This window comes from Hemiscyllium ocellatum, assembly GCF_020745735.1.
Source record: "Hemiscyllium ocellatum isolate sHemOce1 chromosome 27 unlocalized genomic scaffold, sHemOce1.pat.X.cur. SUPER_27_unloc_1, whole genome shotgun sequence".
NCBI lineage: Eukaryota > Metazoa > Chordata > Chondrichthyes > Orectolobiformes > Hemiscylliidae > Hemiscyllium > Hemiscyllium ocellatum.
Genome location: NW_026867476.1, coordinates 5,172,716 through 5,231,284, shown reverse-complemented (window position 1 = coordinate 5,231,284; position 58,569 = coordinate 5,172,716). Strand labels below are relative to the sequence as shown.

The 58,569-nt window shown below is 45.5% G+C and overlaps 2 protein-coding genes across 3 annotated transcripts; both read left to right on the top strand.

Moving 5' to 3' along the window:
- Positions 1-433: 433 nt before the first annotated feature.
- LOC132807085 (gastrula zinc finger protein XlCGF7.1-like) lies at positions 434-10,583 on the top strand. The gene is made up of 2 exons (XM_060821387.1): positions 434-562; positions 10,338-10,583. The coding sequence occupies exons 1-2, from the start codon at positions 434-436 to the stop codon at positions 10,581-10,583; spliced, it is 375 nt and encodes a 124-aa protein (XP_060677370.1).
- Positions 10,584-38,160: 27,577 nt separating this feature from the next.
- On the top strand, positions 38,161-41,388 carry LOC132807007 (zinc finger protein 235-like). Of its 2 annotated transcripts, none has more exons than XM_060821287.1 (2): positions 38,161-38,256; positions 38,883-41,388. In XM_060821287.1, exon 2 carries the CDS (start codon positions 39,237-39,239, stop codon positions 40,248-40,250), a length of 1,014 nt encoding a protein of 337 aa, XP_060677270.1. In that variant the 5' UTR covers positions 38,161-38,256; positions 38,883-39,236; the 3' UTR covers positions 40,251-41,388. The 2 variants fall into 2 exon arrangements, with proteins under 2 accessions (XP_060677270.1, XP_060677271.1); XM_060821288.1 differs by having other exon boundaries at positions 38,161-38,260.
- Positions 41,389-58,569: the final 17,181 nt, after the last annotated feature.

The window sequence follows — 58,569 nt, the reverse complement described above, 5'->3', positions numbered from 1 at the left end:
TCCTTCACTACCATCTGTTTCCCTTACTTGTTATGACCTCATGACTTCTCGATCATGGTTTGTTCTTGTTTTTCCAGAAGTGGGAAACAGATGCTTATAACTACTGTTTGTACAGGTGTATCTAGCTTAACTCCCTCCCCTCACAGCACCATATCTATTTGTCTGTAACATCTACCATTGTTTGCATGCATAGTTTAGCTAGTACAAAACAATTATGTATTTCTTTCACACAGTTTTCATTCTTGTTGACTCAGCTCTTGGCTGAAACAATTATACACTGGTGTGAGTTCATTTTCCTTGCAGAAGTAATTATAAGTGCAGAAGTAACACTACTTTACCTATGTCCCACAAAAGGAAACAGTCCCTGATGGGGTTTATTGTTTATTTTTATATAATTTCCGGGGCCCGGAGGTGACGGGAAAACAAATTTAAAATGTCGATGGTGGAAGAAAAGGAGCCGGCGCCCGCGGCTTCTTCGGCGGCGGCCGGAGCCCAGGAGCTCAACAACCCCCCGGAGCTGGAGGAAGGTCCGAGCTCCAAGAAGCGGGGGGTCCGGCTGGAGGCTGGATTTGCTCAAGGCTTGTATCTATTAACTTATTTAAATGGTACCTACTGTATGGGGGTATGGTTTACATTAAAACCGGAGGATCATGTCAGAGTGTTTGTTTATATTGAGCAGTTGTAGTTGGTAAAATACACTCCCTGGGGGAACACCTTCTATGATGCTGCATTTCTTGCCTTCTGCCCTTCCCCCATTTGTTATCTCTCATCTTGACTGTATTTTGTTTTGGTCAGATTTAATTTCATATTAACGAGACTTGGTCTTCATTGAGTGCTATTAATTTGTTTGTTGGATTATTGTAATACAAAAATAATGGTGTAATTTCATTTCTGATGTCAGTTTGACATTGAATGTGCAGGTGTGAATACCAGTAAGTTGTGAAAATAAATCAAGAACTTGTGCTTCTAAGAAAAAAAAACAATTTACTGATATTAATGGCATTGTCTCATTGATGATTTGAGTCTAACCAACAAACCGTTTCATGCAGTCACCCAATTTAATTAAAAGTTTCTTTAACTTAATTAAAGAAAATAACTCTGGCAGGCTAAGATTTGTACAATTTGTTTATAAGATGTATTTATATGTCCATTGCTTTCGATGTGGTCTCTGCCACATTGGGGAGACTGGACGCCAACTTGCAGAATATTTCAGGGAACATCTCTGGAACACCAAAACTAAATGACCCCACCGCCCTGTGGCTGAACACTTTAACTCCCCCTCCCAATCTGTCAAGGACATGTAAGACCTGGGCTGCCTCCCCCTCCAAGCTCTAGCTACTTGATGCTTGAAGAAAGAACACCTTGTCTTCCACTTTGGGACCCACTATCTACATGGGATCAATGTAGATTTCACCAGTTTCCTTATTCCCCTTCACCTCCCCACACACCTTGTCCCAGATTCAACCTTCCAACTCAGCCCCAGCCTCTTGAACTGTCCTCCCTGTCCATCTTGCTTCCCACCTATTCGTTCCACTCTCCTCTCTGACCTATCACAATCGACCCCCACCTCCATTTAACTACCTACCCTAGCTACCTCCTCTCCAGCCCCAGCCCCTTCCCCATTATCTCTCAGCCCCTTTGGACCACCCTTCATTCCTGATGAAGAATTTATGCTCTAAACCAAGGCTGTGATGAAACAACATCCTCAACAAATAAGAAAGAAAGAGCTCCCAGGGTTGGAGAGTTTGAGCTATAGGAAAAGGCTGAACAGACTGGGGCTATTTTCCCTGGAGCTTTGGAGGCTGAGGGGTGACTTAAAATCATGAGGGGCATGGACAGGGTAAATAGGAAAGGTCTTTTCCCTGGGGTTGGTGGGGGGGGAGTCAAAAATTGGAGTACATAGGTTTAAGGTCAAAAACAAATGGAATATTAATATAGATAAGTGTGAGGTCTCACAGTTTGGACAGTCAAATCAAGGTAGGGGTTTCATGGTAAATGGTTGGACCTGTAGTGGAACAGAGGGATCTTGGAGCAGGTTCACAGTTCACTGAAAGTGGAATCATAGGTAAAGGCCTTCATCAGTCAGGGCATTGAGTTAGATGGGAATTTATGTTGCAGTTATACAGAATGTTGGTGAGGCTGCACTTGGAGTGTGAAATAGATTCAGTGCTATATTGAAGGCAGGAAAGAATAACAAATGTATATTGATTAGAGAGCCATAAATTATGTATCTAAATAAGATAGTGAATTAGAGTCAAGATAAGCACCAAATGAGAATGTTCTTCTGACAAGCACCAGTCTGTTTCCTGTGCAGTATTTCGAACCAAGAGATCTAGGAGTGTATGTTCATAGCTCCAAGAAAGTGGAGTCACAGGTTGACATGGTGGTGAAGAAGCCTTTCAGCCTGGTTCCTTTCATCAGTCCATATAATGAGCATAGGAATTGGGACATCTTGTTGCAGCTGCCACACATGCCACACAACACAAGGTGTGACTCTGACCTTCTCTGACTGACCATCCCTTTGAATATCAGGGGGAAGACACCCCTTTAATTGTGATGTTCAGGAAAGATGCCTTACTTCAACAAAAATGTGCTGTACTCACAGATGTTTGGACAGATGAAGAAGGTTGTAGTCTTGGGTGAAGCTCAATCTTCATCCAGAGAGAGAGGAATGGCAGTAGCTCCAGAAGCTCATGGTCCAACTTGCGCATTCAGATAATAGGGGGGCTCTGATTGGCAAGAGGACCCAGCAAATTCTGGTCCTTCAGGGCTCCCCATTGGTCAATCCCCAGACATGGCACCGTGTGGACTGGGTGATGTGCGTGATGGGAGACAGCCAGTCTGGAAACGCGGGGAAGTCACTGCCAACCACCGCAAATCCAACTGACTATACCACTCCCACCCAACCCACCGCCCCCACTCCCCCACCACCACCAATTGTGCGCATCACAATGCTAAAGTTAACCAATGAGGTTTAGAGGGAAACTGTCTCTTCTGGGCAAAATCTGGGAACAAAGTAATGCATCCCCCTTTCCATTCCTCATCCTGGAAGAGTGAAAGAAGTGGGGGTAGCACTGTCCACTTGTAGCAACTAGAGGCAGACAGTGTGAATCCACTGGGAGCAGACTCTGCAAAGGTCAGTTTCAGTAGGCCACTTCTGGAATATTGTGTGCAATTCTGGTCTCCCTCCTATAGGAACGATGTTGTGAAACTGGAAAGGATTTAGAAAAGATTCACAAGGTTGGTGCCAGGGTAGGACGGTTTGAACCACAGGGAGAGGCTGAATACGATGGGTCTGTTTTCCCTGAAGCATCGCAGGCTGAGTGATTTTTCTTTCTAAGAAGTTTATAAAAACTTGAGGGGTGTGGATGGGGTGAATGGACAAGGTCTTTTCCCTGGGATAAGGAGAGTGCAGAACTAGAGGGCATAGGTTTAGGGTGCAGTCAACCTTTTCATGCAGAGGGTTGTGCGTGTACGGAATGAGCTGCCAGAGGAAGTGGTGGAGGCATCTGGATGGGTATATGAATAGGAAGGGTTTAGAGGGATATGGACCAAGTGCTGGCAAATGGACTAGATTAATTTTGGATATCTGGTCGGCATGGACAAGCTAGATTGAAGGATCTGTTTCTGTGCTTTATGTTTCTATGACTGGTGAAAAGCATTGGCATTCATCGAAACATTTATGCAACAGAAAATTATAAGACGGTAAAGATAAGCCTCACGTCATTGATCCACGAATCCCGGTGTAGTATGGATGTATTTCCAGTAATAGAGTCAATATGACATGGAAGGAGTCCAAAACGATGGCTTCTTTTACAAAAATTCACACTTAAATCCGAGTCTTCTGGGAATCTATGACGACCGTGCGTTAATATAAGATAGATAAGTCTGGGGTGTTTGGTACATATTTGATGGAATGTTTATGGCTCTAAAAGTCTAATTTGCAGTTGTTTCTGGGCTCGTAATATTGTACTGCAGCATATTTTATATCTTCAATAAGAACGCCAATACCGCATGATAGATGTCCATTCAGCAACTTGAGTCCATGTAAACTCTTCATGGAGTATGCAATCCACCACATTACCCAGCTGGTAAACATTTACATATAGATCAGCTCAAAGATCTTGGGTATTAAGAGAGGAAAGAATGTTCCACAGAAACTAGAATTGGGTGTTCGGATTTTCTATTGTGGACTGACAGCGATGACCTTTGCAATCTCTTTTCACAGGAATATCATGAGAAGAATTTGGAGGCAGAAATCTCAGACCAAACATCAGATCAAAGTCTGAGAGTCACTTGATTCACCAGGACTTGGATATTGATGGCCTTGAAAACAAACGAGAGAAGGTCTGTCTGTTTCATTAGATTTTAAACGCCAGTGTGACTGGAAACTCAGAGTCACACATACCGACACACCAGAGTACTGACTGGAACGAGCAGACTGAATGAGTGTGTTCCAATTATCAGAGGGTTCACCAGTAACACGACACACATATTGTAAGCGTGAACGAGTTTTCAACTGATCATTGAACCATGAAAACGCAGGGAATGTAGGAATGGTTTCCCTTCCCCGCCTGCATTGGACATTCATCAACATTTGCACACTGGGCAGCGGCTATTCACTTGCACTCAACATGGGAAAGGCTTCACTCAGTTGCACCACCTCCTGGTCCGCACCGGGGAGAAACCATTCATCTGTCCCGCATGCTGAAGCAGACGATGAACATTTTTTTTTTATCCTGGATGGAGCATATTGCAGGTATACCTGAAATAGACAAATATGTCTCTGTCCCATTGAGTCTCCAGCACAGGGCCAGGCTGGGCTGCTCAATTGGTCTGTATCAGTGTTTATTCTCCACCTGAGCCTCCATCCACCCCTCTTCATTGGTCCCCCATCTCCCCTCCATCAGCATAAAGGTATACCTCACTTTCCAAAAGTTCACTTCACACTACTTCACTTTTACAAAAGACCTGTTCTCACAAACCGAAAGAAATCCGAAGAGGATTGTCGCTTTTACAAAGAAAGGCATAATATAAATTAATTCATGGTAATTGTTTCTTTGCTTTACTCCATTTCAGCTTACGAAAGGTTTCATAGAAATGCTTTACGTTCAGATAGTGGGGGAAACTTGTATCAATACAATACAGCACAGTCACAGGCCCTTCTCACTTGGTTTAGGCACACACACCACCCAAGACTGTGCTAATTCTTAATCCTTACTTAGACCTACTATTTATTGCCCATGTGTGGTTTCTGTTCCTCTGTTCACCTCCCCTTCATGTGTCTGTCAAGATACACCTTAAACGTTGTTAAAGTGCCTGCTTCCACTACCTCCACTAACAGTGTTTCAGGAAGCCACCACCCTTTTGTGTGAATCCCCCCCCCCAACACTTCTTCCCTCACCACTTCTCCCCCAGACAGACCCCTCTTGCCTTGAACCTGTGCCCTCTTGTAGTTGACCTTTCCACCCTGGAGGGAAAAAACATCTCTGTCATAGAATCCCTCCAGCGTGGAAACAGATGATTCAGCCCAACAAGTCAACACCGTCCCTCCAAAGATTAACACATCGAGACCCACTTCCTTACCCCTATTACTCTACATTTGCTCCTTACTAATGCACCTAACTTACACATCCCTAAACACTGGGGCAATTTACACACAGACAATCCAACTTAACCTGCCTCTCCCTGGACACTATGGGTAATTTAGCATCGCTAATCCACCCTAACCTATGGATTGAAGGAGGAAGCCGGAGCACTCTGAGAAAACCCACACAGACACGGGAGGTGGGGTGCAGGGAGAATGTGCAAACTCCACACACACAGTTGCCCGAGACTGAAATCGAACCCGGGTCTCTGGGACTGCGAGGCATCAGTGCGAACCACTAAGCTACCCTACTGCTCCTATCCAGCCAATCTGCGTCTCATCATTTTATTGAGGTCGCCCCCCAGCCTCTGTCTTTCCAGAGAAAATAATCCAGGTTTATGCCACTTATCCTCATAATGAGAGCCCTTCAGTCCAGGCAATGTCCTGGTGAATCTTATCTGTACCCTCTGCCAGAGCACCCACATCCATCCATTGCGTGGTGACCAGGACTGCACGCAATATTCTGAATGTGACCGGAATAAATAGCTGTAACATAACACACCGACTCTTACACTCAAGGATGCCGTGTGCCTTCTTGACCACCGTACCCACCTGAATTACCACTTACTGGGATCTATATGCCCACATCCTTCTGTAAACCAGTACTCCTATGTGATCTGCCATTTATCATATAATTCTTATATTTCCTTCTTCTCTATCCAGCTTCACGTTAATTGTCTTAATTTTATCCCTCTCTTCATCTTTTTCCCCCCTCCTCACAACTCCTCACATCAGAGTATCATAAGACTGTAGGAGCAGAAATTAGGCCATTCAGCCCATTGAGTCTGCTTCACCATTCAATCATGGCTGATAGGTTTCTCAACCCCATTCTCCCTGTAACCCTTGATCCCCTTGATACTTGAAACCTATCTATCCCTGTCTTAAATATACTCCATGACCTGGCCTCCACAACCTTCTGTGGCAGTGAATTCCATAGATTCACCATTCCCTGACTGAGGAAGTATCTTTTACTTCCGTTCTTGACGCGAAGGCTAAGCCCTCAGGTTCTAGTCTCTCCTACCAATGCAAACATTAACATGGACTCTATTGCATTCGGCATTAACACTGACATCAGAGAGAAACTGAATATACAGATGTGGCAAACATTAGTGGAAAGCCAGAGTCATAGAGATATACAGCACAGAAACAGCCCTTCAGCTGCCCCAAGTATGGGAAGGGATTCAGTCTAGTAGGCACCTTGCGGAAGCACTGGCTGCTCCACACTGGGGAAAAGGCCCTTCAGCTGCCCTGAGTGTGGGAAAGCTTTCAGCAATTGCTCTGCCCTGCTGAGGCACCAGCTGGTTCACACGGGGGAGTGGCCTTTCAGATGCCCCGAGTGTGGGAAGGCCTTCAGTGATTCCTCTAATCTCCAGACCCACTGCCGGGTCCACATGGGGGAGAGGCCCTTCAGTTGCCTCGAGTGCGGGAAGGCCGTCGCCTGCTCCTCCCTCCTGCAGAGGCACCAGCAAGTTCACTTGCCATCTCAGGGGGTTGAAGGAACGATGGCCTAGTGCCATTATCAACTTGACTAACAACCCAGTTCCGGCAGATGGCGGAATTGAAATTCGGTCAGAAACCTAGAGTTCAGAATTTAACAATGAAACCATTTTTGGGGGCGAAGAAAACCCCCATTTAATTCTCCTTTTTAGAGGTGGAAACTGTCGGTAGGGAAAGGATTCGCTCAGTCATCCCAGCTGCATCCTTAACCTGCTCTCGCCTTTGCATGACTGACTCCAGACCCACAGCAGTGTGGTTGTCTCTATACAGCCCTGCTCTCTTCTCCCATGCACAAGAAACTTACTTGGATACAGGGTATGAATTGAAATTGTTGAGTGAGGCAATACTTCCTGTGGGTTAAGGCTGTACCAAGGATCCAGTTACAAAGGGACAACCAGGTGCTGACCAATAGTAAAGAAAGTTGGGAGGGAGTGTGTGGGTTTTGACCTTGAGCTGTTTAAAAAAAATCAGTTACTTTTTTCTATGCCATTTTGCTGAGGAGATGTGAAGCTGTAACAAAGTTGAGTCACAATAAAGGTTACCTGAACCTACTGCTAGGCTCAGACACTCATTGAAAGCGGTGAGCTCCAAGTGGTTTTTGTTTTAAAGCTGCTCATTTCCTTCAGCCTCCTGCACTAAGTTTCCAATGCCATGTATCAGATGGAGCAGTGAATGAGTAGCTAGTGTCATTTAGAAATTGTAAATTTTTCAGGAGTGCAGGTACTACATCGTTTCATCAGCATTGTAAAGTTTACTGGCAGCACTGGGAGTGGGATGTGTTCACTAGAAACTGTTTTGAGGAGCTGGTCTTGGACTGGGGTGGATAAAGTTAAAAATCACACAACATCAGGTTATAGTCCAACACATTTATTTGGAAACACTAGCTTTCGGAGCGCTGCTCCTTCATTGGGCAGCTGTGGAGCATGATCATAACACACAGATTTTATAGCAAAATATCAGTGTCATGCAACTAATGGGATATATTGAACAAACTTAGATTGCTGTTAAATCTTTCATCTTTTCGAATGGGTTGCAGGTTTCCTTAATGTATAAATCTCAGAATTTCTTAAGTCACATTCTCATGATGACTTAGGGTTTTATCAAAATAGGTGACTTCTCAGCTCAGACAATGCATGGCAGGTGTGAGGTTTGAGTCTGTCTGTATCCCAATCTTGAATCAGACTGATTACATTTCTAAAGTAGGAATTTTAAAAAATATTACATAGATTGACTGCCTACATTAACGGTCTGCAGATTGTGTGCTTTTTGAGCGAAATTGCATGTATCTGCAAATATAATTCTGCAAATGCAAATTCACCCCATAGAGTTGTGTGTGTGTGTGTGTGTGTGTGTGTGTGTCTGACAGTTGTGTTTGCGAGATATGCGCGAGCTTGCATTTTGCTAAAACAAAGAAGTGCAGGACTTGCACATTTCATGGGAGACCCCTGGGTCATATTGTAGAACAGAAATAATAGTTTGAAAGTTGCATCATTGGTAGACTGAGTGGTTAAGAAGGCGTTTAGCACACTTGTCTTCATTGTTCACACCATTGAATATAGGAGTTGGGACATAATGTTGAGGTTGTACAGGATGATGGTGAGGCCACTATTGGAGTACTGACTACAGTTTGTCCTGTTATAGGAAGAATAGTATTGGAGAGTACGTTCTGAAAAGATCTGCCAGGATTGGAGGGTTTGAGTTATAAGGAGAGACTGGGACTTCTTTCACTGAAGCAGAGGAGGTTGAGGGGTGACCTTATTGAGATATATAAAATCATGAGAGGTGTAGTAAGATGATTAGCAAAAATAGCGAGGTGCACACGTGGATAATTTGAGTTACGGGGGGAAAAATTGTGGCTCTACCTTTTTTTTCTCCGATTGGCCTTTGGACAGTTAGAACACCATCTCCAGAGTCTACTACGCATGCTCCTCAGTGTCAGCAAAAAAAAAATATGCTCATGCTTGTAGCTGTCTGCAAAAACAGTGCTACATTGTTTTGGTGGACTAATGAGGAGCACTGGAGGACCGGTAGGAGTCTATTCTTCATGTCCATCACAACCTCCCTATTGTCTGAATGGGGAAGGTGGGAACATTAGCTTCTCAGGCTGCTGCTGCTCCTCTCTCCATGAATGAAGATTGAGATTCACACAGACTGCAACTTCCTCTCTCCAACATCTGTAAATATGGCGCTCTCTCTTCTCACCCCTTTTTCTATTCACTTTGATTTCATGCTGAGATTAAATTTTGACGTAAAGCAACTGAAAGCAAAGGGAGGGGACAGACTGGAAAAGTTAGTCCAGGTCTGTGTCTCAATTGGCAAACACATGGCAAATGCAATACCTGAGTGTGAGGTTATAGCTGTTGTTGTGGAAAAAGAAAGCAGCACAAAGGAGTTGCATTGTTTAAATGGTCATATATTGGGATGTGGAGTAAGTGAGGACGGCAGATGCTGGAGATCAAAGTCAAAAAATGTGGCGCTGGAAGCACAGCAGGTCAGACAGCATTCGAGGAGCAGGAGAGTCAATGTTTCAGGCACAAGCCCTTCATCAGGAATGATGTGTGGATGGACAAAGAGGTCTTGGCATTTTCTCACACCAGGAAAAATTGAGATTTGCAGATGCTGGAGATCAGAGTTGAGTGTGAGTTGCTGGAAAAGCACAGCTGTTCAGGCAGCATCAGAGGAGCAGGAGAATCGACATTTTGAGCTGATTCTCCTGCTTCTCGGATGCTGCCTGAACAGCTGTGCTTTTCCAGCAACATGTTCTTCCCCACCAATCAATGCCAGTTGTCAGCCAGATGCAGCAAGCGATGCACAAGGCAAGTGGTATATTAGCAAGAGGAACTGAGTTCAGAAGTGGGGATGTTCTCCTGCAGTTATGGGGTCATTGAATATAATCAAGGCTGAGTTCATCTGATATTTTGAACAACAATGAATTGGATGGGTATTGGGGAAGGCAAGAAAATGGTTGTGAAGACCAATACAGAAGAGTTAGAGTCAGACAACACAGAAACAGGCCCTTATCCGAGGATGGATGTGGTGACCCTATATTGGACAAACAGGCAGAAAACTAGCCACCAGGATATATGAATATCAACTAGCCACAAAAAGACATCACCCACTATCTCCAGTATCCTTACATAAGCATGAGAAAGGACACCATTTCGACTGGGACAACACCAGGGGAAGACCCTTCAGCTGCCCAGAGTGTGGGAAGGCCTTCAGCAATTCCTCCAACCTGCTGACCCACCGGCGTGTCCACACGGGGGAGAGACCCTTCAGCTGCCCCAAGTGCGGGAAGGCCTTCAACAGTTCCTCCCACCTGTTGAACCACCAGCGGGTCCACACGAGTGAGAAGCCCTTCACCTGCTCTCAGTGTGGGAAGGGTTTCACTTGCTCCTTCAACCTGCAGAGCCACCAGCAAGTTCACGTGCCATCGTAGGAGATGAAGGAGCAACGGGTTGGAGGGGTTGGTGGTGGTGGTGGTATTGGGTGGGGAAAGTATGTGTGCTTTACCTTGAGCTGTTTTGAAAAAAAAAATTACTTTTTCTATGCCTTTTTGCTGGGGGGAATCTGAAGTTGTAACAAAGTTGGATCACAATAAAGGTTACCTGAACTTAACGCCGTGGCTCAGGCTCTCACTGAAAGCTTTGAGCTCCAAATGGTTTTTGTTTTAAATCTGCTCATTTCTTTCAACCTCCTGCACTAAATTTCCAATGCCATGTATCAGACGGAGCAGTGAATGAGTAGCTAGTATTGTTAGAAATTGTAAATGTTTCAGGAGTGCAAGTTCTGCACTGTTTCATCAGCATTGTAAAGTTTACTGGCAGCAGTAAAGGGTGTGGGCCGTGTGCACTAGAAACGATGTGGAGGAGCCGGTGTGGGACTGAGGTGGGTAAAGTTAAAAATCATAGTTAAGTTAAAAAGAACCAGGTTATAGTCCAACAAGTTTATTTGGACGCACTAGCTTTCAGAGCGCTGCTCCTTCATCAGGAGCAGGATCATAAGACACAGAATTTATAGCAAAAGATCACAGTGTCATGCAACAGAAATGATATATTGATTAAAAACCTGGATTGCTGTTAAGTCTTTCATCTTTTAGAATGGGTTGCAGGTTTTAGTTCATTAATATACAAATCCCAGAACATCTTTTATGTCACAGTCTTGAGATGACTTAATAGGTGACATCTCAGCTCTCACAATGTATGAAAGGTGTGAAGTTTGAGTGTGTCTGTATCCGAATCTTGAATCAGACTGGTTCTATTACCAAAGTATGAATTTATAAAATAATACATGGATTGACTACCTGCAGAAAGCTCACATCGATTGTACCTGCAAATGCAAATTTACCTCAGACCCATGTGTGTGTGTGCACATGCGTGTGAGAGTGTGTGTTTGCATATGCGCATGCTTGGTAAAGTTTGTCTGTGTGATGGAGTATGAGCATGGGTATGAGTGGGATGTGTTGTTTGTGTGTCTGTGAGACCATGTGTATGTGAAAGGGTCTGCGTGATATTGTGTGTATGAGAGAGAGTGTGTATAATGTAGTGGGGCCACCCAAAGTCCCTGTTGAGACCATCCTCATGGGTTCTGAACTTGGCTATCAGTCTCTGCTCGGCCACTAAAAACATTTGAGCAGTTACACAACACACAGAGTGTAGGGTGGGACTTGTCTTTTGCTTTGCAGAAGGTGGAAGGCTCTGAATGAGAGCAAACACATGCTGGAGGACCTTTGGCCCAGAGAGTTGGAGCTGGAAGCCAGGCTGCATACACGTCAGGGTGAAAAGTTAACCAGCATTTTATTTCGGGTGATGGTCATTCATCTCCAGACAGAGCCTTCACATTGGGTCAGTGGACAGGATCAGGTGGGTATGAGTGTGAATCACACAGGTAAAAGGGATCTGAGAGAGGGCTGCGGGGGAGGAGCTAACTGGCTGGGTAGTGGGAGGAAGAACAAAGTTGGGGTGGGGGGAAGGTGGTGGTAAGGGACAGAATAGTGACAGAGATTGTCTCTGTTCTGTGCAGTTGGCAGAAGGCCAGATGGCATCAGGATTCAGGAACCAACGTGCTCATGGCTGGAGAAGTGGGAAAGGGAGGCTGCAGTGGGCATGGTCCAACAATGTCAGGAGGAGACAGCCAGTTAGAAACTACAAAGACAAAGCAGAACCCCAAAGCTATGGGCAGCACAGTGACTCTGTGGCTAGTACTACTGCCTCACATCGCCAGGGACCTGGGTTCGATTCTAGGCTAGAAAGTCTGTGTGGACTTTGTGCATGGGTTACCTCTGGGTGCTGCGGTTTCTTCCCACATCCAACGATCTGCAATTTAGGGTGGGGTAAGCCAGGTGGAGCTGCAGAGCTATTTGGTAGGTGGGTTGGTCTGGTGGGATGCTGTTTGGAAGTTTGGTGTGAATTAAACGGGCCAAATGGCCTGCAAGGATTATATGATTCTGCTGCCATGGCCACGTGCATATTGAGAATTGACTGCTCTGGTCCTGGGAAAGATGGGATTTGTGGTATTGCTGCCCATGTCCATTCTCTCCCTGTCCCCCTAACCCCTGTCCATTCTCTCCCTGTTCCCCCAACCCCTGTCCATTTTCTCTCTCTTGACCCCCAACCATTCTCTTTCCCCTTTCCCCCCAGCACCTGTTATTTCTCATGCCTCAAGACTTCTTTGATTGTTGTATCAAGACTTTCTAAGAATAGAGAGACAGAATGGATGTTGATGAGTCTATATGAGAGATGGGGTGCATGAGAAATGGCTGATCTTTAAAATGAAGAATAGCTAAAATTATATATTCAGAAACATCATTAAAGCATCTTCAATTTTATAAAAAAAGCTGCAGGCACCTTTCTGAACCTGCATTGAAATATGCGCAGTTAGGCCACAGTTGAGTACAGGCTGTAATGGGCAAATGGCATATTCCTAGTCTTGTGATATTGGTTCCAACTGTGTAGAACAAGAGTCAGAGTTATAGAGCACAGAAACAAATCCTTCAGTCCGGGCCGACCAGATCTCCTAAATTAATATACTCCCGTTTGCCAGCACTTCGCCCATATCCCTGTAAACCTTCCTGTTCATGTCCCTTTCCTATTCATGCCTTTTAAAATGTTATAATTGCACCACCGCGTCTTCCGACAGCTCATTCAGTATACGCACCACCCTCTGCGTGAAACAAGTTATCCCTCTCATCCTAAACTCGTCCTCCAGTTCTGGACTCCCCCACCCCAGGCAAAAGACCTTGCCTATTTACACTATCCATGCCCCTCATGATTTTATAAACCTCTATAAGGTCACCCCTCAGCTTCCGATGCTCCAGGGAAAACAGCCCCAGCCTATTCAGCTTCTCCGTGTCTTAAACCCTTCAACCCTTAAGTCGTTGCTGACACCTTTCAGGTTTCATAACCTCCTTTCCTCTAAGTGATCAATAAACTGTGAACAATCTATTTTGTAAGAGGGCATTTCTTGAGGCGAATTAACCTTCAAAAGTTTTTTTTTCTAATCCTTAGTCCCTCATAAATCTTTCCCCACTCAGCCTAAATCTATGCCCTCTAGTTTGGGACTGCCCTACCCTGGGGGAAAAGGAATGTAAAAGTTAAGCAGCCAGACAAAATGCAAAAAGGACTAAAAATGTCCAGGCACAGAGGGGTAATAATTGTGGCTCTACCTTTTTTTTCCCTACTGGCATTTGAACACTTCAAATCCGTCAGTAATACGAGCATTTCCCGCAGAACATACTACGCATGTTGGCCGGTGTCAGCAAAACTCTACGCATACTCCTCGATTTCCGCACAAACGGTTCGCGACCTTCTTTTGATGGACCAATAGAGCCCTGGAGGACCGGAAAGAGACTGGACCTCCTGCCATTCAGAGCTCCCGCTTTCTCTGAATGCGGAAGTTGGACCATGAGCTTCGGAAGCTGCTAATCTCTCCATGAATGATGGTTGAGCTTCACTCCAGACTGCAACTTCATTTCTCTGTCCAACATCTGAGTACAGCACTCTCTTTTTCATTTCTTGTTTTGCAGTCTGGGCTTCAATTGTTGACTTGCGGCAAGTGAAAGGAAAGGGAGTGAATCCAGGGAGGGGGAGGACTATGGAAACATTGGTCTAGGTCTGTTCTCAGTTGGCAAACACATGGCAATTGCATTACCACAATGCGATAATATAGCGTTTACTGTGGAATAAAAAGCAGAAAGGAGTTGCATTGTTTAAAAGTGACACAGGACTGCAGATGCTAGAGATTAAGAGTCAAAGTGTGGCGCTGGAAAAGCACAGCAGGTCAGACAGTATCCGAGGACAAGGGGAGTCGACATTTCGGACATGAACCCTTCATCAGGAATGATATGTGATGTACAAAGGGGTCTCAGCGTCCTTCTTCACTAATCAATGCCAGTATGTCAGATAGGTTGACGAGGGAGGTTGAATGTCTAGTAAAGAGTAAGAAGGAGGCTTACATAAAGGTTGAGGAAACAAGGCTTAGAAAGAGCATTGGAGGGATAGAGGATAGTCAGGAGGGAGCTGAAGAAAAAGATTAGGAGAGCTAAGAGAGAGCATGAAAAATCTTTGGCGGGTAGGATCAAGGATAACCCCAAGGCCTTTTATGCGTATGTGAGAAACATGAGAATGATGAGAACGAGGGTAGGTCCGATCAAGGACAGTAGTGGGAGACTATGTATTGAGTCGGAAGAGATAGAAGAGGTCTTGAATGAGTACTTTTCTTCAGTATTTACAAAAGAGAGGGACCGTATTGTTGAAGAGGAGAATATGAAACAGACTGGTAAGCTAGAGGAGATACTTGTTAGGAAGGAAGATGTGTTGGGCATTTTGAAAAACTTGAGGATAGACAAGTCCCCCGGGCCTGACGGGATATATCCTAGGATTATGTGGGAAGCAAGAGAGGAAATTGCAGAGCCGTTGGCAATGATCTTTTTGTCTTCACTGTCAACGGGAGTGGTACCAGGGGACTGGAGAGTGGCGAATGTTGTGCCCCTGTTCAAAAAAGGGAATAGGGATAACCCCAGGAATTACAGGCCAGTTAGTCTTACTTCGGTGGTAGGCAAAGTAATGGAAAAGGTACTGAGGGATAGGATTTATGAGTATCTGGAAAGACACTGCTTGATTAGGGACAGCCAGCATGGATTTGAGAGGGGTAGGGCTTGCCTTACGAGTCTTGTTGAATGCTTTGAGGAGGTGACCAAGCATGTGGATGAGGGTAGAGCAGTGGGTGTAGTGTACATGGATTTTAGTAGCAGTTAGCACTGCTGCCTCACAGTGCCTGAGACCCGGGTTCAATTCCCGACTCAGGCAACTGACCGTGTGGAGTTTGCACGTTCTCCCCGTGTCGGCGTGGATTTCCTCTGGGTGCTCCAGTTTCCTCCCACAGTCCAAAGATGTGCGAGTCAGGTGAATTGGCCATGCTAAATTGCCCGTAGTGTTAGGTAGGGGTAAATGTAGGGGTATGGGTGGGTTTAGCTTCGGCGGGTCGGTGTGGACTTGTTGGGCCGAAGAGCCTGTTTCCTCACTGTAAGTCTAATCTAATCTAATCTAGTAAGGCATTTGATAAGGTTCCCCATGGTAGGCTTATGCAGAAAGTCAGGAGGCATGGGATAGTGGGAAATTTGGCCAGTTGGATAGAGAACTGGCTAACCAGTCAAAGTCAGAGAGTGGTGGTAGATGGTAAATATTCAGCCTGGAACACAGTTACAATGGAGTTCTGCAGGGATCAGTTCTGGGTCCTCTGCTGTTTGTAATTTTTAAATTAATGACTTAGAGGGAGTCGAAGGGTGGGTCCATAAATCTGCAGATGATACGAAGATTGGTGGAGTTGTGGATAGTGAGGAGGGCTGTTGTCGTCTGCAAAAGGACTTAGATATGATGCAGAGCTGGGCTGAGGAATGGCAGATGGAATTCAACCCTGTCAAGTGTGAGGTTGTCCATTTTGGAAGGATAAATAAGGATGCGGAATACAGGGTTAACAGTAGGGTTCTTAATAAGGTGGAGGAGCAGAGGGTTCATAACTCTTTGAAAGTTGCCACTCAGGTGGACAGAGCTTGTAAGAAGGCCTATGGTGTATTAGCATTGATTAGCAGAGGGATTGAATTCAAAAGTCGTGAAGTGATGTTGCAGTTCTACAGGACCTTGGTAAGGCCACATTTGGAGTACTGTGTGCAGTTCTGGTTGCCTCACTTCAGGAAAGATACGGAAGCTTTGGAGAGGGTGCAGAGGAGATTTACCAGGATGTTGCCTGGAATGGAGAATAGGTCATACGAGGATAGGTTGAGAGTGCTAGGCCTTTTCTCATTGGAACGGCGAAGGATGAGGGGTGACTTGATAGAGGTTTATAAGATGATCAGGGGAATAGATAGACAGTCAGAGACTTTTTCCCCGGGTACAACAGAGTGTTACAAGGGGACATAAATTTAAGATGAAGGATGGAAGGTATAGGGGGGATGTCAGGGGTAGGTTCTTTACCCAGAGAGTGGTGGGGGCATGGAATGCACTGCCTGTGGGAGTGGCAGAATCAGAATCATTGGTGACCTTTAAATGGAAATTGGATAGGTACATGGACAGGTGCTTAATCTAGGATAAATGTTCGGCACAACATCATGGGCCGAAGGGCCTGTTCTGTGCTATATTGTATTGTTCTATGTTCTAGGTGCAGCAAGCAATCAGCAAGGCAAGTGGTATATTAGCAAGAGGAGTTGAGTTCAGAAATGGGGATGTCTTCCTACAGTTGTGGGGGGGGGTCATTGAATATATTCAAGGCTGAGTTCATCTGACTTTTGAACAACAAAGAAGTGGATGGTGATGGAGAAGTTAAAAAAAGGTTTTAAAGACCAATACAGAACAGTTACAGAGTAATACAAAACAGAAACAGACCCTTCAGCTAGTCCATGCTGACTATATTCACAAACTAAACTAGTTCCATCTAGTTTGGCCTATAATCGTTCCAAACCTTTCCTATTCATGTACTTATCCAAATGTCTTTTAAATGTTGTCACTGTTCCTGCATCCACCATTTCCTCAGGACATTGATTGCACACGCAAACCACTCTTTCAAAAGAAAAGGTGCTCTTCATGTCTTTTTTAAAAAATCTTTCTCCTCTCACCGTAAAAACATACTCTCTAATCTCGAAACCACTCCCCCCCCCCCAAAGGAAACAGCATCTGCCACACACCTCATCAATATCCCTCTTGACTTTATAAACTAAGGTCACCTCTCAACTTCCTGTGCTGCAGTGAAAAATGTCCCAGCATATCCACCTAGATGCAGGTATATTCATATCCAGTTATGATCTGTTCAATGCTGGTGCAGGCCCGAAAGATCAAATGGCCTACTCCTGCTCCCAATTCTCACCCTCATGAGTCTAAGGACAGCAAGAGACCATAAAACAATGGAGCACAAAATAAGCTAATTCAGTCCATCAGGTATCTTCATACCATTCAATCGTGGCCGATAAGTTTCTCAATCCCATTCTCCTGCTTTCTCCCCGTAACTCTCGATCCCCTTGATACTCAAAAGCCTATCTCAGTCTTAAATATCCTCAGTGACCTGGCCTACACAGCCTTCTGTGGCAACGAATTCAATAGATTCCCCACTCTCTGGCTGAAAGGTTCCTCCTTATCTCTGTTCTAAAAGGTCTTCCCTTTACGGCTGTGGCCTCAGTTCCTAGTCTCTTCTGTCAGTGGAAACATCTTCCCAATGTCCACTCTGTTCAGTGTTCCGTCTGTTTCAATTAGATCTCCCCTGTGTGTGGGCCTGTGTTATGGACTAAACCAGACCATGCAAAACATTCTTAAGCAGGCAGCCCCACACTATAACTTTGCAATTTGTTTCAGTAAGTGTACAGTAAAAATTACCTGGAGTAAATTTGCTTGGTTGACTACTAGATTTTAAAACAGACAATAATTAGTCACAAAATTACACAATTAAACACAAAGATCAGAATAAAGAATCTCTACAGAATTCAGACTATCCAACTAGACTTAATTATGCTGTTCAAATGTACACAACAGTCCCAATAAGCAAGAGTTTCCACACAGCTCCCTGTTGAACTTCCAACCAGTTCAAGACTGAACTAAAACTGCTCAGCTCAGCTCGAGTGCTGACTACGCCCCTTTTTTTTAAATACAGGTCACTTCTAAAATATGACCACTTTGGCCTGAAGTCTCATCAGTTTACATATAAACAAAAGGTCTCTTAAAATCCTTTTCATCTCTGTACCAAACCAGACTGATCGGAGATTGACCCAGTTTATTATCCCTCTGGGAAAAAAAATCAAAGACACAGTCTCCTCGAGCCAAGGAACATCTTTAGGAAAAAAACGTACTAGCTTTGTGACACCTGTTAATCAGCAAGAACTACACCCTTCAGAATGAGGTACAGCAGGGATTAGGTTCAGCAAAGTGAAAATGGAGGGAGAGTGAGAGGATATGGGGCCTCTGGAAAGTAGGACAAAATGGCTGAAGGAGCTGCACAAGTTGGCTTCTGCATTGCTCCGTGACAAACTGCTGCTTGTGTCTATAGCTGTATAAATAACTAACCACTAAAACCATAGAATGCAGAAGTAGACCGATGAGAAAGTACTAACCACACTCTGCAAGTCCTTTGTATCTCAAGATAAAGATGACCTAATCTTTATGACTTAACTTGTTTACCAATTATCATAGAGTCATAGAGATGTACAGCAAGGAAACAGACCCTTTGGTCCAACCCGTCCATGCCGACCAGATATCCCAAAATCATCTAGATCCATCTACCAGCACCCAGCCCATATCCCTCCAAACCTTCCCTCTTCATCCAAATGCCTTTTAAATGTTACTATATCAGCCTCCACCACTTCCTCTGGCAGCTCATTCCATACACTAACCACCCTCTGCGTGAAAAGGTTGCCCCTTAGGTCTCTTTTATATCTTTCCCCTCTCACCCTAAACCTATGCCCTCTAGTTCTGGACTCCCCGATCCCAGGGAAAAGACTTTGTCTATTAATTCTGTCCATGCCCCTCGTGATTTTGTAAACCTCTATAAGATCACCCCAAAACCTCCGATGCTCCAGGGAAAATAGCTCCAGCCTGTTCAGCGTCTCCCTATAGCCCAAATCGTCCAACACTGGTAACATCCTTGTAAATCTTCTCTGGATCCTTTCAAGTTTCACAACATCTTCCAGATAGGAAGGAGACCAGAATTGCACACAATATTCCAACAGTGGCCTAACCAACGTCCTGTACAGTCGCAACATGACCTTGGAGTGTGGAACCTGAAACAGCCTGGAAAGAGGAATTCACGGCATGAAGGGGCAATGCACTCACTCACTTGTATGCGGCTGAAGCTTGGGCCATGGAGAAATCGGAGGAATCCTGCCCCATGGAGAAACCATGGAAGTGTGGCGACCGAGGGAAAGGCTGTTCTGCTGCACCAAGTGTGGGAAAGCTTTCAGTGAGTCATTCATTCTGCTGAGGCACTAGCAGGTTCACACCAGGAAGAGGCCTTCAGCTGCCCTGAGTGCGGTAAGGGCTTTACCCATACCTGTGCCCTACTGACGACAGCAATATGGTTGACTCAACACTGCCCCATCCGGGCAAATGAGTGGGGAGAAACTGACTTGCATGCAGTGTATGGGGTGAAATTGCTGAGTGAGTCAATACCTCCTCCAGGTTACGGATGTACCAAGGATCCAATTACAAAGGGTCAACTCGGTGGCGACCAATAGTAAAGAAAGTGGAGTGGGGAGCGTGTGCGCTTTGACCTTGAGCTGTGCTTTTTGCTGAGGGGATCTGATGCCGTAACAAAGTTGGATCGCAATAAAGGTTACCTGAACTTACTGCCACACTCACTCTCATTGAAGGCTTTGAACTCCAAGAGGTTTTATTTTAAAGCTGCTCCTTTCTTTCAGTTTCCTGCACTAAGTTTCCAATGCCATGTATCAGTAGGAGCAGTGAATGAGTACCTAGTATTGTTTGAAATTGTACGTTTTTTCAGGCGTGCAGAGAGCTTCACTTCATCAGCATTGTAATGTTTCCTGGCAGCACTGGGAGGTGTGGGCTGTGTTCACTAGAAATATTGTGGAGGTGCCGGTATTGAACTGGGCTGGGTAAAGTTAAAAATCACAACACCAGGTTACAGTTCAACAGGTTTATTTGGAAGCACTAGCTTTCGGAGCACTGCTCGTTCATCGAGGAGCTGTGGTGCATGATCATAAGACACAGATTTTATAGCAAAAGATCACAGTGTCATGCAACTGATAGGATATATTGAACAAACCTAGATTGCTATTCAGTCTTTCCTCTTTTAGAATGGGTTGCAGGTTTCAGTTCATTAATATGTAAATCCCAGAACATAGAGATGTACAGCATGGAAACAGAGCCTTCGGTCCAACTTGTCCATGCTGACCAGATATCCTAATCCGATCTAGTCCCACTTGCCAGCACACGGCCCAAATCCCTCCAAACCCTTCCTATTCATATACCCATCTAGATGCCTCTTCAATGTTGCAATTATACCAGCCTCCACCACTTCCTCTAGCAGCTCATTCCATACAAGTACCATCCTCTGTGTGAAAAAGTTGCCCCTAAGGTCTCTTTCCCCTCTCACCCTAAACCTATGTCCTCTAGTTCTGGACACCCTGACCCCAGGGAAAAGACTTTGTCTATTTACCCTATCCATGCCTCTCATAATTTTGTAAACCTCAGCCTCCGACGCTCCAGGGAAAACAACCCCAGCATGTTCAGCCTCTCCCTATAGCTAAAATCCTCCAACCCTGGCAATATCCTTGTAAATCTTTTCTGAACCTTTTCAAGTTTCACAACATCTTTCCGATAGGAAGGAGACCAGAATTGCATGCAATATTCCAACAGTGGCCTAATCAATGTCCTGTACAGCGGCAACATGACCTCCCAACACCTGTACTCAATACTCTGACCAATAAAAGAAAGCATCCCAAATGTCGTCTTCACTATCCTATCTATCTGCGACTCCACTTTCAAGGAGCTATGAACTTGCACTCCAAGGTCTTTGTTCAGCAACACTTCTTTCATCAGGAATAGAGCTCTATTCCTGATGTAGTGCTTTTGTCCAAAACGTTGAATTTTCTGCTCCTCAGATGCTGCCTGACCTACTGTGCTTTTCCAGCACGACTCTGGTTTCCAGCATCTACAGTCCTCACTTTTGCCTAGTTGATCCTTACCACGAAGTGTATAAGTCCTGCTAAGATTTGCTTTCCCATAATGCAGCACCTAACATTTCTCTGAATTAAACTCCATCTGCCACTTCTCAGCCCATTAGCCCATCTGGTCAAGATCCTGTTGTAATGTGAGGTAACCTTCTTTGCTGTCCACTACACCTCCAATTTTGGTGTCATCTGCAAACTTACTAACTGTTCATCTTATGCTTGCATCCAACTCATTTACGTACATGACAAAAAGTAGAGGGCCCAGCACCGATCCTTATGACACTCCACTGGTCACAGGCCTCCAGTCTGAAAAACAGGCTGGATGGCACGGTGGCACAGTGGTTAGCACTGCTACCTCACAATGCCAGAGAGCCAGGTTCAATTCCCGCCTCAGGCGACTGACTGTGTGGAGTTTGCACATTCTCCCTGTGTCTGCATGGGTTTCCTCCGGGAGGAATCCCCGGGTTTCCTCCGGGTGCTCCGGTTTCCTCCCACAATCCAAAGGTGTGCGGGTCAGGTGAATTGGCCACGCTAAATTGCCCGTAGTGTTAGGTAAGGAGCAAATGTAGGGGTATGGGTGGGTTGCGCTTCAGCGGGTCGGTGTGGACTTGTTAGGCTGAAGGGCCTGTTTCTACATCGTAAGTAATCTAATCTAAAACCTTCCACCACCACTCTCCGTATTCTAACTTTGAACTAGTTCTGTATCCAAATGGCTGGTTCTCCTTGTATTCCGTGAGATCTAACCTTGCTAATCAGTCTCCCATGGGCAACCTTGTCGAACGCCTTACTGAAGTCCTTATAGATCACATCTACCACTCTGCCCTCATCAATCCTTTGTTACTTCCTCAAAAAAGTCAATCAAGTTTGTGAGACATGATTTCCCACACACAAAGCCATGTTGACTATCCCTAATCAGTCCTTGCCTTTCCAAATACATGTACATCTTGTCCCTCAGGATTCCCTCCAACAACTTACCCACCACTGACGTTAGGCTCACTGGTCTATAGTTTGCTGGCTTGTCCTTACCACCCTTCTTAAACAGTGGCACCACGTTTGCCAACTTCCGGCACCTCACCTGTGACTATCGATGATAAAAATATCTCAACAACAGGCCCAGCAATCATTTCTCCAGCTTCCCACAGAATTCTAGTGTGCACCTGATCAGGTCCTGGGAATTTATCCACTTTTAGGCCATTTCAAGACATGCAGCACTTCCTCCTCTGTAATCTGGACATTTTGGGGGCGGCACGGTGGCACAGTGGTTAGCACTGCTGCCTCACAGCACCAGAGACCTGGGTTCAATTCCCGCCTCAGGTAACTGACTGTGTGGAGTTTGCACGTTCTCCCCGTGTCTGCGTGGGTTTCCTCCGGGTGCTCCGGTTTCCTCCCACAGTCCAAAGATGTGCGGGTCAGGTGAATTGACCATGCTAAATTGCCCGTAGTGTTAGGTAAGGGGTAAATGTAGGGGAATGGGTGGGTTGCGCTTCGGCGGGTCGGTGTGGGCTTATTGGCCCGAAGAGCCTGTTTCCACACTGTAAGTAATCTAATGTCACCATCTATTTCCCTACAGTCTACATCTTCCATATCCTTTTCCACAGTAAATACTGATGCAAAATACTTGTTTAGTATCTCCACTATTTTCGACGGCTCCACACAAAGGCTGCCTTGCTGATCTTTGAGGGGCCTTATTTTGTCCTTAATATATATGTAAAAAAAACTCTTTGGATTGTCCTTAATTCTATTTGCCAAAGCTATCTCATGTCCCCTTTTTGCCCTCCTGATTTCCCTCAATTTTACTTCTACTTCCTTTATACTCTAAGGATTCACTCGATCTATCTTGTCAATACCTTACATATGCTTCCTTTTTCTTAACCAAACCCTCAATTTCTTTCGTCATCCAGCATTCCCTATACCTACCAGCCTTTCCTTTCACTCTAACAGGAATATACTCTCTCTGGATTCTTGTTATCTCATTTTTGAAGGCTTCCCATTTCTCAGCCATTCCTTTACCTGTGAACGTCTGCCCCCAATCAGCTTTTGAATGTTCTTGCCTAATACCATCAAAATTGGCCTTTCTCCAATTTACAATCTGGTCGATCCTTTTCTATCATTATTTTAAATCTAATGGAATTATGGTCGCTGGCTCCAAAGTGCTCCCCCACTGACACCTCAGTCACCTGCCCTGCCTTATTTCCCAAAACTAAGTCAAGTTTTGCACTTTCTCTACTGAATCAGAAAATTGACTTGCACACACTTAACAAATTCCTCTCCATCTAAACACTTAACACTATGGCAGTCCTAGTCTATGTTTGGAAAGTTAAAATGCCCTATCATAACCATTATTTTTCTTACAGATAGCTAAGATCATGGACAGGTTGCACCGAAGGGTCTGTTTCCTTGCTGTACATCTCTGACTCTATGATCTCCTTACAAGTTTGTTTCTCAATTTCCCTCTGACTATTAAAGGGGTCTATAGTACAATCCCAATAAGGTGATCATCCCTTTCTTATTTCTCAGTTCCACCCAAATCACTTCCCTGGATGTATTTCCGGTAATATCCTCTCTCAGCACAGCTGTAATGCTATCCCTTATCAAAAATACCACACACACCACCCCACCACCCCCCTCCTCTCTTGTCTCCCTTTCTATCCTTCCTGTATCACTTGTATCCTGGAACATTAAGCTGCCAGTCTTGCCCATCCCTGAGCCATGTTTCTGTAATTGCTATGATATCCCAGTCCCATGTTCTTAACCATGCCCTGAGTTCATCTGCCTTTCCTGTTAGGCCCCTTGCATTGAAATAAATGCAGTTTAATTCATTAGTCCTATCTTGTTTGACTCGCTTCTCTTTCAAGTCACATTCTCGAGATGACTTGAGGTTTTATAAAGAAAAGTGGTATCTCAGCTCAAACAATGCATGAAAAGTGTGATGTTCAAGTCTGTCAGTATCCCAATCTTGAATTAGATTGGTTCTGTTTCCAAAATAGGAATTTATAAAATATTACATGGATTGACTGCCTGCAAATTGTGCGCTTTTTGAGCAAAATTGAATGAATCTGCAAATATAATTCTGCCAATACAAAGTCACCCCAATACAAAGTTGAGTGTGTGCATGCATGAGAGAGTTTAATTGTGTGCATGTGAGTTTGTGTGGAGAGTGCACATAAGTGTGTGTGCATGCTTGGTAAAGTGTGTGTGATGGAGTATAAGCCTGTCAGAGTGTTGGTGAGGTGTATGTGTATGTATGCGTGTATGTCTGAGAGAGCTATGAATAAAAGCGAGGGATTGAGTTTTGCTAAAACAAGGAAGGGCAGGACTTGTACAGTTAATGGTAGGACCCTGGGTTGTGTTGTAAAACAAAGAGACGTGGGGGAGTTGGGGAGGGAGGAGGAGGACTCCAGTACATAGTTCTTTGAAAGTTGCATCACTGGTAGATGGGGTGGATAAGAAGGCATTTAGCACAAATGCCTTCATTGTTCACGCTGTTGAGTTTCAGAGTTGAGACAGCATGTTAAAGTTGTACAGAATGTTGGTGAGGCCTGAGTACAGTTGTGGTGGCCCTGTAATAGGAAGAACTCTATTAGAGAGGGTTCAGTCAAGGTTTACCAGAACGTTGCCAAGACTGGAGGGTTTGAGTTATAAGGAGAGAGTGGAGCACAGCAGGTTTAGGGGTGACCTCATTGAGATTTATAAAATCTGAGAAATGGAGGTAAGGATTATAGCAAAGGGCTGTTCCTTAACATCAAGGTGCTCAAAACTGGGGGCATATTGTTTAACCGTGAGAGGAGAGAGATTTAAAAGGAACCTGAAGGACAATGTTTTGACAGTGTTGTTTGCATGTGGAATAAACTTGCTGAGAATGTGGTAGATGCAGGTACAGCTACAACATTTAAACGACATTTAGATGAGTACATGAATAGAAAGGTTGAGAGAGATATGGGCCAAATGCCTGCAAATGGAATTAGTTTAATTTGGTAATCCTGGTCCGCATGGACGAGTTGGACCATGCTGTATATGAACCAGAAGTGATCTTATTCAAACCAGTAGAATTCTGAAAGGGGCCCGACAAGATAGATGCAGAAAAAAATTGTCCTTTGTTGGGGATGTCATAGAATCCTGACAACGTGGAAGCAGGCTGTTCGGCCCATCTATTCCATTCTGGCCCTCCGAAGAGCATCCCACCCATACCTACCCCATTACTCTGTATTTCCCATGGCTAATCCATCCTAACTTGCACATCCCTGTCAATAGGACTCTGTGTGAGAACCTCTCCAGCTATGTCGAAGGCATCTTGAAACCCATCGTTCAGGGAACCCCTAGCTTCCGTCACGACACTACAGATTTCTTAAAGAAACTCAGCACCCATGGACCAGTTGAACCGGGAACATTCTTCATCATAATGGTTGTTTCAGCACTCTACACCAGCATCTCCCATAATGTCGACATCGCGGCAACAGCCTCATTACTCAACATCAACAACTGCCAATCTCTGACCACCGTCCTACAACTCATCCACTTTATCCTTGAGCACAACGTCTTCACCTTTGACAACCAGTTCTTCATCCAGACAGATGGAACAGCCATGGGACCAAATTTGCACCCCAATATGCCAACATTTTCATGCACAGGTTCGAACAAGACTTCTTCTCTACGCAGGATCTCCAACCAACACTATACACCAGGTACATTGACGACATTTTCTTCTTCTGGATGCATGGAGAGGAGTCACGGAAAAAGCTATACAGTGATATCAACATGTTCCATCCCACCATCAAACTCATCTTGGACTATTCTCTACTATCTGTCTCATTCTTGGATACCTGCATCTCCATCAAGGATGGGCAACACCTCAGCACCACATACAACCTCAAACCCACGGATAACCTCTCGATGCTACACTTCCACCCAAAACAGCAATCCCCTTATGAACAAGACCTATGCATACACAGGATCTGTTCAGATGAGGAAGAACGTGATGGGCACTTGGAAGTACTCAGGGATGCTTAACTCATTGACCGCCAGTTCTGACATGCCATGGTGAACCATGGGAAATGTGGGGTTATAGTTTCATAGTAATAGAAGCAAGAGTAGGCCATATGGCTCGTCCAATCTGCTCCGCCATTCATTAAGATCATGGCTGATCTATCCATCGTCTCAGCTCCTCCCCCCTATCCTTAATTTCCTTATCATGCAAAACTCATCCAACTGTATCTTGAATATACTTAATGAAGCTGCCTCTACTGCTTCCTTGGGCAAAGAATTCCATAGATTCATGACTCTCTGGGAATAGTGGTTCCTCCACATTTCTGTCCTAAATCTACTCCCCCTAATCCTGAGGCTTGGTCTCATACACCAGCAGAAATGAGTGGCTAGGGTAGGGCTACATTTCCACAGTGCAATGAATTCTCATTTCCTACCAAAATTCCAGATGTACTCACTTAGTTGCTGTCTCACAATTGAAAGATTTTACTGTAACTTCTTCTGCTCCCATTAAAGCCAAACCTCTTTGAAAGCTGCTCAGAAAGTCCATTCTTCATAACCACATTTCTTCTTTCACCAAAGACAATTAGAGTCATATAGCATGGAAACAGACCCTTCAGTCCAACTCATCCGTACCAACTAGATATCCTAATTTAATCTTCTCATTTGCTAGCATTTGGACCACATCCCTCTAAACCCTTTCTATTCATATAATCAGCCAGATGCCTTTTAAATGTTGTATCTGTACCAGCCTCCTCTACTTCCTCTGTTAGTTTGTTCCATACATGCACCACCCTCTGCATGAAAAAATTGCCTCTCAGGTCCCTTTCCTCACCCACCTTAAACCTATGCCCCTCTTGTTCTTGGCTCCCCTACCCTGGGAACAAACCTTGACTATTCACCCTATTCATGCCCCATATAAACTTCTAAGTTCACCTCAGCCTCCAATGCTCCAGGAAAAACATCCCTGGCCTACTCAGCCTCTCCCTGTAGCTTAAACTCACCAACTCTGGCAACAGCCTTGTAACTTTTCAGAACCCTTTCAAAGTTTCACAACATCTTTCCTATAGTAGAGAGACTAGAACTGAATACAGTATTCCAGAAGTGACCTCCAGTACTGCCTCAACATGACCTCCCAACTCCTATACTCAATCCACTGATCAATAAAAGAAAGCATACCAAACACTTTCTTCACTACCATCTCTACTTGTGACTCCACTTTCAAGGAACTATGAACCTACACTTCCTGTCTCTTGGTTCAGGAACACTCCCCAGGACCTGGCTTTTCATGTATAATTCCTGTCCCAATTTGCCTTTCCAAAATGCAACACCTCACATTTCTCCAAATTAAACTCCATCTGCCATTCCTCAGCCCATTGGCCTATTAGATAAATTATCATTCATAGTGAACTCACTTTCCTCTCTTATTCCCGAGAAGCTTAAAATCTCGGTCCCATGTACTCTCCCTATTTTCACTTTGCTGAACCTCATCCTGAAGGGTCTGGATCATGCCGATGAACAGGCCCACACTCAGGGGGATCTAATTGAAACATACAGAATACTGAACAGCCTGGCCAGAGTGGACATTGGGAAGATGTTTCCACTGGTAGGAGAGACTAGGGTCCGATGGCACAGCCTTAGAGCAAAAGGAAAACCTTTCAGAATGGAGGTAAGGAGAAACTTCATCAGCCAGAGATCGGTGAACCTGTGGAATTCATTGCCACAGAAGGCTGTGGAGGACAAGTCACCGAGGAAGTTTAAGACTGAGATAGATCGGTTCTTAAATATCAAGGGGATTGAGGGTTACGGGAAGAAAGTGGAAGAATGGGGTTGAGAAACTCATCAGCCATGAATAAATGATGGAGCAGAAAGCTGATGGGCAGAATGGCATTATTTCTGCTCCTATGTCTTGTGGTCTGTTGATGTCCTGGACACAATGTCAGAATTGGGAGCAGGAGTAGGCCACTTGGTCTTTCGAGCCTGGACCAGCATTGAACAGATCATAACCGGATATCAATCTACCTCCATCTCGGTGGATAGGCTGAGACGTTTTCACTGGAAGAAAGTGAGGGCTGCAGATGCTGGAGATCAGAGTCGAGAGTGCAGTGCTGGAAAAGCACAGCAGGTCAGGCAGCATCTGAAAAGCAGGAAAATTAACATTTCGGGCATAAGTCCTTCATCAGAGCTTATGCCCAAAACATAGATTTTCCTGCTGCTCGGATGCTGCATGACTTGCTATATTTTTCCAGCACTACACATTTTCACTGGACCACAAGAGATTTAGAGGTGACCTTATAGAGGTTTATAAAATCATGAAGGGGATAGATGAGATGAAAGGCCAGGGCCCTTACCCTTGGGTGGGGGTTTCAAGATTAGAGAACAAATTTTGAAGGTGAGAGGAGAAAGGTTTAAAAAGACATGAGGGACATCATTTGTTTTACAGAGTGGTTTGTGTGGAATGAATGTCCAGAGGAAGTGGTGGATACAGGTACAGTTACAATGTTTAAAAGTCAATTGGATAAGTACATGAATAGGAAATGTTCTGAGAGATATGGGCCAATCTAGATGGAACTAGTTTAGTTTCAGAACATAGTCAGCATGGAGTAGTTGGACTGAAGGGTCTGTTTCTGTTCTGTATGACTCTCTAACTTCTGTATTGATCTTAAAACCATTTTCTGCCTTCCCCCATATACATCCACTTCTTTGCTGTTCAAAGATCAGGTGAACTTAGCCTTGAATATATTCAATGAGCCCCTAACTGCAGGAAGACATTCCCACTTCTGAACTCAATTCCTCTTGCTAATATACCACTTGCTTTGCTCATTGCTTGCTGCACCTGTCTGACAACTGGCATTCGTTGGACACTCAGACCCCTTTGTACATCCATACATCATTCCTGATGAAGGGCTCATGCCCAAAATGTGGACTATCCTACTCCTCAGACGCTGCCTAATCTGCCGTGCTTTTCCAGTACCACACTTTTCAACTCTGATCTCCACATCACAATTTAAACAATGCACCTCCTATTTTTTTTTTCCACAGCAAAGGATATAATTTCACATTGGGGTACTGTATTTGCCATGTGTTTGCCAATTGTGCTCTTCTCTACATTGGGGAGACCAAGCGTAAACTTGAGGAACAGTCCACAGCTGGGGCCACAAAGGCCAACCGGACCTCCCAGTCACCACCAATTTAATTCCCCTTCCCACTCCTTTTCTAACATGATCATCTTAGGCCACCTGCGTTGCCACAACGAACCAAACCACAAATGAAAGGAACAACACCTCATCTTCCACCTGGGCAGCCAACAGCCCGGAGGCTTCAACATTGCGTTTTCCAATTTCAAATAACCTCCCTTTCCATCCCCCAACTCACTTCCCTGTCCCTCCCCTTCCACTCCTCCTTGCCACCAACCAGATTCCTTGCACCCACTTCACCACCCTGCCCCCAGAACACACTTGTTCTGCAGCTCTCCCTACACCCACCCCCAGTCTGGAACAAGGGTTACACCTGAAACGTTGACTTCTCCATCTCCTGATGCTGCCTGGCTTGCTATGTTCTTCCAGCCTCCTGCCAGTCTATTTTGCCAATTGAGACACAGACCTGGACCAACATTTCCTGAGTCTACCCCCTCCCTGGATTCGCTCCCTCTCCTTAAGTCAACGATTAAACCCCAGAATGAAAAATATATAGAAAAGGGGGTGAGAAAAGAGAGTGTTGTACTCACAGATGTTAGACAGAGGAAGGAAGTTGTAGTCTGGGCTGAAGCACAATCTTCATTCTGAGACAGTGGAACAGCAGCAGCTTCAGAAGCTCATGGTCCACCTACTTTCACACAATAGGGGAGCTCTGATTGGAAAGGGGACAAGTCCCCTTCAGGTCCTCCAGTGCTCCTTATTGGTCCATCAAAAGAAGGTCTTGCGCCTTTTCTGCCGACAGCAAGGAACATGCCCGATGTTTTGGTGACACCACTGAACACGCGCCCTCAATATGCTCTGTGGCGATGCTAGTGTTACTGACAGATTTTAAGTGTCCAAATATCAAGAGGAGAAAAAAGGTGGAGCCACAATTTTCTTTCCCACATGGCTTGACATTTTATTGTTTTGGCATTCTGTCTGGCTGCTCAACTTTTTGTTTTTTCCCCTGTGAAGCGGTGAAGTTCAGAATTAGAGGGCATAGGTTTAGGTTGAGAATGGAAAGATATAAAAGGTACCTGAGGGGCAATGTTTCCATGCAGAGTGTGGCGTGTGTATGGAAGGAGCTGCCAGAGGAAGTGGTGGAGGCTGGTGAAATTACAACATTTAAAAGGCATCTGGATGGGTATGTGAATAGGAAGGGTTTAAGAGGGATATGAGCCAAGTGCTGGCAAATGGGACTAGATTAATTTAGGATATCTAGGAGAAAGTGAGGACTGTAGATGCTGGAGATTAGAGTTGAGTGTGTTGGAAAAGTACAGCAGCTCAGGCAGCATCCGAGGAGCAGGAGAATTTAAAATTTTGGTGCATAAGTCCTTCATCAGGAATCTTTTACGAGGATATAGAAATGCAGATCTGGATTGCAGGTCTGGGAAAATGAGGCTCTGAGCTTGGGCAGGACTGACTGCTGGTAGAGTATATGGCGGCGCATGGCTGATAGTGTGGAGTGGAGGATGCAGAAAGAGAATAGTTGTTGAAGGTTTCAGATTTGTAATGTGTAGTGGGTATCCTGTTCAGGTCCAAACTGGGTTGGTCTGAATGTGGTCCGGACTGCATGCGAGATCAGATGGTTCCATAGGCAAACACTGAGAAAGGAGATGTGGCTGTGATAGTCAAACTGCTTGTGGATGTGGCTGAAGAAATGCAGGGCAGAGGAGAGGACTTGGGGGGTACAGTGGGAGGGGGACTTACAGATCTTTGTAGACAGAGGAGGAGAACTTCTTCCAGATAGACATCCATGGAAGAGGCTTTGCAGTAATGTTGAAATCAACTAGGAGAAAGTGAGGACTGCAGATGCTGGAAATCAGAGGCAAGAGTGTAGTGCTGTAAAAGCACAGCAGGTCAGGCAGCATCCGAGGGGCAGGAGAATTGATGTTTCTGGCATAAGCCGTTCATCAGGCGGGCTTATGGCCGAAAGGACTCAAAAGATTCCTGATGAAGGGCTTATGCCCGAAACATCAATCCTCCTCCGCCTCGGATGCTGCCTGAGCTGCTGTGTTTTTCCAGCACTACACTGTCCACACCAATTTTGAATATCTGGTCGGCATGGACGGGTTGGACCAAAGGGTCTGTACAACTCTATGACTCCAAATAATAAGCAACATACTTTGACAAATTACAAACAACTGTGCATCTATGTTCACAAGACTTGGTACATCACATGCTTCATTAACCATTCTCAAAAAGTCTGCCCCTTCAATGACTGAGGAACATACACATGCTGGTGCATAATCTGCTTCACTAGTATTTACAAATTAACCTAAGCAATTGCACAAGTAACAGCACAAGGATTTTTTAAAAAAGTGAGGGTAAACAGCACAAGGATGAATAAAACAGTGAGGGTAAAAAACAGATGGAAAGTGAGTGTAAAATGTGACTATGACAGGACAGGCCCCACATTCCTTCCCCTCCGTCCCCCCCACAACCTGCCTCACCTTTCACCTCCCGGGCCCAGTACCTTCCAGGTGGCCCCATAGTTGACACAGGGGCCGCCCCACGACCAGTAGAACTCCACCACCCAGGCGCCCGACCAGTTCCCAAGCAGGCCCTTAACCCCATCCGCCTCCAGAATGGTCACCGGCTCCTGCCTGCTGTACAGCCGGCCGGTGTGGCCGTGACACAGCAGCTGCACCAGGAAGGCGGCGGTGACCAGTGACGGGGGTCTGCCCCGGGCCGCACGGCGCCATTTTCCTAACGGCCGCCGCTTCCCCGCTCGAGCGACTTCTCCTCCCAACCGCCTTCGCCCCCGCGTGACGTCTGCACGGGGGGTGGGCGGGGCCGGGGGAGCCTCACCGTCACCAAGCAACAGCCACCTCGCGCTACAACTGCTCATTCACAAAAACAAACTCTCCTGTCTCGCTCTGCAGCTGCAGGGGGGACACTGCCACGTTTCGAGGAGCCCCGTCTACATTGGGAAAGCTCACGGCTCCATTTAAACAGATATTCCGACATATGCGAAATGTCGTCTTATCTAAAGGGGGAAATATGCATTTTAAAGGGACATGGACATTTCAACGGGCTATTTCTGCAAATAAAGAGATTTAATGGACAAGAGCTCGTGGGTCCACAATTAAAATGCTTTGAACAACCGTTTTTTTTTAATTTCCCTGCCTTCCCAGGATATAGAATTTCTCCCACCAGAAATTGTTTGCCCAGAAAAAATCCAGCAGGAATATGATTATGGAGCTATCAATAAAAATGTCTAATTTGGGTCACTCAACGTTATTAATGGAAGAACATATCTCTTCAAGGTTGCAGTTTGATTTGCCCATTCAAAATTCCTTGAATTTAAGGTGTTCCAATTATAATTTCGATTATGATCAGTATCCAGTCTCATCTGAGTGCAGAACCAACTCAAACTGACTGAACAACCGAAACAACTATTCTGTATGAACTTTAGATGTGACATCCTCTCTCTCTCTCTCTCTCTGTTGCCCCAATGGGATTACCAAGCCTGGAAATACCACCCTCGGAATACAATTGCTGATCTACAGTTTGCTTCTGCTGCTGAACAAAAGGTTTTAAAAGCTGCTAGCCTGATCTCGCACAATACACAAAAATAGACTGTTCACCCGTGTCTGCGCAGAGGATAAATTTCACTTGGAGTAGATCACAAAATAACAACTCTTACCAGTCCCACAACTCCTGAGTTTCCCATGGATAAAGTTAAAAATCACACAACACCAGATTAGAATCCAACAGGTTTATTTGGAAGCACTAGCTTTCGGAGCGCCGCTCCTTCATCAGGTGGTTGTGGAGAATTAGATCGTGATCACAGAATTTATAGCCAAAGGAGCCAAGTTTCATGGAAATGTGATACATTTAAATTCAGAGTTTTTCTAATAACAGGTGTGAATTCTGTCTGGGTCCCAATGTTGAGTCAGACTGAGAAAGACTTTAAAAAGGCATGAAGGGTACCTTTTATTTGCACAGAGTGGTTTGTGTGTAATGAATGTCCAGAAGAAGTGGTGGATGCAGGTACAGTAACATTGAAAAGACATTTGGATAAATACATGAATAGGAGAGGTTCAGGGGGCATGGGCCAAACACAGACAGGTGGGACTAGTTTAGTTTGTGAATATAGTCAGCATGGATTAGTTGGACTGAAGGGTCTGTTTCTGTGCTGTATGATTCTGTAACTGTCCTGTACTGGTCTTAAAATCATTTTCTTGCCCTCCCCCATAAACGTTCACTTATTTGATGTTCAAAAGTCAGATGAATTCAGCCTTGGATATATTCAATGACCACCTAACTATAGGAAGGCATCCGCACTTTACAACAGAATTCCTCTTGCCAAAATGCCATTTGCCATGCTGATTGCTAGCTGCACCTGTCTGACAACTGGCATTGACTGGTGTCGACGGACGCTGAGGCCCCTTTGTACATCACAGATCATTCCTGATTAAGGGGTCATGCCCAAAATGTCGACTTTCCTGCTCCTTAGATGCTGCCTGACCTACTGTGTTTTCCCAGTGCCACACTTTGACTCGGATCTCCAGCATCTGCAGTTCTCCCTTTCTCCACATCCCATAAATTAACGTTTAAACAATACACTTCCTTTCTGCTTTTTTTTCTCAGCAAAGGCTATTACTTCACATTACGGTACTGTATTTACCATGTGTTTGCAAATTGTGGTATTTCCTACATCGGGGAGACCGAGCGTAAGCTTGGGAATGGTTTGCCGAGCATCCCAGCTGGGTCTGCAGAGGCTGACCAGACCTCCCCAATCACCATCCTTTTTAATTCCCCTTCCCATTCCCCTTCTAACATGACCATCTTTGGCCTCCTCCATTGCCACAACAAACTAAACAACAACTTGGAAGGAACAACACCCCATCTTCCACCTGGGCAGCCTACAGCCCAGAGAACTCAACACAGAGATCCCCATTTTCAAATAACTTCACTTCCCATCCCCCAATTATCTTCTCAGCCTCGACCCCTCCTTTCCACTCCTCTCTGCCACCAACCAGATTCCATCCTCCCGTTGACCAATCAGGTCGTACCTTCCACCTGTCTTCACCTATCCCCACTTCACCATCGTGTCCCCAGCACACCCTTTCTCTGTATCTCTCCCTGCACCACCCCCAGTTATGAACAAAGGTCACATCAAGATGTCGACTCCTCCACCTCCTGATGTTGTCTGGCTTGCTGTGTTCTTGCAGCCTCCTGCCTGTCTATTTCGCCCATTACGACACAGACCTGCACCAACGTTTCCAGAGTCTGTCCCCTCCTGGATTCACTCACTTTCCTTTCAGTTTTTTCCAGACAGCGATGAATATGCCCAGTATTTTGCTGACATCGGCAGGCATGCGTAATACGCTTTTTGGGGATGCGGGTGTTTATTAATACATTTTAAATGTCAAATGCCAATAGGGAAAAAAAGGGTACAACCACAATTGTTTTATTGCTTTTGCATTTTGTCTCACTGCTCAACTTTTGTACATCTTTTCCCCTTATTGAGAGAGACAGTGTCCCCAGTGAGCTGACTGTGGGAAGAAGTTTTAACCAGTTACACAGACTGAAGATATTAGATTAGATTACTTACAGTGTGGAAACAGGCCCTTCGGCCCAACAAGTCCACACCGACCCGCTGAAGCGCAACCCACCCATACCCCTAACCTAACACTACTGACAATTTAGCATGGCCAATTCACCTGATCTGCACATCTTTGGACTGTGGGAGGAAACCGGAGCACCCGGAGGAAACCCACGCAGACACGGGAAGAACGTGCAAACTCCACACAGTCAGTCGCCTGAGTCGGGAATTGAACCCGGGTCTCAGGCGCTGTGAGGCAGCAGTGCTAACCACTGTGCCACCGTGCCGCCGTGCCGCCCATATATTACACTTTTCGCAGGAGGGAGTGGCTGTACACGCTTCCTGAGTGTGATCACAGTTTCACTTGTTCATCAGAAACTGAGAGCCAAAAAGGACACCAGAACTGCAGAGAAGCTGTTGAAATGTGGGGACTGGGGGAAGGGATACCATTCCCTGTCGGTACTGGAGATTCATCAGCTCAGTCACATTGGGAAAAGGCAATTCTTCAAAACATTACTACAACATTATTTCCCATTGACAAAAATACATTCTCACGGCCTGATTACCTTGAACTTATAAAGTGCCCTGTTATAACATGTTTAATTATAGGTTTTGACATTTTCCCTGACATATGGTAAGGTAAATGGTCTGCAGTTTCCTATTCTCTGTCTCCCTTTTCGAAGAAAATAGTTTACCAATTTAAAGAAACCTTCACTGAAACTAATGGTATTTGGAAAATTAAAACCAATGCGTTAACTATTTCACTAGTTAGTGTTTCTTTAAGAGTCTTGGATGAAATCCTTCAGGTACCCGGAACTTGTCAACTCGTAGTTCCAACAGTTAATTCAGTTTCCCTGGTAATTGTAATTTTCTTCAGTTCCTCACTCCCTTTCAATTCCTGATTTAGCTAGTTCCAGGGTGTTACTTGTATCCTCTCTAGTGAAGACAGATTCATGCTCTTTCAATTCATCTACCATCTCTTCATCCTCCGTTATTGAATCCCCAGACTCATTTTCTATAGAACCAACACTTATTTTATTAACCTTTTTAAAGAAAGCTGAAGAAACTTTCCAACCTGTTTTTGTATTCTTGGCTAACTTTCAAACCATAATTGCTGTGCTACTGCCTGCATTATTTCAGCCGTTTTGCCCCAGCTCTCAACTCGAGCATCAACCTGTCTGTTTCTTCTATTGAACTGACTTTGATTAAGTGTTGCAAAACACACAAGGACACGTCTTTCCTCTCCAGAACATCTTGGTACTTAACATGATGAAATTCACTTTGAAATATTGTTCATTCAAACTTTACTAAGCACATCCTACAGATTCAAAATTCAACAATGAGATGCAGTTTTATTACAATCATTCAGTTTGAAGAGAAAAACTATTAATTTTGAAGAGAAGTTTGAAAACCCAGTCATTAACTGGAAGAACAATTCATTGTTTTTTTGTTTAAAAATGTGAAAACCTAATCAACAGGAGTAACTTAGCAGAATAGTGTGTATGGCATTAAATTGTAAATCTAGTTTTCTTTCCTTCCCTGCCATAGTTCCCACAAATCTTTATATGAATCTTGATAGTTCATGCACTTTCTGGGAATAGTCCAAGACATGCAATATCTTTCTAGGATTCACTTGAATTCTTCTCAGGATTCCAAGTATTTCTCGTAATTTTATGAGGATGCCTCCATTAGCTCTTGGCTAAGTGAACTTCTAGATTTCGTTTGAGACTTCAAGGTTTAGACTGATCAGTTTGAATGTTGGCTGGAAACACGTCTGGTTCCTCATGGCTGTTTGTACTTTTAGTCTCATAGCACCTAGTGCATGAATGACTAAGCTGCTGCTGAACACAAACTGCTTTCTGTCAGCAATGCAAACTTCACGGTGGGTTGTTTGAGTGTTCTTACCATCTGGAAAAATGATGGGGCAATCTCAGTCAGGATAGCACAACAACACTTTTTCCTCGGGAGGCTTATGAAATTCGGCATATCAATAATGACCCTCACCAATTTTTACAGATGCACTATAGAAAGTGTTCTATCTGGATGTGTAACAACCTAGTCCGGCTACTGCTTTGCCCAGAATAGTAAGATACTACAGAAGGTTTTATGCACATCACAGACCATCATGGAAGTCAACCTATCATCCATGGTCTCCACCTACACTTCTCTTTGCTGCAGAAAGGTTACCAACATCATCACATTCTCCACCAACCCCCTCATGCTTTCTCACAACCTCTTTGGTCAGGCAGAAGATACAGAATCTGGAAACACATGCACCAACAGGTTCAGAAAGAGCTTCTTCCATGCCATTGTTAGATTGATGAATGGACTCTCTTTGTACACGTGGAATGATCTGCAGAGGAAGTGGTGGAGGCTGCTACAATTACAATATTTAAAAGGCATCTGGATGGGAGAATGAATTAAGAAAGGGTTACAGGGATATGGGCCAAGTGTTGGTAAATGGGACTAGATTTATCCAGGTTAACTGGTCAGCATGAACGAGTTAGACTGAGGAGTCTGTTCCGATACTGGACATCTCTATGACTCTGTCCAATGCCCCTTCAATAACAGCATAATTAGAAGTATATGACATAGCTCCAACACATAATTACAACAATTAATTATAATCGAATGTGAGAAAACCACGAAGAGCACGTTGAATATTTAACAATTTAATAACACTGGACAAATCTCTGACCCTTTTCACGTTCCAGTCTGGATAAATGCCATGAGGATCAGAAAGCCTAAAGATAGAGTGAATTTGAAACCCCTTCACTAGCATTCACACTCTCCGCCGCCGGTTAGTACAAGTGTACAGTGCCTTCCCCATTCTCTCTCCCTCCCAGGATGAAGAATAGAAAGAGGGAGATACTGCTTTGCTCCCAGATGTTGCCCAGTGTTGCGGGTATCAGTCTGAAACTGAACGGGCTACTTCCGCATTATGACGTCCACATACGAGGGCGGGACATCCGGAGGGAGCTGGCCGATGACGATTCCGTGTTCCAAGCTAGTGCTCTCCTATTGGCCACGTGCTATGACGTCACAGAGGTCAACCGTGAGCCAATTGGAATCTCTGGACGACCGGAAGGAGACTGGTCCGCCTGCCAATCAGAACCACCCTATTGTCTGAATGCGGACGTTGGACCATGAGCTTCTGAAGCTGATGCTGGTCCTCTGCCTGAATGAAGGTTGTGCTTCACCTCAGACTGCAACTTCCTTTCTCTGTCCACCATTTGTGAGTACGGCACTTTCTTTTCTCACCCCCTTTTCTATTTTGGGGTTAAACTGCTCAGTTTCTGGCCCTTTATTCCATCCAGTCCATGCTGAACATGATTCTAAACTAACTAGTCTCCACCTGCCTGGAAGTGGTCTCCCATTTCAGGGAGAAATGAGGAATTTATTCTTTTCTTGTAAGTTTATGGAATGTTCCTCCACAGAGAGTAATGGAGACTGACTCATGGAATATATTCAAGGCTTAATTGAAGAGAATTTTGAGTGACAGGGATATGAAAGGTTATGGAGAACAGCAGGAAATGGAGTGAAGGCCAAAACAGCACAGATATGATTTTATGGAACAGCAGAGCAAACCTCAGGAGCTGAATGGCTCACTCCTGCTTCAATCTGTGTCCAGGGCAGGAAGAGGCGAGCATAGATCCATCCGTCAACATTTTTCAGCATTTTTAGGAGAATTTGGAGCATGGGGCAATAATACCTAGTGAGAATGGAGGGAGACTGTGGAATTGAGATTCACATTCTGGGGGGATGGAGAGAAGAAAGAATGTTCCACAAGAACCAGAATTGTCTGTTTGGAATTTCTATCCTATGTAGATGGTGATGTCTTCTGTAATCTTCATTTTGCAGGATATGAGAACGATGGAATTGCAGCCAGAAATCTCAAAACAAAATCTGATCGAGACACTGGCACAGGAATGTTATCAGCCTTATCTCATTGGATATTTTATTTCTCTTCTGTCCTGCCTGCTTTGAAAGGTTTCAAACTTCAGTGAGCTTGAAGTACACAGACCTCTGTGAGCATGTACCAGTGAACTGACTGTGGGAAGAGCTTTAAGTAGGTGCAAAGTCTGAAATAACAACACCCCGTTCGCAGCAGCAAGTCTGCTGGTAGGTACAAAGTCTGAAATAGCAACACCTTCCATTTGTGAGTAGTCCTTCAACTGATTGTTGACACTAGAAGGCGGTGGGGATTCCCACGTGATGGAGAAACCGTGGAAATGTGGGGACTGCGGGAAGGAATTCAAATTCCCAAGCTTGCTTGAAAGCCATCGCCGCCGTCACACTGGGGAGAGGCCATTCACCTGCTCCGTGTGTAGGAAGGGGTTCACCCATTCATCTGCCCTGGTGACCCACCAGCGGGTCCATACGGGAGAGAGGCCTTTCACATGCAACGTGTGCGGGAAGGCGTTCGTTCAGTTATCCTCCCTTCATAGTCACCAGCGGGTCCACACTAGGGAGAAGCCTTTCAGCTGCTCTGTATGTGGGAAGGCGTTCAACCAGTCTTCCAACCTCCAGAGTCACCAGCGGGTCCACACCGGGGAGAGGCCGTACACCTGCTCTGTCTGCGGGAAGGCGTTCATTCAGTTATCCACCCTGGTGACCCACCGGCGGATTCACACTGGGGAGAGGCCGTTCACCTGCTCCGTGTGCGGGAAGGCATTCACCCAGTCCTCTGCCTTGCTGACCCACCAGCGAGTCCACACCGGGGAGAGGCCTTTCTCCTGCTCAGTGTGCGGGCAGGTATTCACACGGTCCTCTGCCTTGGTGAACCACCAGCGGGTCCACACCGGGGAGCGGCCGTTCACCTGCTCTGTGTGCGGTAAGCACTTCAGCGATTCATCCACCCTGCGGCGACACCGGTGGGTCCACACCAGGGAGAGACCATTCACCTGCTCCATGTGCGGGGAGGGCTTCATTGATTCGTCTTCTCTGCGGAGACACCAACGGGTCCACACCGGGGAGAGACCATTCACGTGTTCCATATGCGGGAAGGCTTTCATTCAGTCCTCTAACCTGCAGAGTCACCAGCGGGTCCACACCGGGGAGAGGCCATTCACCTGCTCAGTGTGTGGGAAGGGGTTCATTGATTGGTCTTCCCTGCGGAGACACCAGCCTGTCCACACTGGGGAGAAACCGTTTACCTGCCCCGAGTGCGGGAAGGGATTCAGTCAGTCATGCCATCTGCTCAGACACCAATCCAGTCACACTGAGTAGTGAACATTTGGATGCTTTGTGGTGTTACTTGTATTAATATTCAAGAGGACATATATTCCCTGGTGAATTGAGCATCTATTAAGACACACTTACTGATTTGGAGCATGTACTGAAGTCAGGAGGTGTGTATTTGTCATGTTTGACTCCAAAGAAATTTGCCCTGTGTAAAGATGGACACCGGTTTCTCTGACCCCACCAAGCTGCCAGGACAACAACATGGTGTGCGAGATTGTATTATTGGTCTCTTTACTAACCCACTCTCAAACGCTTTCTATTTAGTCATTCATAAATCTTTTCTAACCTGTTCACAGGAACCCATATCTAATAATACTGCATTCCCATTTCAGTCACTCATAACTCTTTCCTATAACATTGCTTCATTCATTCATACATTCAAAAAAATCGCAGTTTTGTAATATATTTTGCTATTACAAAATAGAATAAGTTGAAACATCTCTTTCGATTCATTCCTTCTTTTTCACACCTTCGAGCCTTACCAGCTCTTGCTACAAGCAGTGTTTAGGCCTATTTCTGCATCAAAAGCTTCCTCTGAATATCTGTCAACATAGTAATGTTTTCAGAACAATACCTCCCTGCCATCTTATCTCCATGAAAGAATACAATATTAATCAGCCCTTGCCAACTGTCTATCGGGACCTGAATAAATACAACAATACATAAATACATCAAACAGTTTCCCTGACTCACAGCCACTGTCCCCTTTAAGAAACTGACTATCGAGACTGTGCTTCTGTGAAATTGCAGGAATGAATGAAACTCGCGCTGGTAAATACTAAGCAAATACTAAGCAAACCCAGCTGCGGTAAGCAGTTTAATATCCTTTATTGTTTTATTCAGTGCAGGTACAATGTCTAACTTTATTTAGAGCATACAGGCTGAGTAATTTTACTAACATGTGCTGACTTAAAAGACAAAAGGACTAACACTTCTTAACTCAGCAAGCAGACCACACAGACAATCTCAATCCTATCGGGAGTAGCAGCCAGCGTTTGTGTACAATAGATAAAACAATGGGACACCATAGTGACGGAGTGTTAATCTCTGTAAGAACTGTGTGTAAAGTGGCTGCTGTAAGGACGATATTTGTGGTTGCTGAATAAAGAGGCTATTTTCACCAGTTGCTGATTTTGGTCGCTATTTGAACACGATCCCACAACGGGAACTGAGAATGCTTGCCCAGTGCTGAAGGTTGGACAAAAAGGAAAACCAAAGTTTCTAATGGTCGCTGACAATCCGAGTGACGTTTGTGAGAAATGCCCGGAGCTACGTGGAAATTGTCAGGGTTTGGGTGACCCAATGATGTTCCCGGGCTCTGAGCCAAACAACAAGTGGGAGGGTGGAGGGGGGAATGTGGACACGGGTTAGGTCCCCACCATAGAGCTGGACAGCACAGAAACTGACCTTTCCATCCAACTTGGCCATGCTGACCAGATCTCTGAAATTAATCTGATCCCATTTGCCAGCATTTGACCCATATCGCTCTCAACTCATGTAACTGTATAAATAACTTTGAAATATTGTAATTGTTCCAGTCCCACCACTCCCTCTGGTAGCTCATTTCATACATGCATCCCCTTCTGTGAAAAGGTTGCCCCTCACATCCCCTTCCCCATCTATCTTAAACCTGTGCCCTCTAGTTATGGATACCAAAGGGTCTGATTCCATGCTGTACAGCTCTATGAACCTAGTGCAAGTGATAACATATTGGTGGTACACAATTGATGGGCTAAAGGGCCTTTTCTGTACTGCATGATTCTGTGATCAGAAAACTCCTGTAGGGTTCCACAAGAAGCATGCCTCTCTGTGCCTTTCTGAAACAGACACCATTTATAACAGATTAATGAGATAATAACCTTAACATGGAATTTAAGAACAGTCATCATTCCATTCGAGCACATTCCTTCTGTGCTGAAACCATTCTGTTGTTTGAGGGAGATCAGGCTGAGGAGCTGTGACTATTTAGGTTTCAATGTTACGCATATAAGTCTGGAATAACAGTGGATTGGGAATAGTGTTTAGAGAGAATGGTACGCCAAGCCCCTCTAATCCTGCTGCATTGACGAGAGAGCGAGGATGTCGCATCTACAGATCCGACAGAAGAGTCGTGCTGCTTGTTCGGTCAGTTGAGTTGGTTCTGCTCTCAGACAAGACTGGATGTTGATTTTGATGGATCCCTATTAAACACTACATCAGAACACTCCAAATCCAAGGAATGTGTCATGAGCAAATCAAACATGACATTTGGAGAAATAGGTGCTGACATTTCTATCCATGTGGGGGCTGGGGGAAGTCTTCAGACCAGGTAATGTGTGTGGAGAGAGAGTCAGTTAATGTCTCGTGTCTGATTTCGCTCTCATTCAGAACTGAAAGGGACTGGAAAATGCTGGTTTTTATAGCATAGACATGGGGTGGGGGGAGAGTAAGACCAAGAGGAACATACCCAGAGCCAAAGGCATAGATTGCTAATGATGGTGAAGGTGCGATTGAGGTATCATATAGGTGTTAATGGAAGTGTGAAAGGGAGAAAGCATCCATACCGCTCAGAACAAAGTCAACAAGACATGCCTGTGTGGACAAATGGAACAAAATTGGAGAAGACTAAACAGGGCAGACTGATACAGTGAATGGTAGACCCCTGGGGAGTGTTGCTGAATGAATAGCTCCAGGAGTGCAGGCGTTAATCCTTGAAAGTGGAGTTGTGGGTAGACAGGATGGTGAAGAAAGTGCTTGCTTTCGTGAGTCACAGCATTGAGTAAACGAGTCGGGAAGTCATGTTGTAGCTGTACAGGACATTGGTGAGACCACTTTTGGAACACGGCATAGAAGTCAAGTTGCCATTCATCTGGAAGGACTCTGTTAAACTTGAGAGGCTGCAGACAAGATTTACAGGGATGTTGCTGGGACTGGAGGTTTTAGTTATAGGGAGAGGCTGGGGCCTTTTTTACCCTGGAGCGTCAGAGCCTGAGGGATGACTTTATACTGGTTTATAAAATCATGAGGGGCATGGAGAGAGAGAATAGCCACGGATTTGTTTCTTGGGAGAGGTCCAAAACTAGAGGGCATAGGTTTATAGTGAGAGGGGGAAATATTTACAAAGGACCTAAGGGGAAACATTTTCATTCCAAGGGTGATGCTTGTATGGAATGAGCTGTCAGAGGAAGTGGTGGAAGTGGGTACAATTACACATTTTAAAAGGTAAGTGGATGAAGGGTTCAGGTTTAGAGGGATATGGGCTAAATGTGAAATTTGGGTCTGGGCCAGATTGGAACATCTGGTTGCATGGAAACAGACCCTTCGGTTCAACTCATCCATGCCAGTGTGACTGTATATCTATTCCTCTATGACCAAAACCAGACCTCTTAACTGATAATCTTCCTGCTAGATGTTTTTTAGTGCATCCAATTTCAGGAGATTTCTGGTGGGTAAAATTGGCATCTGTCCTGTATCATGGATATTCTGGAAAATAAAATTAAATAGTTCTCCCTGTGAATGGAGAATCCTCTCCAATGAACAATTAGAATCCTTTCCGCCCCACACCCATTCAAGGTACAGTCCTCCCCTACCCACATCTGACATGAATGGTATGAACCTTGCTGTATGAATTCTATAATTGTCCCCTTCCCGTGTAAATGGTACAATCCTTTCACCCCCCTCACCACAACCCCTGAATGTTAGGATCCTTCTCAGTCCCCATTCCCCCCCCCCCCACCAAACCACCACCACCACCACAATGGTACAATCCTCCCCTGAGAATCCTGAGCTGGGAACTCCCAAGTCTCTGTGTTTCCAGCTGAAAATGTGTTGCTGGAAAAGCGCAGCAGGTCAGGCAGCATCCAAGGAACAGGAGATTCAACATTTCGGGCATAAGCCCTTCTTCAGGGCTTTTCCAGCAACTCATTTTCAGCTCTGATCTCCAGCATTTGCAGACCTCACTTTCTCCTCTTTGTGTTTCCAGCATGGACCCCATTTGGAACACCACTTGCCCCCTCCTGAAAAATGTCCCTTTATACCATCACTCTGCCTTCTGCCAGCCAATCCTCTATCCGTGCCAGCACCTTGCCCCTAACACCTGGGACTCTGCAAAGGACTTTGAAATCCAAATCACTCACATCCAATAGCTCTCCCTTTGTCTAACTTACTCATTCCCTGCTCAAAGAATCCTAATAGATTTGTCAGACATGACCTCCTCTTGTCAAAGCCGTGCAGATTCAGTCCTGTTTTACCGTGCACCTTGAAATATTCCACACTCTCATCCTTCAAAATGCGTATTCAGTTTACCTATTTTACCATATATAAGGTCTTCTGTTCATTAAAATGTAACTAATTTTAAAGACTCCCATACATCAGGAGCATTTCTGAACTGACAGCCAGACGGCTGCGACCACTAGGACCACAGCACACAAACCAACAGCCGCTCTCCGACAACAACTCACCAGGACAAAGGACCCGTACCCAGCATGAGCAAAACCAACATAGTGTACAAAATCCCATGCAAGGACTGCACAAAACACTACATAGGACAAACAGGAAGACAGCTAACAACCCGCATCCATGAACACCAACTAGCCACGAAACGACACGACCAGCTATCCTTAGTAGCCATACACTCAAATGACAAACAACACGAATTCGATTGGGACAACACCACTATTATAGGGCAAGCCAAACAGAGAACAGCCAGGGAATTCCTAGAAGCATGGCACTCATCCACGAATTCTATCAACAGACACATCGACCTAGACCCTATATACCGACCACTGCAGCAGACAGCAACTGACAACCGGAAGCGGCAGATTCAAACCAGTATAAATGCCGGAGGAATCAGCACAGAAGTGCTTCACAGGAGGCTCCCAAGCACTGAGGATGTCACCTAGAAAGGGGACGAAACGTTTGCAACAAAAACTCCCAGCTCGGTGAACAGAACCACAACAAAGACTTCATATTATGGGTACTCTGTCTTTGTCCCTTGTAAAGTATTATCCTTATGAAGAAGTCCTTCAAAAAGTATTTGCACAAGGTATGAAATGGACATTGGAGTGAAAAAGGATGAGAGGAGTCTTCATAGAGGGTATACAAGATGTTGAGAGGCATAGATAGAGTGGATAGCATTGGAAGAAATGATTGTTACAAGTTGGCATAATTTTAAGGTAATTGGAGGAAGGTTTGGGGGAGATGTCAAAGTAGGTTCTTCACAGAGTGGTGGGTGTATGGAATCCACTGCCAGCAGTGGTAGTAGAGTCAGATATATTAGCAACATTTACGCGACTCTTGGATAGGCACATGGAAGTTAGTACAATGAAGGGTATGCCTCATTTGAGAGTAGGATAAAGGGGCTGTACTGTTCTGTGTTCTAGTCAAAAGTTTCGATTTGTGAGCAGTACAGTCAGATCCGAGCAAACAAGGACATGTAGGTTATACGGCGCTTCAACCAAGCGAGGCGTGCAGGGTTACGGCTGTCCAGGAGGTGCACAAAAGCAATGTCAACATTTAGATTTCAAATTGGACCATTTGGAGGGTGTTGGACAGAGGAAGGAAGTTGCCGTCTGAGTTAAAGCTCAATCTTCATTCAGAAAGCGAGGAGCAGCAACACCTTTAGAAGCTCATGGTCCACCTTCCGCATTTGCACAATTCGGGGGGCTCTGATTGGCCGGATGACTAAACTCCTTCCAGTCCTCCAGGGTTTCCAAAGATTGGTCAGCCGTCCATCAGAACGATGAAGGGCGGCGCCCCACGCCAATCTGACACATGCGCACCAGCACCTCCCTCTCAGCGTACGTGCACAATCCGCCATCAGAAGAGCGGTTTCTCCGTCGCATGGGAGTGTGGGAGCTATAGCTGCCATTAAAGAGATGAAATCAAGTGTCTCATATGCCTTCTTAACCGTCCTACTCGCGTGTTGCTGTAGTACATCTCAGGAACCAACCTTTAATCGATTTTAAATGTATACACTGAATGAAAGATTATAGGTGTTTACCTCTCAACTCTCCAGTTCAGTGTCAGTACATTGCTCTTTATCTGTCCTCAAACAAGGACCGAATTAATACCCTCCACCTGTCATCCTGAACGTTGATTTTTGTTTTTAGTTTGCACATTCCAACACTCCGTTTCAATCATTTATTAAAGGTTATTCGTGGTACATGAGAGTTGCTGGCTGGCTAGCATTTTTGTTCCCCTTGAGGAGGTGGTGGTGGGCTGCCTTTTTGAACTGATATGGTCCACACGCTTCACGATGACCCACAATGCCCTGAGGGAGGGAATTCTAGGATTTTAGACCCACGACACTGAAGGAACAGCAATATATTTCCAAGCCAATATGATGAGTGGCTTGGAGGGGCACTTGCAAGAGACTGTGTTCCCAAGTAGCTTTTGTCCTGGTCCTTCTAGATGGAAGTGGTTGTTAGTTTGGAAGGTATTTTCTCAGGTTCTTTGCTGAAATTCTGCAGTACGTCTTGTAGATAGTACACACTACTGGTTCTGAACAGTGGAGCAGAGGGAGTGGATGAATGTGGATACGGTGCCAATCTGCCAGGTTACTTTGTTCTGGATGGTATCAAGTTTTTTTTTCAGTGTTGAAGCTGCACTCATCCAAGCTGGTGGGAGAGTATTCCATTACACTGCTAAATAGTGCCTTGTAGAAGATGGACAGATGAAGTATTTGACAAATGTACTGCTTCCACAAGATCTAGTGGGTTTGTGCCACTTTTACCCACCAAAAAGCTCCAGAAACTGGGTGCATTAAAACAAATCCAGTGGGAAGATTATCACTAAAAAGGTCAAGTTTCGCTCATAAGGGGTTTACAAAATTATGAGGGGCATAGATAGGGTAAATAGGCAATATCATTTCCCTGGGGTTGGGGAGTCCAGAACTAGAGAGCATAGGTTTAGGGTGAGAAGGGAAAGATATAAAAGAGACCTAAGGGGCAAGTTTTTCACACAGAGGGTGGTACGGGTACAGAATGAACTGCCAGAGGAAGTGGTGGAGGCTGGTATAATTGCAACATTTAAGAGGCATTTGGATGAGTATATGAATAGGAAGGGTTTGGAGGGATATGGGTTGGGTGCTGGCAGGTGGGACTAGTTTGGGTTGGGATATCTGGTCTGCATGGATGGGTTGGACCAAAGGATCTGTTCTTATGCTGTACATCTCTATTACTCTAAGTGTTATTGACTTATAGAATCACACTGCACAGAAACAAACGCTTCAGTTCAACACATACATGCTGACCAATTGTCCGAGACTGACCCAATCCTAATTTCCAGCATTTGGCCCATATCCCTCTAAACCCAAATGATTCATCCAGACATCTTTTAAATGATGTAATTGTACTCAATTGCACAATTTCCTCTAGCAGCTTGTTCCACACACGCACAACAGTCAGCATAAAAAAGATGATCCGTTATGTTGCTCAATCCACCCCATCACCCACAGCACCCCTTGTCCATTCCCCTGCCACACATATCGCCCCCATTCATTCAACCCTGTCACCCACAGCGCCCCCTGTATCTATCCCTGCCACCCACAACACCCCCTGTCCATTCTGCCCATCCTCGCCATCCACAGTGCCCTATCCATTTCCCCTGCCATCCACAGTGCCACTGTTCATTCCCCTCCCACCCTAAGCAACCCCTGTCCATTCCACTACCCTGCAATTCATATCACCATCTGTCCATTCGCCCATGGCACCCACCCCGCTCCCTGTCCGTTTCCCCCCTGCCACCCACAGCGCCCCTGTCCATTTTCCCCACCCCACACAGTGCCCCCTGTTCATTCCCCCTGCCCCACACAGCGCCGCGTGTCCATTCCCCCCGCCCCATCCCACACAGAGCCCCATGTCCATTCCCCCCACCCCACCCCACACAGCGCCCCGTGTCCATTTCCCCACCGCGTCCATTCCCACCTCTCACAGCGCCCCATGTCCATTCCCCCTCACCCCACACAGCGCCCCGTGTCTATTTCCCCCCGCCCCACACAGCACCCCCCCATCCATTCCCCCGCTCCACACAGTGCCCCCTATTCATTCCCCCCGCCCCACACAGCACCCCCATCCATTCCCCCCTTGCCCCACACAGCGCCCCCATCCATTCCTCCTGCCCCACGGCACAGTGGCACGGTGGCACAGTGGTGAGCACTGCTGCCTCATAGCGCCTGAGACCCGGGTTCAATTCCCGACTCAGGCGACTGACTGTGTGGAGTTTGCACGTTCTCCCCGTGTCTGCGTGGGTTTCCTCCGGGTGCTCCGGTTTCCTCCCACAGTCCAAAGATGTGCGGGTCAGGTGAATTGGCCATGCTAAATTACCCATAGTGTTAGGTAAGGGGTAAAATGTAGGGGTATGGGTGAGTTGCGCTTCGGCGGGTTGGTGTGGACTTGTTGGGCCGAAGGGCCTGTTTCCACACTGTAAGTAATCTCATCTAATCATAGCGCCCCCTATTGCTCAACCCTATTCTCCTTTGATACTCAAGAACCTATCTATCTCAGTCTTCAATATCCTCAGTGACCTCACCTCCACAGCCTTCTGTGGCAATGAATTCCATAGATTTACCATTCTCCGGCTGAAGACGTTTCTCCTTATTTCTGTTCTGAAAGGTTTTCCCTTCACTTTAAGGCTGAGCCCTCAGGTCCTGGTCTCTCCAACCAATGGAAACATCTTCCCAACGTCCACTCTGTCCAGTCGTTCAGCATTCTGTATGTTTCAATAAGATACCCCCCTGAGTCTGGGCCTGTTAATCAGCATGACACAGACCCCTCAGTAAGAGGTACAACAGGGATTAGGTTAGGCAAAGTGAGAGTGGAGGGTGTGTGTGGGATGGAGATTTTCAGCTTCTCGGGAATAAGAGGAAAGCGAGTTCACTACAAACTAGAATTGATCGAATGGGTCAATAGGCAGGTGGAGTTTAATTCAATGAAATGTGATGTTTTGCATTTCGCCATAAGGGGAAAAGACATGCAAAAGTTGAGCTGCCAGATAAAATGCAAAAGCAGTAAAATGTCGAGCCACAGGGGGGAAAAAAAACTTGTGGCTCCACCCTTTTTTTCCTATTGGTATTTGGGCACTCAAAATCTGTCAGGAACACGAGCATCCTATGTATGTTTGCCGGGGACAGCAACGCAGTGCGCATGTCTGCTGATGTCAGCAAAACACTGGGCATGCTCATCGCTGTCCGCAAAAAAGGCGGGTGATTTCTTTTTGATGAACCAATAGAGAACCCTGGAGGACCGGAAGGAGATTGGCAAGAGGGCCAATCAGAGCCATCCTATTGTCTGAATGAGCGTCTGTTACTCCTGCTCCTCTGAATGAAGTTAAAAATCACACAACACCAGGTTATAGTCCAACAGGTTTAATTGGAAGCACACTAGCTTTCGGAGCGACGCTCCTTCATCAGGTGATATGGAGGGCTCGAACGTAACACAGAATTTATAGCAAAAATTTGCAGTGTGATGTAACTGAAATTATACATTGAAAAATTGATTGTCTGTTAAGCCTTTCATCTGTTAGAATACAGTGATAGTTTCACTTCTTTCATGTGTAACTCACAAAACCCTTCTTTTTAATGTTGTAACAATGGTGATAGCTGGACAATATGTTGAAGGTGTTACCCCCTTGTGTTCTCTGTCTATGACCTGATGTTTAGATTGATTCTAACCTAATAAATGAGATAACAGTGTTTTACATAAATTACTGCAGTTTTTGAGCTCAGAGTTCTACATGAGTGTATGCAGTTTTTGAGCAATGTAACTGTGCAGTACAAATTCACCACACAAAATATATGTGTGCATGTGGGTCTGTGTCTGTCTGGGGTGGGGGTTGTGAGTGTGAGAATGTGTGTGTGGGTGTGTAGTGGGTGCACAGTGTCTTAAGTCTGGGAGGGGGTGCATGTGTGAGCGTGGGAGTGTATGTGTCTATAAGGGTGTGTGTGGGTATCTGTGTGCATGTCTGTGTGTACCTGTGTATGTGTGTGTAGTGCAATGGTGATCACTTGTAATGTGACATGAACCCAAGGTCCCGGTTGAGGCCCACCCTATGGGTACCGCACTTAACTATCAGCCTTTGCTTGGCCACTTTCCTCTGCTGCCTGTCCCGAAGTCCACCTTGGAGGATGGTCACCCGAAGGTCCGAGGCTGAATGTCCTGGACCACTGAAGTGTTCCCCAACTGGGAACACTTGTTGTTGATTGTTGTGCGGTGCCCATTCATCCGTTATCGTAGCCTTTGCTCGGTTTCCCCAATGTACCATGTCTGCAGGCATCCTTGCCTGCAATGTATAAGATAGACACCATTGGCTGAGTCACATGAGTACCTGCCATGTACAAGGTGGGAGGTGTTCCCACGCGTAATAGTGGTATCCATGTCCACAATCTGACATGCCTTGCAGCGTCCACCGTGACAGGGTTGTTTGGAGTTGTCCTGAGAGCCGGGCAGTTTGCTATGAACATATGATCTGTTTGAGGATTGGCGGTTGTTTAAAGGCAAGTAGTGGAGGTGTGGGGAAGGTCTTGGTGAGGTGCACATCCTCATTAATAATGTGTTGCAGGTCACGAAGAACATGGTGTAATTTTTCAGCCCCTGGGAACGAAGGGTACCCTGTCAGTTGCAGCACATGTCTGTCTGAATGAAGATTGTGCTTCACCCAGACTGCAAATTCCTTCCTCTAAGATCTGTGAGTACGGCAGTCTGTTTTCTCGCCCCTGTTCCATTTCTTTTTAATTCTGGGGTTCAATTATTGACTTGCAGAAACTGAGAGGAAAGGGAGTGAATCTGGGAGCGGACAGACTCTGGAAACGTTGGTCCAGGTCTGTGTCACAATAAGCAAAATAGACAGGCAGGTGGCTGGAAGAACACAGCAAGCCAGGTAGCATCAGGAGGAGGAGGAGAAGTCGACGTTTCGGTTTCTTCATGACGGGGGTGTGAGTAGATAAAGGGTGTGCTGGGGGCAGGGTGGTGAAGTGGGGATAGGTGAAGACAGGTAGAGGGTACGACCTGGTGGTCAATGGGAGGAATGAATCTGGTTGGTGGCAGGCAGGAGGGTGGGGCTGGGAATGGAGTCAAGGGATGGGATGGGAAGGGAAGGGAGATTTTGTTTTGAAATTGGAGCACTCAATGTTGAGTCCTTTGGGCTGTAGGCTGTCCAGGTGGAAGATGAGGTGGTGTTCCTCCAATATGCGGTTTGGTTTGTCATGGCAATGGAGGAGGCCTTTGATGGTCATGTCAGAAAGGGAGCGGAAGGGGGAATTAAAATGGGTGGTGACTGGGAGGTCTGGTTGGCCTCTGTGGACTCGGCTGTGATGCTCAGTGAACCATTCCCTAAGTTTATGCTCTGTCTCCCTGATGTAGAGAAGACCACAATTTGCAAACAGGTGTCAAATGCAGTACCACAATGTGAAGTTATAGCTTTTGATGTGACGCAAAAGTAGAAAGGAGGTGTGGATGTACAAAGAGGCCTCAGTGTCCTTTGAAACCAGTCAATACCAATTGTCAGATGGGTGCAGCAAGCAATCAGCAAGGCAAGTGGTACCTTAGCAAGAGAAATTGAGTTCAGAAGTGGGGATGTCTTCCTGCAGTTATGGGGACATTGAATATATTCAAGGTTGACTTCATGTAATTTTTGAACAACAAAGAAGTGGATGTTTATGGGGAAAGGCAAGAAAATGGTTTTAAGACCGGTACAGAACAGTTACAGAGTCACACAGCACAGAAACAGAACCTTCAGTCCAACCAGTCCATGCTGACTACAACCACACAAACTAAACTAGTCCCACCTGCCAGTGTTTGGCCCATATCCCTCCGAACCTTTCCTGTTCATGTACCTATCCAAATGGCTTTTAAATGTTGTTACTGTACCTGCATCCACCACTTCCTCTGGACCTTCATTCCACACACGAAAGAAAACAGTGCCCCTCATGCCTTTTTAAAATCTTTCTCCTCTCACCTTCAAATTTGCTGCCTAATCTTGAAACCTCTGCCCTCTGGAAAGGATACGCAGCGGTCATCTCATCTATACCACTCATCACATTATAAATCTCTGTAAGATCACCACTTAACCTCCTGTGCTCCAGTGAAAAAGTCCCAGCCTATCCACCTAAACGTTGGTAGATTCATGTTGAGTTATGATCTGTTGAATGCTGGTGCATGCTTGAAAGGCCCAATGGCTGACTCTTGCTCCCAATTCTCACAGTCTGTGTCCAGGACCGCAAGAGACCATAAGACATAGGAGCAGAATTAGGTCATTCTGCCCATCGGGTCTGCTCTGCCATTCAATCATGGCTGACAGGTTTCTCAACTCCATTCTCCCTCTTTGTCTCTGTAACCCTCGATCTCCTTGATACTCTAGAACCTATCGATCTCAGTCTTAAATATCCTCAATGACCTGTCCTCCACAGCCTTCTGTGGCAGTGAATTCCATAGATTCACGACTGTCTGGCTGAAGAGGTTTCTCCTCATCTCCTTTCTGAAAGGTCTTCCCTTTACTCTAAGGCTGTGCCCACTGGTTCTAGTCTCTCCAACCAATGGAAACATCTTCCCAACGTCCACTCTATCTCGGCTGGTCAGGATTCTGAATGTTTCAATTAGAACCCCCCCCCCCCCCACCGAGTGTGACCCTGTTAGTCAGCAAGAACCACACCCTTCAGGATGAGATACAGCAGGGATCAGGTTCAACAAAGTGCGAATGGAGGGAGAGTGTGTGGGATAGAGATGTTCAGCTTCAAAGGAATGAGAGGAAAGAGAGTTCACTATAAATTAGAATTGATCGGATGGGCTGAAGGGCCAAGGAGTGACAGGTGGTGTTTAATTTAAAGAAGTGTGTGGTTTGCATTTTAGTCAAGCAATCCAGCAGGACTGACACGGTTAAGGGGAGTGTTGCAGAACAAAGAGACCTCGGAGCGCAGGTTCATAGCTCCTTGAAAGTGGAGTCTCAGGTAGACAGGACATTGAAGAAGGCATTTGGTATGTTTTCCTTTATTACTCAGAGCATTGAGTATAGGAGTTGGGAGGTCATGTTGTGACTGTACAGGACATTGGTTAGGCCACATTTGGAAGACCGCGTTCATTTCTGGTCTCCTTGTTAAAGGGATCAGAAAAGATTTAGAGTTGGAGAGTTTGAGCTACAAGAAGAGGCTGAATCGGCTGGGGATATTTAGCCTGGAGCATCGGAGGCTGAGGGGTGACATTATAGATGTTCATAAGGGGCATGGATAGGGTGAATACCCAAGGTCTTTACCCCAGGGAAGGGGAGTCTTAAAACTAGAAATAAATTTGAGGTGAAAGGGGAATTTTAAAAGGCATCTGGATGGGCACATGAATAGGAAGGGTTTAGAGGGATATGGACCACATGCAGGCAAATTGGACTAGATTAATTTAGGATAGCTGTTCGGCACAGATGAGTTGAATCGAAGGGTCTGTTTCCGTGCTGTATGACTCTAATCATCAGCAGTGAAAGCAAAAGGGTCGTTGTGAGGACTGGACTTTCAGAGCAGCTTTCAAGGATGTTTTGCCCTTACTGAGAGCAGAAGAATTTGACTGAAGTGTGTCAGTGTTAATGCCTTGATATCTCATTTTGCTCCCACCTTTCTGGGGATTTTAACCATTTCATGTCTGGTTTTTCATCAAGAAGTTGAATTGCAGGTTCACCTTGAATTGACACTTTTTTTTGCTTTCCAAAATCAGACCTGCTCACTGTCAGCAGGAGCCCAATGTTGTGAAAGATATTAACTTTCAGGTGGAGTTACCCAAAATTCGGAGAGGTGTCAGTCTTGACGTTTTTGCTTTTCTGCCCCTGTAAGATCCCAAATCAGCACCTTCAGGAGGATTAGTTAGAGCAGAGGGGGAGAGAGAGAGTGGGATGGTGTTTTCAATTTTGTGGAATAACAAAAGAAAAGAATATTCTGCAGAAAGTAGAATTGCTTGTTCTGAATTTCTACCCTGCACTGACAGTGATGACTTTTGTAATCTCTTTTTACAGAGTATTTGAAGATCTGAAGACATAAGTTTCAAAATCAGCAGATGATGTCCTTATGCCCAAAATGTTGACTCTCCTGCTCCTCGAATGCTGCCTGACCCGTTGTGCTTTTCCAGTGCGCACTTTTCAACACTGCCTCTGCAGCGTCTGCCGTCCTCACTTTGACGTCAATGTCTGACAGTCACTCAAACCGTTGGGACCGCAACAATTTTCAACTATAATTCTGTGAGAAGGAGCAAAGCTTTTTGGTTCCTGTTTCAGCACATTTTCAGCATCAGTGGGACTTGATGAGAGACCCTACTGGTGCAGTGCACTGAATGTGGAGCGTGTAACAGCGATACGGTCTGGAAAGAGGAATTCCCGGCAAAGAGGGACTGTACACGCATTTGTGTGCAGCGCAAGCTTTGGCCATGGAGAAACCAGAGGAATCCCGCCCATTGGAGAAACCGTTGAAATATGGCAACCATGGAAAAGGCTTTCATGTCCAATCGGCCCTGGAGTCTCATCGGCGCAGCCACACTGGGGAGAGGCTGTTCTCCTGCCCCGTCAGCGGGAAAGTCTTCAGCGATTCCTCCACCCTGCTGAAGCACTGGCGGGCCCACACGGGGAAGAGGCCCTTCAGCTGCCCCGAGTGCGGGAACGCCTTCAGCAATTCTTCCAATCTGCTGAGGCATTGGCGGGTCCACACGGGGAGGGGCCATTCTCCTGCCCTGAGTGCGGGAAGGCTTTCAGTGATTCCTCCGCCCTGCTGAAGCACCAGCGGGTCCACACGGGGAAGAGGCCCTTCAACTGCCCTGTGTGTGGGAATGCCTTCAGCAATTCCTCCACTCTGCTGAAGCACCAGTGGGTCCACGCTGGGGAGAGGCCAATCACCCACTCTCAGTGTGGGAAGGGCTTTACCCGCTCCTCCCACCTACAGAGCCACCAGTGAGTTCATGTGCCATTGCAGGGGGATTGAAGGAACGATGGCCAAGTGCCATTATTGACTGGACCAATAGTAAAGGACGTGACGTGGTGTGGGGGAAGGGGAGGGAGTGTGCGCGCTTTGACCTTGAGGTGTTGAAAAAGCAGCTACTTTTTCTACACCGTTTTGCTGGGAGATCTGAAGCTATAACAAAGGTGTGTTACAATAAAGGTTACCTGAATTTATGGCCAGGCTCAGACTCTCAATGAAAGCTTTGTGCTCCAAAAGGTTTTTGTTTTAAAGATGCTCATTTCTTTCCAATGTCGTGTATCAGGTGGAGCAGTGAATGAGTAGCTAGTATCATTAGAAATTGTAAATTTTTCAGGAGCACAGAGTGCGTCGTTTCATCGGCATTGTAGTTGATTAGCAGCACCAAAGTGTGGGCTGTGTTCACTAGAAATGATATGGAGGAGCCGGTGTTGGACTGGGAAGGACAAAGTTAAAAATCACACAACACCAGGTTATAGTCCAACAGGGTTATTTGGAAGCACTAACTTTTGGAGCAGCGCGCCTTCATCGGGTCGCTGTGAAGCAGGATCAAAAGGCACAGATTTTGTAGCCAAATTTCAGTGTCATGCAACTGATAGGATATTTTGAACAAACCTAGATTGCTGTTAAGTTCACCTTTTTAGAATGGGTTGCAGGTTTCAGTTCATTAATATGTAAATCCCACAACATCTTTTCAGTCACGCTGACTGAAGGTTTCATTTTTTTGAAAAAAATGACAGCTCAGACAATGCGTGAAAGGTGTGGGGTTTGAGTCTGTCAGTATCCCAATCTGGCTGGTTCTATTTCCAAAGTAGGAATTTGTAAAATATTACATGGATTGGCTGCCTGCAGACTGTGCACTTTTGGAGCAAAACTGAATGTATCTGCAAATATAATTCTGCCAATACAAATTCACCCCATAGAGTTATTTGTGTGTGCGCATAAGAGTGTTTGTATGCTTGGTAAATTGAGAGTGTGATGGAATATAAGCTGAGAGTGTGTTTGGGGGTGTGTGTGTATATGACAGAGCGAGTGGTTGTGTTTTGCTACCTGTGCCACCTGGAAGGTACTGGGCCCGGGAGGTGAAAGGTGAGGCAGGTTGTGGGGGACGGAGGGGAAGGAATGTGGGGCCTGTCCTGTCATAGTGACATTTTACACTCACTTTCCATCTGCTTTTACTAGGGCTTGTGCTTTTTACCCTTTTTAAAAACTTCTTATGCTTTTTACCCTCTCTTTTTAAATCCTTGTGCTTTTTGCCCTCACTTTTTAACATCCTTTTTTTTAACCCTTGCTGTTACTTGTACAATTGCTGAGGGTAGTGTGTAGAGGGCGGCACGGTGGCACAGTGGTTAGCACTGCTACCTCACAGTGCCAGGGACCTGGGTTCAATTCCTGCCTCAGGCGACTGACTGTGGAGTTTGCACGTTCTCCCTGTGTCTGCGTGGGTTTCCTCCGGGTGCTCCGGTTTCTTCCCACAGTCCAAAGACGTGCGGGTCAGGTGAATTGGCCATGCTAAATTGCCCGTAGTGTTAGGTAAGGGGTATATGTAAGGGTATCGGTGGGTTGCGGGTTGGTGTGGACTTGTTGGGCCGAAGGGCCTGTTTCCACACTGTAAGTAATCTAATCTAAATACTAGTGAAGGAGATTATGCACCAGCATGTATATGTTCCTCAGTCATTGAAGGGGCGGGACTTTGAGAATGGTTAGTAAAGCATCTGATGTACTAAGCCTTGTTAACATGGATATAGTTTATTTGTCAAAATATACTTCTTATTATTTAGAGTCGTCAGAGTTGTACAGCACAGAAACAGACACCTTTGGTCCAACCCGTCCATGCTAACCAGATATCCTAAATTAATATAGTCCCATTTTCTAGCACTTGGCTCATATCTCTCTGAACCCTTCCCATTCATATACCCACCCAGATCCTTTTAAGTGGTGTAATTGTACCAGCCTCCACCACTTCCTCTGGCAGCTTATTCCATACACACACCACCCCACCCTCTGCATGGAAAAGTTGTCCCTTAGGTATCTTTTATATCTTTCTGCTCTCACCCTACACCTATGCTGTCTAGTTCTGAACTTCACGCCTACACTGGGGAAAAGTCAAAAAAGTTGAGCAGCCAGACAAGTTGGAAAAGCAATAAAATATTGTACCGTATGGGGAAAACAATTGTGGCTCTACCCTTTTTTTCTCCTATTGGCATTTGGACACTTAAAATCTGTCAATAATACCAGCAGCGCCACTGAGCATATTGTGTGCGCTCCTGCGTCAAGAAGCATGGCGCATGTTCACCAGTGTCACCAAAACATTGCGTGTGTTCCTCACTGTCGGCAGAAAAGGCGTGAGACCTTCTTTTGATTGACCAAGAGTACGACACTCTCATTTCTCATCCTCTTTTCCATTTATTTTTCATTGTGATGTTCAATTGTTGACTTGCTGCAACTGAAAGGAAAGGGAGTGAATCCAGGGAGTGGACAGACTTGGGAAAAGTTGGGCCAGGTCTGTGACTCAATTGGCAAAATAGACAGGCAGGAGGCTGGAAGAATGCAGCAAGCCAGGGAGTGTCAGGAGGTCAAGTCAATGTTTTGGGTGTCACCCTTGTTCAGGACTGGGGATGGATGTAGGGAGAGCTGCAGAACAAGGATGTGCTGGGGGCAGGGTGGTGAATTGGAGATAGGTGGGGACAGGTAGAGGGTACAACCTGGTTGGTCACCGGGAGGAAGGAATCTGGTTGGTGGTGGCGGGGATGGACTGGGAAGAGATTCAAGGGGTGGTGAGGGAGGTTGTTTGAAATTGGTGAACTCAATGTTGAGTCCTCCAAGCTGTAGGCCGCCAAGATGGAAGATGTGTTATTCCTCCAATTTGCAGGTTGGATCATTGTGGCAATGGAGGAGGCCAAAGATGGTCACATCAGAAATGGAGTGGGAAGGGAAATTAAAATGGGTGGTGACTGAGAGGTCTGGTCAGCCTCTGCGGCCCTGGCTGCGGACTGTTCCCCAAGTTTATGCTCGGTCTCCCCAATGTAGAGAAGACCACAAATAGCAAACACATGGCAAATACTGTACCCCAATGTGAAGTTAGAGCTTTTGCTGTGTAACAAAAAAAGCAGAAAGGAGGTGCATTGTTTAAATGTTGATATTCTGTTTTTGGGTTATGGAGAAAGTCAGGCTGGCAGATGCTGGAGATCAGAGTCAAAAAATGTGGTGCTGGAAAAGCACAGCAGGTCAGACAGCATTCCAGGAGTGGGAGAGTTGACACATGAGCCCTTCATCAGGAATGATGTGTGGATGTACAAAGGGGCCTCAGCATCCTTCTACACCAGTCAATGCCAGTTGTCAGGTGCAGCGAGCAATGAGTAGTGCAAGTGGTATATTAGCAAGAGGAATTGA

What these genes read in the sequence shown, in the direction of transcription:
- LOC132807085 (XM_060821387.1), top strand. Translation starts at nt 434, where the DNA reads ATGTCGATGGTGGAAGAAAAGGAGCCGGCGCCCGCGGCTTCTTCGGCG. An exon ending in AGCGGGGGGTCCGGCTGGAG is followed by an intron (nt 563 to 10,337) that starts GCTGGATTTGCT and finishes GGAAGACCCTTC; the next exon opens with AGCTGCCCAGAGTGTGGGAA.
- LOC132807007 (XM_060821287.1), top strand. Translation starts at nt 39,237, where the DNA reads ATGGAGAAACCGTGGAAATGTGGGGACTGCGGGAAGGAATTCAAATTC.